Source organism: Carex rostrata, chromosome 5, assembly GCF_964058835.1.
Source record: "Carex rostrata chromosome 5, lpCarRost1.2, whole genome shotgun sequence".
Lineage (NCBI taxonomy): Eukaryota > Viridiplantae > Streptophyta > Magnoliopsida > Poales > Cyperaceae > Carex > Carex rostrata.
This window is the reverse complement of record NC_135922.1, coordinates 7,019,364-7,091,452: the sequence shown is the minus strand read 5'-3', so window position 1 is coordinate 7,091,452 and position 72,089 is coordinate 7,019,364. Positions and strand designations below refer to the sequence as shown.

Below are 72,089 nucleotides of genomic sequence, written 5' to 3'. Positions count from 1 at the left end.
TATAAGATAGTTGAATTTTTCTTTTTATAAGAGATAAAGAAAGAGGGAAAAACACAAACTTGGTATGAAATGGAGGCAGTGGAAGGGTATGCAGAGACAGGCTTGGCAAAAATGAAGTCTCCAGTGACAAGAGAAGGTCGTCTCTCCGCCAATCCTGGTACCACCAATGAGAGATAGTGCCCTCGCCTTTTCAACTCCACCCCCTCCATGTCATATGCTCTCATCTCCTCCTATAAACAGGTGAATAGCTGTTAATACTAAAAAGCATACCACATTTGCTGCTGCACTGTCAGTAACACATTTACGTCCAACCCTGAGATATAAAGTGCTCCTATTTCAGGTGACATACAACATAATTTCTTTCCCTAGTAAATCATATAGAACAAGTAAACTAGGATTTTTATTTAATCAATTAGTAAATTAATCAAAATAGGTAATTTGAACTTACTTCCAGATGTATTTCCTCCCATATAATCAATGTACTGAAAAACTGTGTATAGTTCTCAGCACACAGCTCCTGCATAAGAACTTCAGGCACCTGTCTGCTCTCTATTATTTCCCTGATCAGATGCGGAATCTCATACTTTGGCAACTGGTATTTAAACCCCCTTGAATGCTGACTAGGGACCCGGCTACCCGGCACAAACCCGGTGTGATCCACCGGTGGCTTCCTTTGGCCTCTCATCCTGGAGTACGGCTTGTCTGCGAACAGAGCTTGAGAAACATGATCCTCAGCCAAGAGAAAGGCGACTCGTTCTATTTTATCGTCGCCGATATCGAAATGCACAATTGATGTGTGCAATCCGATTTCTTGGGGCTTGCAAGAAAGCCAGATTGTCAAGGTCTGGCCCGGTTGAAGGGTCCGGTCATCCAGACGTGTGCACCCCACATAGGCCCGCTTGGCCACCTCGTCAGAGTCATCAGACGGCGGTCTCATCAATGAAAGCATGTAGCTCTCCTCTGGATTTGAGGAGTAGATGTTTATGCCCCAGACATCGAGGGGTTCATCCGTGGTGTTTCTTACCGTGATGTTGTCGGCCAATGTTTGACCGACAAGAACCGACTGGGGCTTTCCACCAGTGAATGGGAAGGGGATTGAAACGATGACAGGTAAGCCTTCCTCTAATGGGTCGAAATCGTGGAGCGATTTGTCATCCTCGAAGTCAAGAAACTCGATTTCAGGTTTGTCACTGATTACCGACCGTTCGTCATCGTCGATCCAACGTGACGAACTCATACCGCTCTATCTGCATTTTGACAATTTCAATTATTTTAGTGGTTTATAACAATTTGGTAACAACTGTTGTGTCATAGTTGCACCTCTCCCCTATCCCTGTGACCTCAGATCAATATTTTTTAAGAAAGCAAATTTAATGAATCGAAACCAATCTTTTCTACATAGGAGGCACAGTGTCAAATCATGCCAGTTACACTTAACAAAAGTTAAGAGAATTTTTTCAGTTAATTCCTGCAAAATAGACAATAGTCCGAACAATGCCAAAGTAAAAGAATTTAAGTTTTTCAACAATAGTCATAAACCTGTACGTCTAGAACCTTGCACAAAATTCTAGAAAAAGGCACCAATTTCACATAATTGCAGCAATTTATAACATTTTCAGGAATTCGCACCACTAACATTGTTTGTTTAAATAGACACCAAAATAAAAAATACATAATGTGTTGAGAGAGAGAGAGAGAGATAGATACCTGAATTTTGGAGAGAGAGAGAGAGAGGGTCAGAGGGGGCAGTACGAGGAGAAAGCTACAGGAGCGATTGATCGATTGCGGAGGAGAGAGGAAAAACCCTAGCAAGGGTTTGACGGGTTTGGAGCGTAGGTTGATGGCATTTTAGATGAACGCCGAGTGAGACAGACTCTACTGTTTTGAGCTACACACACAGAATCAATGAAAGAGCATGCCCAAGCCGTGAAGCCCACACCACACCAGAGCAGAGCGCCTCAAGCAATTCATCAATTGGTGCATTGCAAGTTTGCAACTGCAAAGTGCATTGCAATTGGTGCTTCTAAGCTTGGGTAGTAGTGCCTTTTCGCTTTTCTCTTTTCTCTTTAATAACTTTACGAATGGCATCGGACCATCTGAGGAGATCTAAGACGTCTATTTCAGATCCGACGGTGCAAATCAGATACAGACATAGAACTCTTCATTTCCTCATGTTCACAAGGAGATCTATTATTTAATATTTTACTATACATAGCATAGTGACAAGGTACCCGAATTATACCCGTTTAATTCTTTTTTGAGGTGATGCCGAACCGAACACCGAATTATTCGGTTGACCGAACTTTGACCGAATTAAACCCGAATAATTCCCGAATTTTACTAACTTTTCCCGAATTTTACGAATTATTCACGAATTTTTCCTGAATTTTTCCAAGAACAATTATTTTTTTGGTTTTTTATTTTTTTGCTCCCTTGCAGGACTAAGATTTCTAGTCCGGATAATTCCGAATCATTCCCGAATTATACCCGAATTATACCCGAATCACGAATTTTTGATCTCGCCGAACCGAACCCGAATAATTCATTTGTCACTATGATGCATAGAGGCTTACGAGTTACCAATATAGTAAAACATATTTACTATAAATTGTCAATTATTCGTTCCATTTTACGTTTCCAAATCGAATTCTGAATAAAACGCAAAAAATGTATAATCCGTTTTATTCGCAAATAAAACACAAGTCACAAATTATTCGCAATAAAAACACGAAAAAAACGTGATTTCCCATATATTACTTGAATTATACAAATCATTCCCGTACATTATCCAAATTATACCCGAATCACAAATATTTGACTCCGCCGAACAGAATCCAAACTGTTTGTTTGGCACTATGGTTACCTCAACTGAACCGAATTAATTGAATTTAGTTATTTCAACTCAGTTTTGGTCTAATTTGTCAGGGATAAACTCCTCCATTCTGGGTTGATTGTGTCTGGTTGGCTCAAAATCAGGAGCAAAATCAGAAACTTACTGTAAATATATTTTAGAACGACACCTTGATTAAACAAATATTTATGAGTGGCAAACTATAGAATTTTATATAAAAAAAACAAAACAAAAAATACACATAAAATTTACAATTTTTTAGCCGATCCTTTAAATCCGCCCCGCTAAAAATTGATTTGTATCGTTGATATCATTAAAAAGAAAACTGGATCAAGTACCACTATTTAGTTCCAATTGTATTGTTCAACCCTAATTGGATAAATCAAAAGCACAAACCAGATGCTGTACAACACAACGTAATTCATTGACAAAATGTCTAAGATAAACAGCTGTAATTCATTGACAAAAAAATTGGCAAAAAAATGCCAATACAAATAGAGCTTGAAACACCTCTCAAATTAGTTTCTTAATTGATATAGTCCATACTAAATCAGTGTCAGAAGACACTGTCACCTTCTCCTCTTTCACAATATTTGAAGTGCTTATCAAACCCCCAAAACCCATTGCTGTATCGCCTGAACAAAAAAAAAAAAAACTCAAATCGATCAGAACTAGAGAACTATCAATATGACCGATATACCCTTGATGAAGAACTGTACATTTCACAATTTCAAAATGGCCAGAGCATGACAAAAAGAGCAGCTTGTTTCATTTTTAAATTTATGAAGTACCCATTCTAGAGGGAAACGGGGAAACTTTATTTCAAAGATTTTGAGGGGTATACATGAATTTCCCCCTATAATTAAATAAAAAAAATTAAATGAACAAATAAATAAGAACATAAATTAAAAAGAGGAAAGTAAAAAGGGGTTTACTTAGATTCCACTTGAGTCCAGTGGTGGTGGTATGGGAGGACGGTGCACCAATAGGTATGAGGCCACAATGTGGGCCCTCAACCAACGGCTGAATGTGAATCTCGTGAGAATGTGATTTAGGAAGGAGGTGAATCAGACAGTCGTCAGATAAGAGTATAATCCTGAGTTGCGAGAAACGATGCAACACGTTTATATTTCCTATTTCATGATCGAATCTCCCTCCGAGTGCTCCCACAACAAGAATGCATAGCTGTTGAGTCAAAGTTAAAACAGCAAAATTACACGAGTTTGAGTCATATTTGGCACAAAAAAACCCTAAATTTAAAAGGAGATCAGTAATTTAAAAATTTCCAAAAAATATAAAATCTGGTCTCCAAGCACATTTTAATATGGAGATCATGGTGAGCAGGATCAACTGTTTGGACTTTGAAATCAGAGAGATAGATATGAGGCACGAATGAGGCATTGACTACTCAATTTAAAATGAGATCAGTAATTTAAGGAATAGGACGGTTATAAAAGTTAGCAACCAAAATTGGCTTTACATTTTTACTGGATCAATGAATAGAACATGTAATTATGTTGCATTTCTCTTCTTCAATGTATAAATTCCAATTAACAGAGAATTGAAACAAGTCATTTAGACCAATATGGCACAATTTCTTCATAACTCTTCACCCTTTATAAAATATTTAAACTACTTTGCACCAAATCACATAAAACCTTAACCTAGAAAAGGCTCTCGATCTTTGTAAAGTAAATTTTGCATTACCTTGGATTTGTCTTCTACTGGAGTTGAGTTGTTGACATAAGCAACACATTTGTGCAGATCTGTTGTGTCCTGATCATGTGATTCATCCACTACTTTTACACCCTGTATTCAATTTATACAACATGTCAATATTAAAAATTAATCATTAAAAGACAAGTCATATTTGTAAAGTAAATTTTGCTTGGATTTGAGCTTACTGGTAAAGATGCAGTACCAGATTAAGCACAATTCAGTTCCTCCAAGGTATTGTATCATGTAGTAAATATACTAAAAAGAAATGATGCACCTATACTTACCAGTATAATTTTAGTAGGTTAGGTAGTATTTCCTGTTTGCTTAGGCTTAGAGAAAGCAACATTGACACACTAATATTTAACTTGATATTTTTCCATGTAAGATGGGATAAAGTTTTATCGTAAGTTTTAATTTTATGTTGGATATGATTATGCTCAGTTGAGCTTGAAGCATACCAAATTCAGGTAGAAAGACTTCACGTCATCTCTGATAGAATCCAAGTCTCCACTTATTACATCTGGAGTATATCTGCAAATTCATAATTAAAAAATGGAATAGGCACTCGAATTCTTTCTTCTAACACCAAAAGATATACAACGGCACATTAAGACTATTTCCACTTTTTTTTTTTTAAAAAAAAATGAGACGTATGCCTCAATATAAACAATAAAACGGTAAGATTCAGATGCCAAATTGACAGGCCTTTCAAACAAAAGCTATTGGCCACTATGATTAGAGTTTCCTTTGAAAAAGAAAAAATTCTAAAACATTGGGAAATTTAGATTGGACTGTAGACGTGATTTGAGTTCATAATTTGAATTTTTAAAAGTGGGCGTTGGTGGGGTCGGTGGGGTGCGGGTTACTATGAACCAACCCTATTTACTTGCAAAGATTAAATATCAATTTATTGGTCAATATTACCAATTGAACCAAACAAGATCAAATTTGATTCTATAATATTACTATTAAGTTTCTTTATTGGCCTATTGCTTTAAATTAAGGATTTAACAAGGCTAATTGGAACTGCTATAGACATGGCAACTAAAAGATATTGCTAAACTCTACATAGTTGTGTATAAAAAACAAAAAAGAGAGGAGAAACCTGAGTCGAACTTCTGACGGATCCTGACCCGGGAACAGTTGGGGTATATCGTCATGGACCCGATTTGCACCTCCATCTGCACAAATCCTCAGCTGTGCTGCTCTACACATAATTTCAACAACAGATGCTTTGTCAAAACACTTATAACTCTTTTGCAGATGCATTCACAAATAATCCTCTTTTTTGCTAAAAATTATGTAATTATTCAAATTAAAGCTGTCAACAGAACAACTTCCCAAACTGATCTTTTTGCAAATAAAACCGATGAATTATTTCTGATTACATAAACATCATCTATCAATTATCATTGTTTCAATTCATTTTTCCTTGAACAATTCTTCCAAAAAAAAATTATGCAGAAATACCCTGCTAAATTTGATACTTGTACATATGCAACTAAAAATGTTCCCTCGTTTCACATCAACTTATATATGAGATTCCTCAAATGATATAATCTGTGTATATATTCTATATACTATCCTAAAACAAAATTACTTCACTTGGAGGGTCACATCGCAAAATCCATAACCCGAGGGGCTATCCGTAAAAAGACTTTGTTTCAAACTAAATAAAAACAGAGAGAAAAGGGGAAGAAGTAAGAAGAACAAGTAAAACAAGGAACCTAACCTCGATTCCAGAGGAGAGGAGCAAAGCGGGGAAGGGGCTGGTTGAGCAAGATCAGTGAGTACGTTAGCGCTGATACATCAGGCTGCTGCGGGAGGAGGAAGGTGGAAGCGTGCGACATCACCTCCATTTTCGCGCGTAATTATCTAGCACCGCGAGAGAAGTAAATGGAGAAGACGAGAGAGAGAGAGAGAGAGAGAAAGAGAGAGAGACGGAAGCGGGTTCTGTCGCGGCGGGAAGGAATGGAGAAAATAAAATGAGATGGTGATGATTTGACGATGGCGTTGGAGTGGAATTCATATTACCTAAGGTAACAGAAATTTCGAGTTTAGATCCTGACCGTTTGATGTGATCTAGCACGAGTATTTATCTTCTAGATTGGCCTGGATTATGATCGGACGGATTGAATATAAGCTCTAAATTTCTGTTACCTCAGAGAACGTGGTTCCGCTGGAGAATTCATATCTCCTAAAGTAACTCAAAACATTAGTTTGTATTCAAACCGTCAGATCTGCATCGAGCAGGAATATTGAAGGGAGCCGTGCATTCGACCTCGGGCCGGATTGACCCAGATTCTGATCAAACGCTCCAGATATAAACACAAAACATAAGTTACTTCAGAGGATCTGGATTCGCCGCGGGATGTATTAATTGCGTGGTGCCATGGTTTGAGAGATTGTCAGAATATAGTTTTTTATCATTATTGTTTTAGTGGGTCCCACGTGCCAGTGATGTAGACACGCGAGACGCGTGTTGGAGTTGTGCTTTGTTTGACATGTTCCTCAATAGGAGGTATACACGTTCTATTGTACCTAACCAGCCTATGGATCACAGCCGTAGTTCACATCAAGATCCGTGGAACCACGCATTTTAATGTGAACGAACGGATTTGATCTGTTTGATTGTTCGCCGGGTTTCGCAGAGGATCCGGGAAGTTTCACGTGTAAAGGTTTCTTGTAGCTTCTAGTGTGCCGACATTATTTTTATTTTTATCCGTTTTCTAAAATATTTTATTAAAAAAAAAAAACTTAAAACATGATTATTTTTAATAAAATATTTTAAAAATGGTTAGAAATAAAAATGTCTTCACGGATTATTTATTTTTAACAATAGATAAAATAAACTATACTATATTTAATCTGCAAAACCTAACTAAAACTGTTTTTAGTGACTGTAAAATGGAATTGAAATTCTTTCTTTAGCCACAAATTAATCTGATCAAATATTAATAAAAAATGTTTTAAATTTTCTTTTTTAAGTGTAATGTGGACGCTTTATTTCAAATTCTTTGTTAGCAATTAATGTTACAAATGCTCAAAATTGAACAATTATAATGAACAATTATATCATAACAGCACCCAGTCGTTCATATAAAATTTTGCTCTCAAAAATATTTTTATACAATTCTATTTATAAACTATGAGTGTTTAAAACATAATATATTTTCCTGCATTCAATTTATTTGAACAAAACACAAGTCCTAAGAATAAAAAAAATGTTATTTTTATGCTTTTGCAAAAAAGTATGATTTAAAATTCAAAACTTTTATAAAAATAAAAAATTCCCATTCTTATTTGTAGCTTTATTTCAAATTCTTTGTTAGCAATTAATGTTACAAATGCTCAAAATTGAACAATTATATCATAATAGCACCCAGTCGTTCATAGAAAATTTTGCTCTTAAAAATATTTTTATACAATTCTATTTATAAATTATGAGTGTTTAAAACATAATATATTTTCCTGCATTCAATTTATTTTCACAAAACACAAGTCCTAAGAATAAAAAAAAATGTTATTTTTATGTTTTTTGCAAAAAAGTATGATTTAAAATTCAAAACTTTTCTAAAAATAAAAAATTCCCATTCTTATTCGTAGCTTAGTTTCAAAGTCTCAAAGTTACGCAGCAAGTTGACATAACTTTTCACTTTGAGAATTAGAATTTTAAATTGAAAATAATTTATTCTAATTAAAAGTCAAATCTAAAACAGTGAAATAGACCTCTTTTAGATATCCTGAGATGGTCCAATGCTATTCGTCAAGTCAGAAAAAGGAGACTTAGAAGCACCAATTTGCAATGCACTTTACACCGCTTGAAATCTTGTAGATAATGCTGATAGCTACTACTTGACTTTAAAAAAAAGAGAGAGTATTTTTTGAGTTAATAGATATTGGCCGTCCGATTGTAACGGAGCTTATTCGACGCCTGCCTAAACATAGGGGCTATTAATATTAGTGCAAATTTAATTCACACAAATCTTAAAGCTAATCGGACGATCCAGATGTATTAACTCAAAAGATTCATTTTTGAGTTAATGCAGAGAATATGAATTATTGAAATCGGTAAAATAATATTTAAGTTTAAATCGGAACTGTTCGATCAAAATCTGAACCAATCAAATAGTTTGAATTTAAAATCAAAATTTATGTTACCTCGTATCAATATCTACATTTTAAAAGTCTAAATAATCAATCGGATATATTATATTCATATAAAAATGCCGATCTGATTTTATATATTTTCTAGAATTATATTACTATTTTTTTACATAGGTAGAAAAATACTTGATCTAAATATTCTAGACCATTCAAAAGCAATAATTTTCTAACCTATCTAGAAAAATAATAAAGTAATTCAAAAATATGTAAACTTTATTTATTCTGCAATTACTTTTTAATTTGAAAATCATGTTGAACAATTTAGATTGACTATTTGAATTTGAATACAAAAATATTGATCCATAGTACAGACAAATGCGTGTGCTGTGTATAGTACATAGCCTCACTCTTTTTTAATTGCAACTTTTTATTGAAAAACATTGGTCTTTTTGGAAATCTACATGTTTAGGTGTATATTACACCTTTTAATTTAATCAATAATCAAATAACCACTAAATTGACATAAAACAGATGATTCAAGTCAACAAATTAAGATTATTCAACCTATCAAAGTAAAAATTATCCATAATCCATGGTACATCTCAGTTTTTGCAATTCTTTTTCTTTGTTGAATCCAACCTATTAAAGCAAAAATTATCCATGGTACATCTCAATTCTTTTAAATTGTTCCTTCATGGCATGGGGAAGAAAAAAATAAAGAATACAATATTCACAATTAAACCAACAATTTCAATTAGATTGATCACACATGTTAAATATTAAAAATGTTACCCTAGAGTTTTTTAAGTGGGGATCAAACTCAATATAATATTTGTATTTTTCAAAAGAGTAGCTACAATTACAATATAACAACAAATAATTATAACTTTTTGAACATAATAACATCATCTTCTAACTCTTCATCTGAGCTGTCATGGCCATTGCCATCTTCTCCCATGTCATGATCCACTAGTTCTGAGAAAGACCCCACCTTCAAGATTTAGGAACTGAAGTTTTGGTGTTACTGGTAAATCCAGAGACTTGGCAAAGATGCATTTCAGGGTACTGAACTAGCACAAAAGCTAGACAGTGCGATACTTGTTCCAATTTGTCATTATTGAGCTGAAAAGGCAGATTTTTTTTTTTTGTATTTAAGTAATGAACAGCACATTGTACACAAGATCATATTTAATTATTTGCTAGTTAGTATATTAGAAAATTGTACCACACATTTTAATATTTGCATCCCTGTCTGAAGAAACAAAAACCCAATTGTTAAAGGACTAAGCCAATTGAAAAATTAACATGCCGGAACTATTTTTCCAATGAATTTAATTAACTTGGGCATAGACTTCCAGCGTAAAGGAAAATGTTCTATTAAATCTATATTTTTGAAAAAAATAAAAAAGAGTTAACATTCAAGACTATAGTTCGTCTGAGAACCTTTAATTTGGGTTCTTCTTCACAAGAATTTAAAATGTACAAAAGCTTTGAGAAGTATGGCTTCTAAGTTGAAGAGGCAAGGTTGTGTGAAAGCTTAAGTGGACATAACTGGTTAAATTGATTACAGTTTGCTTGTAAAAATTACTGCAAATTAGTAGAAATGTTGGGTGCATATGCAACAAAATGTTTGTAATAACTAGCAAGAAACCCCTTTTTTCTGCAAAACCAAAATTCCAATTTGAAGTTACCTTGATTAACCTGATGGGAATTTTCGGTTCAGCCCCTTGTAGCTTTTCCAGCATTTTAAATTCAGATACATGCTATGTATATACCTCTCAATATCTTCTGGGCAATCCACCTACAACAACTCAAAATTAATTTGGTCCCAATTATAAGTGACTTTTCACAAAATGTAATATGTACCTGTACAACCCGATCGACGGCAGGGAACTCAAGCCTTCTGGATGCCGCGTCGATCGGTACAGAAGAGAACTGAGGATGTCGCTTCAGCAAACATGGTGCAAGTTATAATATGATGAGTCTGATTCAGCAAACATGAGTGTCTGAATCAGTAGCATTTCCATGTAATTCATCTTCATCATAACTGTTGATCCTACAAAAAAGAGAAGGAATTTTGTAAAACTAAATACACACATAAGAAAACAAAATAGCTAAAATTAATTACCAGTACATAGTTAACATTATTATCCCACAATAGATCATCATAATCATACTACTATTTATCTGACATGACAGAAGCACCCAGCATCTCATCAATCTCAGCATCCTCTCTTCATCACCCTCGGCCCCTCGCCACTCTCTCCAGGAGCATCACTGTTGAGAAATAAGATCAAGATGTCATATTCATCATTGATAAAGGATCCAAAGGCTAGGATTTAATCAAGGGGCAAAAAGGGAATTTTATGTGTGTATGTTTACAAATAGAAAGAAAGCAACAGTACTTTGTTACCAAATAAGAGAACAATACCATTTGATATTCTATGTTCTAACGGCTAGTTAAGCCATGTAAAGTATAAATAGAGCATAGATCTGATGTATCAAAAAATCAAGAGAGAAAAATATACAATCAATAGTTCAATACACATAAATTCTCTCACTGTTTTATTCAAATAATTCTGCATAAGTTCAATAATCACCGTCCAGTAGAAGGTCGCTATCTGTCTCATCCTCGTGATCATCAACCATGCCCTTCTTAGATTTTCGGTTTCTGGAGCCACTTTTGTTCACAATATTTAATGGAGCGTATATAGATCTTGTCTATCTAAAGGACCGTTACGAGCATTAAATAAAAGTTGGCACACGTGCAGGCATGATTATCTTTTATGATGTTTTGCTTCTCCTCGATCCACCTGCAAATACAAGCCTAAGGTCTCCTTTATTTTGTTGCTTTAGCTAAGAGTATCTCCAACAGTGATTGCTTATGAATTGCTTATGCTGATGTTTCAATTGTTTTTGTAATTGCTGAGTTGTATGGCTATTGCTTATTTAGCAATTTTTGAAAAGAATTGCTTAATAAAAAATTCTTTTCTAAAGATGAGTTGGCCAAATGTTTAATTCTTATTGGCCAAGTGTTTAATTCTCAATTATTTAATTGATTGTATTAATGTAGGAGTGGATTGCTTAATTTCTAAAATTTTCATAATTGTTATTTAACAATTAATTTTAATTGTTGAATTGAAGATGCTCTAATAACTAAGAACAACTATTGCATTTCAAAAGAAAACCAAACTATATTATAATGTATGGATAGGAAGAACTATTGCATTTGAAAAGAAAACCAAACTATATTATAATGTATGGATAGGAAGAAAGATGAAAGATGTCTACAATGGCTTAAAAAATATGAAGGAAATTAAGGATCGAGGAGATATAACACATAGGCTGTAACTTTCACTTTTTTGATGCAGATCTAATTTATGATAAATTATATTACTAATGAAACTGAAAATGTATGCCTTAATGTTTTTTTGTGAACAATTCAAGAAATCTTTTTCCTCAAGGATCAGACTCTTATTTTTCCTCAAAAAAAAAAAATGTTTTTACTAAGTGTATGCCTTCTTATTTTTTTGTATGCCTTCTTACTTTTTTGTAAGAATTAAACACTTATTACAAAAAAATGTATGCCTTCTTATGTAACCTGTTATTACAAAAAAATGTATGCCTTCTTATTTTTTTGTGAACAATTCAAGAAATATTTTTCCTCAAGGATCAGACTCTTATTACTAATGAAACTGAAAATGTATGCCTTAAGGATCAGACTCTTATTTTTCCTCAAAAAAAAAAAAATGTTTTTTTGTAATAACAGGTTACATACCTGAGCCATCTTTGGAACAATTCAAGAAATCTTTTTTACTAAGTGTTCGTTGAGAGTTGAGACTTGAGACTTAATCAATCAAATCCAATTTGATGATTTTTTTTGTCTTTTAGTCCAAGTTGAAAACAGTTGTCACTTGCATTGGAGGCAAAAAGTGAAACAATAATTAAATAGAGATGGACAGGCTGTCTCAAAGCTGGTTTAAATGAAAGGAATGCGTATCCTCTGCATTAACTCAAAAATTCAAAAATGAATCTTTTGAATTAATGAATCTCAAATGTTTAATTTTAAACAAAGCTAATTTAATTCTGCTTATGATATAGAGACTCTTTAATATTAGTGTTAATTTAGTTTGCATGAATCTCAAAACAAATCAGATGATCAATATTTATTAACTCAAAAGATTTCCTTTTGAGTTAATGCAGAGGATACAAATTCACATGAAGTGAGTCTACTGTGGACGGTAAAAGTAAAAAAATGATACAGGAATGCGTATCCTCTGCATTAACTTAAAAGAGAATTTTTGAGTTAATAAATCTCAATCGTCTAATTTTAAATCTAGCGATTTTTTTAGTTGATGCAGAGGATATAAATTCAATGATACAACGGAACCAACTCTGTTACATAACGACACAACACTCGTATCGGTTACGATTCGTGTGTCTTGTGTTGTGATTATTTTTTGAAAATTTGATATAGCATGACACGTCACGTGAAAGATCTAGTTATATACGTGATTACACGAGTCATGTTTAATTAAAACCGTTAGATCTTGATTAAATGGTGAATCTTGAATAAACTAACTTACATTTTAAAAAAAAGTTAGTTAAATATGACCAATTATGTTAGACACATCACATTTAGGCACGATATATTTGATCACAATATGTTTAAGCACATCACATTTGATCACGACATGATATGACATATAAAAAGTTAACTTGATCACAATACAACACGATCCAAAACTAAAATCACAACATATTATTCAAGTATTTTTTTTTTTCCGACTAGTCTAGGGTACTTGATATAAAAGGACAGGAAAACTTTAAGCTTTTGGCCCAAAATTGAGAAATAAGGGATGACATCCAACCCAAGGCCCATGCTCCCTTCATTTATCTTTTTACTCAGGCCCATATAGACCCAAAATATGTCTTCATTTTTTAAGAATGACGAAATTATCCATTTTTCCCTTTGAATATTGTAATTAAAAATAGCACATTTTGGAATTAGATAAACTCTACAATGCATATCTTTGCAGTGGATACAGTCTTACAATGCATATCTTTGCAGTGGATACAGTCTTGCTGAGGTGTAGTGTATATGTAGATATGATATTTTGATACTTAATTTTGAGATATATAATATATAGTTTCAACTATAGTGAAAATATTTGTAAAAAAAGTTATTTTTTCTAGTATCAGTGAATTAAACGACGAGTTATTTAGTTGACTGAATTTTTACTGAATTATTCATAATTTTTTAGTTTTCTTTTTGTTCTTTTGTGAAACTGAAATCTCCAATCTCGCTACAATTTTTTGACCTATCAAACTGAATTTTAATAATTTATTTGTCATTGTGATCCCAATTCAACATATGATCCGAAATTTTCATCAAAAAACATATGATCAGAAACTTTATTTTAACTGTAAACTTTGCAGTTTAAACCCCCCAAATTAATATAAGTTGTTAATAAGTAATAACTGATCTTCCTCCCCTTCCCCATTGAATCCATCTACCTACATCTAATTTTATCAACAATCTTTCTCTCTCTCAATTAATTCTCTTTTAATCATTAATACTAACAATTAAAACCACACTGTAGTCTGTACCTCTACTTTCCTTTCCTTTATTTCATTCATTCATTCAATTCCCCTCATAAATCCATCATGGACGCGATCGCAACCAAATGCGATGAAATCCAAACCTCTTTCATCGCATCACCACCGTCTCAGTAGTCGCTCCCGCCGCCGCAACTCCGCCTCCTTCATGTCGTCTCTCTCCTCTCCTCCTCCTCCGCCGCCTCCGCCTCCGACCGTCGCCCCGATGCCTCCGTTGCAACCTCAACAGATGGATTGTAATTTGGCATCTCTGTGCGAGCACATTCAAGCGGAAGGGTTTGGGTCGGGTGCGTTCTCTGATGTGTCGGTGGAGGCTATGGGGTCCACTTACAGACTCCACCGCTTGATCCTTTCGCGTAGTGCCTACTTCAGGTTTGATAAGAATTAAAATATCTCTCACATTTTATTCCAAAATTGCAATCAGATTTGGTACTGAAATTCAAAGAATGTTGGGGTTAATTGCATAATTGTTTGAATCAAGGAGATGAAAAAAATGCACTCTCCAGAAATTGATGTAGATTGTTTAATGGGACTGTTCTAATCAAGATAGCGCAGCAGTTAATTTTCCAGAAAATTTCCAGAAATAGATGTAGATAGTGCAACAGTTAATTCAGTGACAGTGAAATGATAAATATATTTTTTAGAAATTTAATTTCTAACTCTTTGTAATTTAACACCGTCCTATAAAATAGATAAAAACCTTTATCACAAATTCAAATTTATAGAAGACATAAAAAAATGCTTATATTTTTAAATTGTTGGTAAAAAATTAGGCCTGGGATGTAAAACCTAGGTTCATATATATATGAACAAAACATGATAACAAAATTATTTTATGATTTTATCAAATAATTGTTGGACCTTGGTAATTAAAAATTATTCAATTCTGTGATAAATGACCTAACAATATTGTCAAGGCTCAGAACCAGTATTGAGCAGTAAAGGTTAAATATTTTGTAACATTTACTAATTTGAAATGTGATTTTTATCTAACACGGTTAATTTTTTGTGGGTATGAAAAAAAATATGGTAGAAACATGCTACAAGGTCCATGGAAGGAGGCGGGTGCACCAACTGTTGTGTTACAGTTAGACGACCCAAATGTGAATTCAGAGGCAATTTCAATATGTCTTGCTTATATTTACGGCCAATCCCCAAAATTAACTGATAACAACGCATATCGGGTTCTTGCTGCCGCTTCTTTTCTCGATCTTCAGGTGTCTTAGATTATTTCTCTCTGTTTTTTTTTTATCTCATCTATGACCAAATTGATTCAGAATAACAGTTTCGAATGGGTGTATATACTGATAAATGAAACTGTTTTCTATTATTTAAAGGTTAATTTACGTTTAAAGCTGTTTCTATTTTCACTCTTTATTGTTGAACCTATATCTTCTTTGACACAGAAGTATTATTTAGTTTAGAGGTCAATTTATGTTTGAAGGCTATTAAATTCTGTGTTTGCTTTTGCCTTTATTTCTGATAGCTTATGCTTTAAATATCATTTAAAATCTGTTTAGACTCTACAATTAATCTATAATTTTGATTGAATTTGACAATTATGTTATTGGGTTAACATTTTTAAGTCCTAATAATGTGTCAGCCCTCAATTAACCTGTGCAATGGAACCAAGGCAGTAAATTAAAGTAATGAACTTCTCAGTTGCTTTTTTTTTTTTTTAAAGTTTCATTGTTAGAAACTATTCATATGTGTAGCTTTTAATTAATTTTTTTTTTGTGCTACTTACTATTTTTTGCGTATCAATATTCTCTTTTTGAACTTTACCTTCTGTTTTCAGGATTTGTGTGCAATTTGCACAGATTTTATAATTTCCGAGCTCTGGACATCAAATTTTCTTCAGTATCAGGTCATTTCTTGTAGACACAGAGTTCTTGTACTTAAAAACACCAATTGGTACCATGTGTAACTGGTGATATACCAACCTTAAATTTGTGTCTAGGTATCTTAAATCTGAATTAACCCTTGACAAATGCAAAAAGCATATGCAACAAAGTACCCAAGAAAAAGAAAAAAGTTCGCAACCGAGATCTGTGTCACTTTGTAATATGCAGTTTATTAGGATATCCTTTCTTCTATGAGGAGGGTTTAAATGCCTCCATTTTTAGAACTACAGTAACTTAAAATTTAGAACTTAAATGTCAAAATAAAACCATTAGATATGATCTATATCATTTTCTCTGCGCACACGTAAAAGGTCATGACATTTCGATTTGGTCATGATTAGTATCAAGAGCTTGCAAAAATACATCGATGTGGATAAATTTTGAACGTTGATTTTTCAACTTATTGATTCATATAAAACCAAAACCAAAACCAAAATCGAAAAGTGATAATTTTTTATGTACATGTAGAGAAAATATGGTTTTATTTTGACATATAAATTTTAGAAAATCTTGTTATTAGAAAATAAAAAAATGGAGGCATGATGGAGGCACAAAAATTGGGGCATTTGAACTCTCATCTTCTTTCATAAGCGACCTTTTTCTTTCTGAGTGTGAATCTAGTTACTCTTTGGTGCAGGTTTTTGCAGAGAGTCAAGATTACGGCATGCATGGAGAACGCGTCAGAAGTGCATGTTGGGGTTATCTTTGTCAAAGTGCCACCATGGAATTAAGAGAGGTAATTTACTATTTGTACTTTATAACAAGGAATAGATCTATGTATTTGCTAAACTTTGTCCACTTTGTGAAGTGTGGTTATTTGACTAATTATATTTGTGGTTCTTCTGAACTGTATATATTTTAGGTTCTTCCAAAACTCTCTGCACAGACTCTGCATGCCCTCGTTACCTCTGATGAACTTTGGGTGCCTAATGAGGAGAAAAGGTACAAGCAGGCCCAATCACCTCCCGCCACCACTTGATTATTAATTTTTTGGTGACTTAGGTTCACTTTGTTTCTTTGATGTTCTTTATTCAAGGTTTGAGCTGGCACTGCACACTCTGCTTGCCAAAGGTGCTATTTCAGAGGAGGAAGAGAACTCAAGTTCTATAATAAAAGGAAAGACTGTTATTGGTAACAGTTCATCTGAGCAGTTGATGGAATCAGAACTGTTACGCTTGCAAATTCAAGATGACTTGGGAGGCTATAAACCGGCTCAAAGTAATCGAATTAATCTCTCTGATTGCATGGCCGAGTTCCAGTCAGGTGTACCTTTCTCCAACGTAGTACTGGTACGGTAAATAACAGTACTCATTTTGGCATATTTAGTTAATATGATGCTTCAAACAGGCACCAATGGGTTACTTGTCCAGTCTGCTAATCTAGCGTACCAAGTTAATAATACCAGTCTGGTACTGGTAGTGTACCAGTGCCTTACCCAGATCACCTATTGGTTTCCACCGGAACAATAACTTTTTGTGCTGATAATTTTTAGGATGGTGCGAATGCCAAGAGAAATGTGTCAGACCCCACCATCGACTGCCCGTCTCCATCTGGCAACTCCTCAATGTACAAATTTAATGAGAGCATCTGGCCAAGGGACTGCTCTTCTTCAAGCCCAACAAATGAACTGCTACCTAGCATGCCCTTATGGGCCAATGGAACTGTCGGGAGGAGGCAAGTAAAGAACAATGCTGCCACAAAAGGGTGTTCTTGCCTCCTCCCTTCCGACGAATACGAGGCATTCATGAATATTTTTGAAGGTGGATCGCTTCTCTATTGCAATATGTCGTTCGAGGCCTTGTTAACTGTGAGGAAACAGCTTGAGGAGTTTGGGTTCCCTTGCAAAGCCCTAAATGACGGCCTCTGGCTACAGGTTTGTAGAATAAGTTTTGGTGTTGAGTTGCCACTATTTTCTCCTGTTTTTAAAGTGTATGTTTTATAACATTTTCAATTAATAATTTGTAATGTGCTCATGCTCAGAAGAAACAACTTCTGGAGACCATTCTTTCAAGTTTGAACTTCACTAAGTCTGTATTAATAATATGTTAATCTTTACTCCCTTCTATTTTTTTGATTTGGGGAGAATTCATGTTTACCCTTTATTAAAAAATAAAATATCATTTTTTATCAATGAAATCGTTAGTAGGCATTTAAAGCCACTAACCTAAAAAAAAATATGTACTCTGTGTAAGAAAAATATTCTGTCCTCTAATTGACGGTGTTTGAGCACAGATGGTTCATTGATCGGTTTTTGAGCACAGATGTTTCATTTCTCTACTTGTGACACCTACACAATTGCATTTAGGCATATGACTATGTGTGCGTCACAAGTAAGAAATTGAACCATTTGCTCACCGACCAATTAGAACACTAAATATGTCTCTTAAACGTGTTACATATTTTTATTTTATAAAAGGCTAAAATGGGTACTTAATAAATTTGAAATGAGCTTTATTAGAAAAGTCAATAAATTGGGTAAATTTGTGAGTTTTTGAAATTTAGAAGTATGAATTTTAGAGGGGGAAATGCGTAATTTTGAGGTTTTTGAGGGGTATACATGAAATTCCCCCTTGTGTCATTTCATTTGCATATTTGTAATTTGTACAACTTAAAGGTTTGCAACTGTAATGTTAAATATGGCCATAACTTTGCGAGATAGAGTCACTTAACATTTTCTTATTATTACATGTACAGATGCTTTTATGCCACCGAGTTCAGGCTGTAGTAGCAGACACATGCCGAAAATGCTGTCTTACTACCAACTTATGTGCATGTAGTCAAACATACACTTTTACCCATGGAGGCAGCGGTGTAAATTATTACAGACAAGACAATGATAGAAGCACCAGTCCCGGTAGTAGCAATATTAATATCGGCAATATATTCCTCTCTGACGCACAAGGTGATGGTGGTAGCTTATTTGGGTCTTCACGCGTTCATGTAAGTTCAAGATCTCTCTCTTTATTTTTCTTTCTTTTCTTCTGTTTCATTTTCGGTGACTTCTATAGACTACATACAAACGGTCTATTGGGTTTTATCGAAATTTTGGTAGTCTTTTTGGTCTAGTTCTGAACAGCGGGACCACTTTTTCAAGAACTAAGGATAAAATACATTGTAAATATTTAATATTTGATATACAATATATGTTTGTATTTTCAATTTGTTTATCAATGTCATGTAGTACAGAACAGTGAATAAAAGAAGAGAGAAATTAACTAGTGAAAGAAAAAAATAAAAAGAAAAAAAATGGAGTCTGATTCTGGTCATGCGAAGATTTAGTCTCACATTGCTTATATAATCTTTTGGATTGCCCCTGGTGTGATTTAAGGCTATACAATAGCTGAACGCAGATTAACATTAATGAACTATAATGGATTAAATTGATTAATCCATTTATGTTAGGTGAAATATAGCTTCATCTGACAACTATAGAATAACACTTTCTTACACCTACGGGTTTCACCTAAAAAAAAAAGAATAACACTATCTTTTGATTGTTTTTTATACTCACTTAGTCTTAATGTCTGAAATGTATTTCAGCGAGGGGGTGCTGACGGCCTGGCTGGCATTGGGAGGGGATCCTCGAGTCCTGGGTCAAGTGCTGCATGGGGTCCAACCCGTTTTGTCTTCTCGCGGGTCCCAGTCGGACTAGGAACTAGGACTGAGTCAGAAACTGCCAGACTTGACCATAATGCCGAGATTTCAGGGGATGGTTTGACTGTTTTGGTTGGTCTCAGTGATGAGAGAGTGTATGATTCAAGCAGCATGAGTAGTCGGTTCGGTGGACCTGCCGGTGCAGTTTCTGGCATGAGTGGGACCCAGGTGCAGATGGTGGATTCGAGGGAGGAGAATGGACTCGGGCTTTCACCCGATTGGGAGATCTCTGAAGAAAGTCAAGAGACGTCTACTATTTCTCTGGATTTTAAAACACCTCTAAGCCACTTCCCTCCATTTCGCTTTGGGTAACATTTGCATTTTTTAATTTCCTCTTTTGTATTTTATGTTCTGATGTTTAGTTGTGTGCTTATATTGGGATTTCAAATAAAGCCCTGTTGTGAATTTTCTCAATTAACAGTCAATTGTTGCACAATACTTCAACCCGACCAAATTAGCTTTAATTGCATATAAAATTACCTTAAAAGCCAATTCTATTATGTATCAAGTACCCACCTAAGCATGGGCAAAGCATTCTCTGAGCAAAAAGCTGCTTAAATTTTAGGTCTTAAACAAATAAATAAATATAGCAACATTTATTTAACAAAAAATAAAATGTCAGTGTGGAATTCGAAGATGTGCACCGACTCACTGACGGCCAGGTTAAACATTCTCCTGAGGTGTTCTATGCTGGTTCCCTCTGGAAGGTTTGTTCTTGCTTTCAATATCTTAATTTGTTTCTTTTAATATGTGATTTTGTTCTTTTTTATTTTAATTTCAAGATTTTTTGTATTGTTTTTAATAGGTGAGTGTGCAAGCATTCAATGATGAAGATCCCCAGGGCCGTCGTACACTAGGTATTTTCTTCTGTCTTTTACAAATCTATTATAAAATTGTTTAGTTAATACTTTAACTTAGCTTAGAGTGAGGCTATGGTACTATGCATAGCACACATCGGTTGGTACTATGGATCTATATCTCTATTTTCATTCAAATAGTCTATCTGAACCGCTCAACTTGATCTCCATATGAAAATATTCTCAGAGGCCAAATTTTACATTTTTTAGATTTTTTTTACTATTTTTTTAGGAGGAGGGTTCCAATGCCTCATTTTTTTTATACCTCATCATAGCTCATATTTTATATCTTCATTTTCTTCATATTCAAAGTCTAAATTGTCGATCCGAACCGTTCAACATGATATCCATACTAAAATATGGTTAGGGATGAAATTTTATATTTTTTGGAATTTTTTTGCTATTTTTTAAGATGGGTAGAAAATCACTGTTTTTTGAACAGTTCAAAAACAGTAATTTTCTACCCATCTTAAAAAATAGCAAAAAAATTCCAAAAAATATAAAATTTCATCCCTAACCATATTTTAGTATGGATATCATGTTGAACAGTTCGGATCGACAATTTGGACTTTGAAAACGAAAATATAAAATACGAGGTATGATGAGGTATGAAAAAAATGAGGCATTTGAACCCTCCTCTTTTTTTAGATAGGTAGAAAATCACTATCTTTAAATCAAGTGATTTTCTATCTAAAAAAATAGTAAAAAAATAAAATAAAATGTAAAATTTGGTTTACTAGTACATTTTCATATGGAGATAACGTTGAGGGGTTCGCATCAATTGTTTGAAATTAAAAAATGGAGATATAGATCCATAGTACCGACCAATGTGCGCTATGCATAGTAACATAGCCTCACTCTCTAGCTTATACCAAAGAAAAACACATCCATGATAGGAAAAATGAGGTTATTTATAAAGTTATTAATGTATTTTGTAGGATTATTTCTACACAGGCGAAAGGCAGAGGTGACTGATCCCCTCAGGAAGGTTAGTACGGGGACATTAGCGTCATGTTTTAATTCATCATATCAAATGCAATGCATATAATGCCCTTTGGTTTTTTAAAGGACACCCAATGTTTGGTGACATTTGCAAATGGGACCTAACCACTCAAGTATATGGTATAATGAAAAGGTTGTGCTGTGTTTACTTCTCTTATTAAATAGACTTGCCTAACTAGACATTAGCCTAAAGTTAGGCTGGCCTAAACTAAACCACCTCCTCAAGTGCCTTAATTTTGTGTTGTGTGATGGACCCACTGTTCAGTGACTATTTGCAAATTTTACTCCTCTCTTCTGTTAACCTTAATCAAACATGAATAATTTAGGTCGACCTAAATCAGAATAACTAATTTAGGCCTTCTTTACTTTTCATATGAAATGTTGGTTTATTTAACATGAAAATATATACGGTAGGGTCAATCTAGTAATTCTTTGCATTAATTGATGTTGAGGTTAATTGTTGGTTATAATATTCAAATGGCCAAAATTAGATGTTACTAATTGGAATTACCGTGAATGCTATGTGTTGTTTGTGAAGTAGTGAAATTTTGATTAGATTTGCAATTTTTACATTATGTTCTTTTTCAGTTAAAAATGTTGCCTTTTTGTTCAGGCTCACATGTACATTGACTCGAGAGAGAAGGTCACAGCTCGGTATAAGGTAAGAACTTTTATGTCAATTAAGGTTTTTGATAAAAATTTAGGGATGACACAAATTTTGTGAAAAACTGTGCATAGTAATATAATATTGTATTGAGTGAGGATATGGTACTATGCATAGCGTGGATTTGTCTGTACTATGGACAAATATCTTCGGTTTCAAAATCAAAATAGTCGTTCAATATGATCTTCATATATGAAAATGTACTTGCAGACTAAATTTTACATTTTTTGTAATTCTTTTTACTATTTTTTTAGATAGGTAGAAAATAACTACTTCAATGGTAACTATCTAAAACAATGGTAAAAGAAATCTAAAAAATGTAAACTTTGATCTACAAGTACAGTTTCATATGGATATCATGTTGAACGGTTCAGGTCTATTGTTTGGACTTTAAAAATGGAGATATTGATCCATAGTACGGACCAATATGCGCTATGCATAGTACCATAACCTCAATTACTAGTAATCTTTTGATGATATAATTACTAGTCGAGATTGTCTTACTAGTAATTTATTTATAAAAATTTTCAGCTAATTTGTCCCTCAAAAAGAGAAGTGATGGTATTTGGGAGCCTTAAACAAGCCGGTACCCTTCTACCGAAAGCACCGAAAGGATGGGGTTGGCGAACTGCACTTCTCTTCGACGAATTAGCGGATCTCTTACAAGGCGGGTCCCTACGTATTGCTGCTGTTGTACAGGTAGTATGAATTGTTTGTACCGTGTACATATTTCGTGGGTCCCGGCCGCATGGTTGTGGTTGTTTGTAAGTTAGCCGGTTTTAAAAATAGGTATATCTGTTGCTAGCACTGTTTGTAGTATTAATAATTTTTTTTTTCTATAGTTTTTTTGTTTCCTTGTCAGTTTGTAAAGGGGAATGCTTTGCTCTAGTTCAGCATGAATGAACAATCATTCAATCAATATCCATTTATAAACAAACTTAGGAAACTTTTACTGGCTGTCATATTTCAAAATAAAGTATGTCCATTTCCAAATTAAATAAACGAAATTATGTTCTAGCAATTAAGAGTCCCATTCAGAATTACATTGTGTAGGTATACCCATTAATTTAAGTATGTCCATTTCCAAACCAAATAAACTCATTAATCAATCCACTAGTATCATGTCTGTGTATTGTAACGAAAATATATTGTAAGATAATAAAAAGAAAGCTTGTACAAAATGACATATTTTCATAAAAAATTAGATTAAATGACATCTACACTTACATATTAGGAAACTGTTTATAAATTCTATGTTGGCTAAATGATTGGCTCAAATTGTTTTTCCTTTTTAATTTGTTGCTGATGTGACTTAATATAAATTTTAAAATGAATTTCGGGGATATGATAGTTAGAAATTTTATATACATTAATTTTTAAAAAGTGATTAACAGTTATTTAGAAATTCATTTGAGTTGTCGGGATGTAGATGCTCTAATATTCTTTAAATGACATATATATATATATATATATATATATATATAGAGAGAGAGAGAGAGAGAGAGAGAGAGAGAGAGAGAGTGGCTAAGATCAAAGTGGTAGTTCCTGAGCTTTGGTGCTACCAATTCGTTTTTCAATTTTCAAAGTTCAAAACGTCGATCCGAACCGTTCAAGTTGTTCTCCATATTAAATTGTGTTTGGAGACCAAATTTTACATTTTTCTGAATTTTTTTACTATTTATTAAGCCACTTTGAAAATCGCTGATCCAACGGTGGCTTAACAAAACAGTAAAATCAGAAGCTACCGTTGGATCAGCTGTTTTCAAAGTGGCTTAATAAATAGTAAAAAAATTCAGAAAAATATAAAATTTGGTCTCCAAGCACAATTTAATATGGAGAACAACTTGAACGGTTCAGATCGACGTTTTGAACTTTAAAAATTAAAAAACGAATTGGTAGCACCAAAGCTCAGGAACTACCACTTTGATCTTAGCCAACCTCTATATATACATATATATATATATATATATATATATATATATATATATATATAGAGGAGGATTCAAATGCACCCAAATGCACCCTATCCTTTTTCTCTGTTTTCAAAGTCCGAATAGTCAATCCGAACCGTTAGATGCGATATATATATTAAGATGTGCTTGGAGACCAAATTTTACATTTTTTGAAATTTTTTTACTATTTATTAAGTTACTTTAAAAATCGCTGATTCAATGGTCCAGAAAATGCAAAATCAATAATTTTCAAAGTGGCTTAATAAATAGTAAAAAAATTTCAAAAAAATGTAAAATTTGGTCTCCAAGCACATCTTAATATATAGATCGTATCTAATGGTTCGGATTGACTATTCGGACTTTGAAAACGAAGAAAAATGATTTGAAAGATAGGGTGCATTTGAACCCTCCTCATATATATATATATATATATATATATATATATATATATATATATATATATATATATATATATATATATATATATATATATATATATATATATATATATATGAGTAGAACTAGGGTGCTCTTAAGCTCACCAAAACTTTGGTGAGCTTCACTCTAAAGCTCATAAAATCGATTTCAAATGACGAATCCGAACTGTTGAAATCCGCCCACCTTACATGTGATGCATCTACATGTGAAATTTTTAAACATTTGAATTAATTTAGTATAAAGTCAAGTGGTCAAAAAACGTTCAAAAATGAATGCACTAAAATTAATTTATTAACCTTCTAATTTTGACCTCTTGACTTTATACTAAATTAATTCGAATATTTAAAAATTTCACATCTAGATGCATCACACGTAAGGTAGGCGGGTTTCAACGGTTCGGATTCGTCATTTGAAATCGATTTAATAAGTTTTAGAGTTAAGCTCACCAAAACTTTGGTGAGCTTAAGAGCACCCTAGTTCTACTCTATATATATATATTTATCTTTTAAACATATTTTTATAAAAAATCTCAAACAAAATGTCATATTAAATGACAAATAACATTCTTTAAATGATATTAAAAAAAATAGAAAGAATGAAGACGACTAATCAATTATCAATCAATTCAAAAATTTAAAATTAAAAAAAATCATGACCAATTAAAAATATGATACAATTATGTGTGAAGAATACGTATCTAAATAAATTTAAATTTCTATACATAAAGAAACATAAAGAAAGAAATGTATAAAATCAAAATATTTGATCAGATAGTTAGTAATCAATCCGAACTTTCATCTTTTAATCAAAACCGTTAGCAGATCACAACATCTATGTTCTTAATATAAGAATTGAGATTTTGTAGTCCAATGTAACGAGATTGATTTTGTACTTTGTAGATCGTTTAAATTAACGTGTTTGGCAGGGTTGTATGTCAAAATTATGAGCCCTTAGACCTAGCTCTGTAATTGGACCGAGAACTCATAACAATTTAAAGTAAACAAAAAAAAAATATATATAAATAAATGCGTCACAGAAACAAAATGTTCCATATACAAATCCAGATTTGCAATATGTTTCTCATTGGCCAGAGAGGCAAATCCAACGTACTGCAATTTATCTGCAATATAACACTGTAATGCGGTTAAATTAGGGTTTAATGAATGGTTGCGGATTGAAGGTAACACAACACATTAGAGTTGAAAAAATCGCTCAAATTCGTAACTCTCTCACTAATTGTTCGTTTTAACTCGCTCATTTATAAACTAAGGCCGGAGTAACAACAAAAACCATAGAAGTAAACCTGTTATGAATCTGCCTATATGCGCAAAATTGTCAACAGTATGGCAGCAGCCTAACAAAAAGAGAAGATAAAATCATAAAATAACGGTAAAAATGTTATAAATTACAGAGAGATACCTCACAAGTCACAATTGATCATTTCCAAGACATCTCTACTTTATTTATAAGGGGGAATTTCATGTATACCCCTTGAAAAACTTTGCAATCTAGTATTTGCCCTCTAAAATTCATAATATCACATGCATTTTCCCTTTCTAAATTTTAAAAACTCACAAATTTATCCAATTTATTGTCTTCTCTATTAAAACACATTTGAAATTCATAAAGTACCCATTTAACCTTTATTTTTTTTTTGAGAAAGTGGGTATTTCTCACCGATTTCATTAGAAATCAAATTGTCTTACTGTGCCAATTCCAAAAAACTGGAACTAGAACAGATACAATAGCTGGGACAAGCCAGCAGTCAAACTAAAAACAGTACAGCAAAATAGCCTTATCATAGCCAAAGCAACCACATGTACCAAAAACACACCCATTTAACTTTATTAGATATATAAAAATTACGTCGCATGTTTGAGAAAGATGTCAACCTTTCTAATTGGTCAGTTTTCAAGAGCAAATGAGTAATTTCTCAACTTCTGATGCATCCACAGTGACATTCGGGTATTTAAAAGTAGAAAATTACTTGTGTAAGTGTAAAAAATGAATAAACATCACTTTCTACTTTCTTATGAATGCACTGCTTTAAAAAGTTTAGAAGTATCTTCTCACTGCTTGATATATCTAAAAAACTACACAAAAAGGGGAATTGATTGACATCATTTTCTAACTTAATTTTCTAAAAGGCCATCTATTCAATTTCTATAATTATGTCAAACACCATATAAGAAACCTAATTCAGCCTACTATTACAAACAATGTTTTCAATTTTGAAAACAAATGAGCACAAGTAATTAAGCCCATTAAATCTTGTCTGCTATGCTTATTGCCTTGTCAAAAATATGAAAAATTATAAAATTCATATTGATTCTCCTCCCTTCCAACTGTAAACTAAAGAGGTGATCAAATTATTAAATTTTTTTTTTCCAAGGATAAGAAATGGAAAGAAATACAGAGAAAAAGTTCTTTTAAGTATAGTTTCTTCTTATCGTTTTGAGGATTCTCTAAAATTATCTCACATAAAGCTCTTATTATATTAATTAAATTATGATATGATAAGTACCATATCAATAATATAATTGTAATTATTAGTTTTATTTTTTCTTTCTTCTTTCTTTCTATATTCAAATTTGGGAGTCCTTTCACAAGGCTAACATCCTTCAAACTACAATGCATCGTTAATTCAAGAACCACAAATATCTTTTTAGTTGACATACAGATTTTTTTTTTTTGCATACATTAATTCAATGATTAAATTATATTATTATAGACCGGATCAAATATGTCGAGCATGGGACTAGTTCGGGCCCAAGTCGGAGTGTGCGTCGTTGCTTCAAATATTTTTGGGCCAACATTTCATAAAAGGAAATTTAGGATTTTCCATTAGTTACAATCATAAGAGAATATTGCCGCCACCCGATTGTCGACTAGGGTTTGCTTTCTATATAAACCCTAGTTGACAGTCTTTGAGCTATCCCTTCTCTAATACAAAATCCCGCCGCCTTCTTTCTCTCTATTTTTTCTCTTCATATCTTAATTTTTTAGAGTGAATATATCATCTTGCATTAGGAAAGACGGTGCTTTCTTCCCAGGTTTTGTACAATACTTGGTTGATTCTAATTTAGCAGATATTTTGTGTGGATGTAGCATAATGCAACACTATATTAATCATCAGCATCAACTTGGGGTAGATTAAGAGCTTGAAAGTATAAACACTATATATAAGTATACTATTTATCTCATTTTTTTTCTCTTTAGTTTTTATTATTCTGGTAACAATTAATTATTAAATAATTTGAAATTAGATATGCTCACTAATTAGAAACAAGTGGCAAGAATGCAAAAGATCATCGCATAAAACAGTGACCGATACCAGCGGGAATTGATCGGTATGTATGCACCTTTTGATTCATTGGTACGATATCAATTTTGATCTCCTACCAATCAATCAAAGGCAGTTATTAGTATGTATCGCTCAGTACCTGATGGTACCGGCTGCTGTTTTATTCGGTGAAATTTTTGTCTTTTCTTACCTTGTTTGACTAATTACTTTTTTTTTTTTGAATTAATTATTGAAATTATAAAATTGTATCTATAATATTAATTATTTTAAAATCCATACTCAAAAGATCCTTGCAACAAAAGACCACTAATTCCCTTACAACTAATTAACATCCTTGCAAAGCCACAAAAGGAAAAGAAAAAGCAACCGTAACATTGACAACTCTTAAGTACTCTAGATCTTCAGTACACATCGACTTCCCCATATACGCCACCATTGCAATCTTACCTTGTATGTCAACCTTCCACAGTGAAACATGCTTCAACAAACCATTCGCCCGCTTCGATCTTCCACTGTCATTGGACTTGTCGACTCCAGACAACTGAGATGGATTGGCTTTTAGCTTGTTGGTCATTGCCTTCCTTTTCTTTGGTGTGCCATATCTGACGCCGGTTTGCATTTTCATTTCTTCAGGTTGGGCCTCACACTAAATCATTAATTAAAGAACATATATACAGAAATTAAGTAACTAATAAATCGGCATATATATAGAAATGGATTACTTTGGACCCAATGTTTGGATCAACTTAATATTTATACTTCTGCCTCTCTTAAATTTATGTGTGTGTGTGTATATATATATATATATATCTTTCATTCGTATGTTAATTTTTTTTAATTAATATTATCTCGAAATCAGGACATAAATTAGGAAAAATGATTTCAAGGAAAGAAGTTGAATACAAGACCATAAAAGATATCCCTGCTAGTATACTCTTCATATTTTAAAGACCCAGTTCCTGTTTCATCAGTTCAACAAAAGGATCCAAATTCAACAAGAAGTTGTTACATAGTGATTCCAAAAGTATATGGAAAACACAACGAACTAAAATTAATGTGAACAACAAGAATATTTAGTAGCATTGAGATGTTGTAAAAAAATTAAGAGTTTAATATCATTATTTGATACAAGCATATTTGTTGTTTTGACAATTAAACTCTCAACATGGAATTGAACTTACTAAAAAATAATGATAAATTTTGGGAGTTTGTTCTGAAACAAACTTTACAATTTTTTCTTTTCTATGTTATCTGAAATATTTGTTTATATATCAAAAGATGAGACAAGAGCCAATATCATTATGGGCAGTGCCCTTCTATCCCCTTTACTTTATTTTCCTTTAAAATAAAATTGAGAATTAATTTTTCATATTTCAAATATTCAAAAAATAATATTAATCGAATATCCAACATGTAATTATTTCTCTCGTTGACCTTTTTTTAGTTATTTCCTGCGAAATTCAATCAAGAGTTATTTTGAGTTATACCAATATTTTTTATATATATTTTTTGAAAGCTTGACAGCAGCTGTCAAGGATCCCAATATTCTATATTTAAAAAAGAAAAATAGTTAGCTTGCTGCCCTTCAAACAAAGACCATCTACCCCAAAGAAAAATTGCATATGCTATTGTTTTTAAATTTTTTTATTCATGCAAACTAACATCTTAAAAAACAAAATAGCATTCTTCTCAATCGCTTTATGTACCAACCCAAACAATAATATTGTGTTACAACCAGTTTATAATAATAGAGTAAAATAAAATCCCATTTACAATGTTTAGCAAGCTTCTAAATAGCTAGCTATAGCGGTTTTGGACCCAGAAAGCTAAGCTACGGGCTAAAACTGCACTAATCAAGCTACGACCGCTATAGCGCGTAGCGGCAATAGCGGTCCGCTATGCTACATGGGTTATGATTTTGCAATTTTTTTTTTTTTCTGAAAACATGATTTTGCAATTTTAATGGGCCTTAATATCTAGATTGTTTTTTTTTTTTACTTTATTAAGCTATATCAATACAATGGAACATGTGCGGGCTATACCGCTATATCAATTAAATTTTGTATCATGCATTAATATATGGTAGTGGTATATTTTGAATATAAAATATATTGATAGTTTTTGAATTAGGGATATTTTGAATGACAATTTGAACTTTGTATTGGTTTAATATGAATAATATTAGAACTTCTTAATTAATTTGATATTTTTTTTCTTGATGAGACATTTTTACTAGGCAAAGCCTTCTATGGACATAAGGACCTATTTGTAAATTGAACATATTTTTATTTTTAAAGTTCAAACAGTCGATCCGAACCGTTCATCTTGTTCTCCATATTAATATGTGCTTGGAGACCAAATTTTACATTTTTCTGATTTTTTTTACTATTTATTAAGATGGGTACAAAATTCAATGGTCTGAATTTGATATTTTTTATACCCATCTTAATAAATAGTAAATAAATTCAGAAAAATGTAAAATTTGGTCTCCAAAGATATATTAATATGGAGAACAAGATGAACGGTTCGGATCGGCTGTTTGAACTTTGAAAATAAAAATATATTCATTTTACAAATAAGCCCTTATGTCCATAGAAGCATTACTCTTTTTACTATTAGTAGAAATATAAAATATAATTTTTGAAATAAAAAAACGCTATTTATAATAGCTTTCGCTATAGCTCCGCTATTCGCTAAAGCTTTTTTTTTTTGTCTCCCCGCTACACCGCTATAAACGCTATTTAGAAGCTTGGAATTTAGTAATCAATTAAAATAAATACCATAAACTTATACTTGTGATATACGGCTATTTTATTTGCCAATGACTATAGTCCGTATTACTTACCTAATATTATAATTTTATTTAACTTTTTATTTGAAGAATAAAGTGTGTTACTCACTCTAGATGTCTTTTGGTGTGAAATGAATGCATAACTTGTGATGCAATGTCCAAACTCATATTTAACTATTAAAGACATTTTGCTCCATCTACTCGTGTATTTATGAGTTGCTTTCAAAACAGATTAATTGGTTTTCTTAAAAATAACCTATTAGATATTGGTGAATATCAAAATTACAACATATTTTTAAATATCAAAGTTGCTTGTGAAGAATGCTAATTAAGCATTTAAATAAAACAACTAAATTAACGTATATGTCTCAGATCGTTAAGTTTAGAATATTTCATAAATAACAATTAAACAAAAAATATATTAAAATCGACAATACCAACTATGAGCCAATTGATCAGGAGTACATAATTGATTATCTCTAATTTTGAGACTCCAAATTGTTTCATAAGAAAAAAAGTTTTTGGATGGTGTCTAATATTAAATAATAATTTCATGTCTTATGTAAAATTGTTTAAAAATATTTTGTAAACAACCTGAATTTTTTCTAGTATTTGAAGTGGTAAATATATTTTAGAGGATTGTTCTTAAATAATTTGTTTTTTTTTTATCATTTTCATTTTTTCTAATATCTGAAATAATAACATTGACAAAATCACGTTTGTTTGTTTAGGTGCTAACATTCTAACAAAATTGAATTTTCTCTAGTGTCAAATTAAAATAATTAACAACATTAAAATTGAAGCTAAAATAAAAAAAATTCACAAAAAAGTTATTTTTGTTCACAAGAGTTATTAGTTACATAACCATTCCAAAAGCGACGGAAAACAATAAGAGGTAAAAATAATGTGAACAAAAAGAATATTTAGTATTACCGAGCTATTATAGTTGCAAAGAAATAAGAGTTTAATATCATTATTTAGTACAGGTGTATTTGTTTCCTCCGCAATTAAACCCTTAACATGGACATATGGAATTGAACTCTGTATAGTCATATTTCTTGACACGGCTAATGGGCTCCACTTGTGTAACCAAATTGCAGTGCAAAAGCGTCGCACACGGACACGCTGTTTTCCATTCCCTCTCTTAATTTGTTCCTCGATCCTCTCAATAAATCATGTCATGCAGTTGAAGTACCGAACAAATTAAATATTGGTTCGAATGTTAATATATTTTTTTTGTACGTAAAAAAAATGAATATGCACACAAAATGCTTAAAATTAAACTGAGGACATGCAATTGTCTAATTAATATGGACAATCCAATCCAATGAGTATGACCAATCAAGCCGCCTATATAATAAAAAACACAGTATAATAAAAAAAAATTGATATACTAGTTTCTGATAAAACCAAATTATGCAAAATATTTCATTAATTGCTTTAATAAATACTAAATCTTCCACATATTCCAAAACCTTTATAAATAGTAAATCTTCCATATCCAGAATTCAGATACATTCAACAAAAATTGTCACACCCCGCGGCCACGGGTCGTAACAGTCCCCCGCCGTAAGCATACAATACCGTGTATGCTTACAAGGCAATTAACAATTTAATCCAACAATAAGCAATATAAAACAAGTTTCTAACTAAAATCAGAGTACACAGTCTGGTCAGAATATAATACAACAAAAGTATCTCATCGGGATACCAACCATGAGGCCTACCCTAAAACTATACAACAAAACATATCTAGGGTCATGTGATGGTAAATTACTAAGGCCTACTGCTCGCGTGCCTCTCCGGAATCAGTCGCACCCGTACCTGTAAAATAACCCGAAGGGTGGGGGTGAGAATAAATTCTCAGTGCGAAATTTGCCACAATTAGATTATTGGACTTGCAATCAGACTCCATATTAAAAAATGAAACCCAAACCATCACAATTCAAACAGATATATATATATATATATAGGGTCTGTCTAAATTGCTGCTGGCAGCATTTCGGCAGAGGTGCTGCCGGGGATATATTTAGCCGTGTGATGTCCAAACAACAAATCCAAACCGTTAGATGTTTAATCTATATTATAATCTACTTGGAGACCAAATTTTACATTTTTTGGATTTTTTTTACTATATATTAAGCTGGTTTGAAAACCGCTGATTTTAGTAAATTTCTGCAGCATTGAAATCAGCGGTTTTCAAACCAGCTTAATATATAGTAAAAAAATTCCAAAAATGTAAAATTTGGTCTCCAAGTAGATTATAATATAGATTAAACATCTAACGGTTTAGATTTGTCGTTTGAACATCAAAAAATAGAAAAAACAGTGGCAGCACCGCCGGCAGAAATGCTGCCGGCAGCAAATTAGCCACAGCCTATATATATAGATAGGCTAATGTGCTTCCATAAGCACTTGGCCCGAAGTGCTGCCACCCCATTTTCGATTTTTCAAAATCCAAACAGTCGATCCGAACCGTTCATCTTGTTCTCCATATTAATATCTGCTTGGAGACCAAATTTTACATTTTTTGGAATTTGTTTGCTATTTATTAAGCCACTTTGAAAATCGCTGATCCAACGGTGAACCCCTGATTTTACTGTTTGGCAAGCCACCGTTGGATCAGCGATTTTCAAAGTGGCTTAATAAATAGCAAAACAATTCCAAAAAATGTAAAATTTGGTCTCCAACCAGATATTAATATGGAGAACAAGATGAACGGTTCAGATCGACTTTTTGGATTTTGAAAAATCGAAAATGGGGTGGCAGCACTTCGGGCCAAGTGCTTATGGAAACACATTAGCCTATCTCATATATATATATATATATATATATATATATTCATAAATAACAGAATGCCAATGCTTGACAACAATTAATCAAACTGAATCACAGTTAACGGAATTTCCAAGATGAATTTCAAACACAACACATATTTGGCTTAACTCGATTCATTAGGGCTGGTAGCAATTGCAGATGTACATTCGAGCTGGACCCTTTATCTGACCCTCGTCTGTAGAGTTACTGACACCTACAGACGTTCCACCGAGTTGGACCCTTTATCTGACACCCATCTGCAATTGCTTGGCTTAACAGTTTATTAAGGTCTGGTTCAAGTCACATAAAGAAAATTCTCTTTAGAATCATTTCCAATATTCGTAATATTCAATTGACCGTCCAAACGCATTAACACGTAGAAGAATGCCACCGAGCCACAGACGTTACACATGTCACCCACGATTTCCAATTCACACATCATAACATAATCACCCTCCCTCGTCCCAACCGGTACTGGGAAACATTGAGGGCCGTTCACCTAATGCGCCAGAAGGATCCTGGGAATCAAAGCCAGCTATACAGCTCGACTTTGCAAATTCATTGGATCCAAGTGCTCAACTTCGTAAATCCATTCACATACATAGTTCGTGGTGATTTTCAATCAAAATCAGATCATAATAGATCGACACAACCGACAACCATACCAGCATGCAAATCACTCAAGTCACATCAATTCGAGTTTAATTTGATTGGGCTATGCAAATGATTTACACAATTCAATGATGCAATCAATTAGATATTCAACATGACAAACGAATAAACAGTTTAATTCCTAAAAATAAAGTATCAAACAAGTCCAAGAATCCCGCACCTGATTACGACGAGCGTATCACGTACTTATGGATCAGACGTCTCGAAATGTCCCGCAAGGTCTTGCTCAACCGAGCCTACGCCTATATTGCACATACAATTGGTTTAACATTGGTTCTCGTAACAATTCGATTTACCGATTAGTTAAACCCTAATTTGGTCAAAACTGCAAATTATCTGTTAAACGTTCTAGAAATTCCAGATCAAGAGGTAACCCTACCGATTACAAGTCTAATCGGTTGGATTAAACTAATCAATTCACGATTATGTCAATTTTGATTTTTGGCACAAAACCCTAGGAATCGATATCTGAAATCGAGATGAAATCGGGAAAGAATCGGCAAATAAACAATCAAAGAAGCTCAAGGAGCTAGTCTACAAGCAATTCGAACACAAATCTCGGGTTTAAAACGAAAACCCAAGCAATCGAGAAAATTCAAGGTTTCGAGAGAGAGAAGGAGAGAAAGGAATACCGAATAGGAGGGCTAGGAGAGATCTACGGCCGCTTTCTCGGTTCCACCTTCGATTTCCCGAGCTTTAGCGCGATTCGGAGTGACTTGGAGCTCTCTCTCTCTTTGGCTGAATACACAAGAAAAATAGAGAAATGGGCTGTGGGAAGAGAGATAAGGATTGATTTGAGTTTTAGGGTTAAAAACACCCCGAGTGCGGACGCACTCATCCGCAGTGCAGGTCACTTCACGCGCACTCAGAACTTAGTAAATTTTCGACAGAATTTCAGAAAAAGTCCGAGCCTAATGCGTCCGCATTTGAGACGCAGTGCGGGTCAACCCATCTGCATTCAGCACTTAGCCGATTTCAGGAAATTCATTTCAACACAGAAAATTATGAGTGCAGATGTACCCACCCGCAGTGCGGGTCAACCATCCGCACTCGCACCGAATTTCAGAAAATAATCAAAGGAAAATAGAGGCCAGTGCGGGTCAGCCACCCGCATTCACCACCAGTGCGGACGCACTGGACCTATAAAGGTTCGGAATTTCAAAATTTCGACGCGGTTTTGATTCACACTTAACTTACTTATTTAGAGGAACCTTAATTAAGGTTTAAACTTCCATTTTATTAGCACGATTTTCGATTCTTGCTTTTAAATCATTTGAAATTTTAATTGTTAAAATTCCGCAACGTAACAAAAATAAAATTGAAAACAAAAAACTGAAAGGGAAATTAGGTAACTATATATGAGTAAAGCTAGCGTGTGACATGCTCACCAAGAAAGTTTGGTGAGCATAACTCCAAAAGTATATCGGATCGACGTCAAATGTCAAATCCAAACCGTTGAAATCCATGTACTTCATGAGTGATGAATATACATGCAAAATTTTGAAAGTTTCGAATTTATTTGCTACACGGTCAAGTGGTCAAAGAAATAATAAAAATTGAATATATAAAATAACTTATAATAAAATGTTCATTTCTTTGACCACTTGACCATGTAGCAAATAAACTCGAAACTTTCAAAATTTTGCATGTATATGCATCACTCATGAAGTACATGGATTTCAATGGTTTGGATTTGGCATTTGATGTCGATCCGATATACTTTTGAAGTTATGCTCACCAAACTTTCTTGGTGAGCATGTCACACGCTAGCTTTACTCAACTATATATATATCACATATATCCTAGTTTAATTTAACCTTGTTTCTCAAGTAGTTTCTTTCAAAATTAACGGATCATTCTTAACTAAATATATTGAAATTGTTCAGTTCCTGCAAGTTTTCAATTGAAAGATAAATCTAATCATCGTAGATAATTAGTTTACAATTATTTGTAGTCTTGAATCTAAAGAATTACAAAAAGAAGAAGAAGTTATACTTGTGATGGTACGGCTATATGTTCTTTACTAATAACTATATAATCTAATAGTTAATGTTATTTTAATTTATTTTAATTATTATAGTTGAAGAATGAAGTGTGTTACTCCAAGGATTCATTTGGTGTGAATAAAATGCATACCTTGTGATGCCATATACAACTAATATTTAAGACATTTTGCTCAATCTACTAATATATTTATAAATTTGTTAGAAAATAGGTAAATTGTTTTTGTTACAAATAACATATTAGATGTTGGGGGAAATCAAAATATTATAATTATATATAGAAGAAAAGGACATGCATGTCACTTTGGAGGATAGTCGATAAGTGTCACTTTGTAAAACGAGCATAGTTGAATGGAAGAGGTTGAATGGATGAGTATATAAAAATTTATAAATTTATCGTATCCAAAAAGAAATTTTAAACCTGAAATTAAATTAGTCAAAAGTGGTGCTATAATTTAGGAGTCTACATCATAAATAACATTTGTAATTTTTTTTATGTTATGTGGTAGTAAAAAAGTGATTGTTTAAGTTGAATTAATTATATAAAATAAGAATCTCAACATCAATTAATATAATTGGTAATACAAAAGTGATGGTTTAAGTGTTTAAAATATGAGTATCGCGAAACTAAAATAAAATTTTGCAAAAAATAATTTATTTTTGTTCTAAAAAAATATTGGTTCAATTCAAAAACATAAGAAAACAAAAAGAAGTAAATATTAATGTTGACAAAAATAATATTTAGTAGCAACCCAGCAATTGCAAAGAATTAGGACATTAGTATCATTATTTGATACAAACATTTTTTTTGTTGTTTTCATAATTAAGTGTTCAACATTGAATTCAACTTGTTTAATTTGATAATAAATTTCGGAAGTTTGAATTCTAAAATCATATTCATATTCGATGACAATCTTGACGGTAATGATATATAAAAATTAAATTGAATTCTAACATTGTTTATATTTGACCTAATTAACATTTCTTATTATTATATTTTTTACATTTAAAAGAAAATACAACTAATATTTATAGTTTTTTCAAATTAATTCTCGTATACTCATTATTCATTTTATTTGCGATGAATTGCAAAAATTCAACCCGCGGTCTCTGTTAAAAGATGAATTTAATCATCGTAGGTACATACTTTGAAATTATTTGTAGTCCTACTTCTTACTTAATTAAAATAAAATAAAATGTTATACTTGTGATTATACGTACGGCTATGTTCTTTACCAATAACTATAGTCCGTACTTCTTACTTAATTCTTATCTAATACTTTTATTTTATTCTAATCAAAGAAAAAAGTGTGTTAAAATGCATACCTTGTGATGCCATATATGTACAACTAATATTTAAGAAATTTAATTTGCGCCGTCTACTAATGTATTTATGAATTGGTAAGAAAATAGATAAATTGTTTTTCTCAATAATAACATATTAGATATTTGGGGAAATCAAAATATTATAATTATAAGAAGATAACATGTCACTATGGAGAATTATTAATATTTAATTAGGAATTAAATTAGTAGAATGGAAGAGATAAATTTTTAAATCTAATAAATATATTGTGTTTTGCAAATTTTAAAATTTGTTATGATTTTGTCATTTTTTTTTTCAACACAAATCTTGTTAGTAAGAGTTATCAATTTTCCAGTAAAAATGTATCTGTTTTGAATAGTTATCTAATATACGTGTAATCTTTTATCATAATTCGTGTAAATTGCATTTAATACAAGAGTTAAAAGATAAGTTTTAGCAGCAGTACTATTGCTCTAATTTTCATTTTTTATTAAGAGTTTAATATCATTATTAGGAACAAGCATTTTTGTTATTTTCATAATTAAACTCTAAACATGGATGGAATTGAACCTGCTAAAAATGATGATAAATTTCGAAGTTTATTCTAAAACAAACATTATCATTTTTTATTAAATGTTATTAGAAATAACGCCCCAATATTATTACGGCCCCACTACAGAACCCAATAGTAGATGACATAAGTTCTCTCCTAGAGTGCATATTTTATGTCCGATGTCATCGAAAATAAATTTGAATTCGAGAGACATCGAGGCCATCTGATGCGTTTCAATTTTGTTGGATGACTCTGATGTCCATCGGACTCAAATTTACATCTGATGGCCATCGAGCCTACACTTTTCTCGCCCTCCTATTCCCTTAACTTACCGCTCTTTATTTTTTCTTTTAGATGAAAATGACAGTTAAATTTTTCATATTTCAAATATTAGAAAAAAGATTAATCGAATTTTGAACATATATATAATTTCTTTTGACTTGTGGATATTTTTTGTTTATTTATTTCCTGCTAATTTCAATCAAGAGTTAATCTGAGTTATTTCTATCTTTTTATAAAAATGAAAAGGAGTAGCTACTGCCGCTGAAAGAAATTAAAGACATGCATCAAACAAAAAACTGTATATGCTATTTTTCTTTTTGGCTAATTCAGACCAAGATATTAAAAGAAAACAACATTTCAATTTCTTTTTTTACTAACCCAAACAGTGAAATTGTGGTACAACCGCTTTATGGTAGGTTACTCTAGGACTCTTTCAACATTTTTAATGTACAATGAACAATCGACATAATATGACCAATCATTCATGCAAAACCAATTAATGTAGTCGGTTCTGATAAAACAATTAATGTAGTCGGTTCTGATAAAACAATTCATGCAAAATAATTCAATTACTTTAATAAATACTAAATCTTCCAAATATATATTCCAAAACTTTTATAAATAGTAAATCTCCCATATTCCAGAATTCAGATACATTTAACAAAAATAAAATTGAAAACAAAAAATTCAAAGGGAAATTAGGTAATTAACTATCACATCCTAGTTTAATTTAACCTTGTTTCTCAAGTAGTTTCTTTCAAAATTAAACGGATCATTGTTAACTAAATATTGAAATTGCTCAGTTCATGCAAGTTTTTGAAGATTTTCAGGAAGGGCTAAAAATTTCAAGCATGTTTCTATAAGATGATTGCAATAGTGCCTCTCAGCAAAAGACAACAAGTTAGCCACATTGTTCGTATCAATACTACCACATAACACCTTCTCGCATATTATCTTTAATCTCTCCAACCCATATCTATCCGCCGCAACCAATAGATGCTGAGCCATTAATTTAGGGTCATGTTTCTCATCACTTCCTTTTCTCTCTTCAAATCCAGGAAATGAATCATTATAAATGAAATGAAGCAGACCGTTGAACACTGCAGATTCCATTTCTTCAATTTTAATTATCGAATCTGATTTCTCTTTCATTGGACCAAAGAATTGTGCCAAAAAGACTGGAGATCTCACCGCGAGAATGCACTTGTGAGCACGGAAATTTTCCCCATCCACTTCAAATGTAACATCTGCTCCATATCCATTATCCAAAAGATGGCCGAGTTGCTGCACGATTTTACTAGACGGAACAACAATGTGTGCATTTGGCTCAACCGAAAAAGGTTTAAAAACACTAACGACACATTTAATTACCAAACAATCATCTTTGATATATGATTCCAGCTCTTCCCTTTGAGAAAATGAAGCATAGCCCCAAGAGGTGGCAGTACTGTTGAAATTTCGTATTATGGATGTCCGCATTGTCAGTGTTTCACATTCACTTTGGTCAAGAATAGCAAAACTAAGTTGTGCCCTTACAAATTCTGATGTGCTTTTAAGGCAAAGATATATTGATATGTCGTCATCTTTTGTAAAATTGGAACCATTTGGATAGTACACGATACTCCAGTCATGTCCACCAACATTGAAATTGCTCGACTCTAGAAATTTACCTTTGCCGATATGCTTCTCTAAACTGTACCCCACAATCCTAAACATATGTGTTCTCGTTACTTCTTCCATTCGTCTTACACAACCTGTGGTTTCTAGGGTTGTCACGGGACTTTGTGCGGAGATTGACATGGATGGAGATCTATAGAGGAGAGAGCGTTTTATTGCGATAAAAAAAAAATGAAAGCAGAATAAATGAACCTAGTAATAAATATTCTTACTTTGGAAAAGATGAAGAATACAAGTTTACATATCTCCTCTATACATTGTATATATGTCACCTTGTTGGGGTGTTTATATATATCAAAGAGGTAATTCCTTCTATTTAATTTATTGAATACTGAGAAGGCACAAACCCGTTTGAATTTTGTATAAGTTTAGATTAGATATTCTATATCGGAATCAATTTTGATTTTGATCAAAGCTAATTTGAGAATGATTAATTCATCAAAAAATTTCTTATAATATAATTTTTCTAAATATATTTTATAACTATCTTTAACCTCTTTGTATTTACCATACGTATACCATGTAAACACTGTTTTAAAGAAATAAAATAACAAAAAGAAAAAGAAAACATTACAAGCATTAGAACAAAAATAGCTAATTTCTTTGTTACATGAGTCTTAACATAAGCAACAAAATAAAAAGATACATAGCCAATTTGGCTAAATGCTTCTATAGCCAATCATATCACGAGTCGTGACATCTTACGGTCCATAATCTGAGCGCAAGAAGAGTTAATAAGTATAAGTTGGCAATATTCATCTCTTGTTGATATCACTTTAAAACTAGCTAGGATTTCACCAAGCCCTCAATTTTACAAACCATTCTCCTCTTTCAATCCCTTATGTTAAAGCATTACACGATCGTTCCTGATCCACCATCATTTAATCCATTTAATTATGGCAAGCTCGAAAGATCCACAATTAATTCAATAAGCGCAAGAATTACACAACGTGAAAAATAAGAAGCAATCTTGATCCTTGCCTATTCTGCCAGACGATGCATGCATTAACTGAAATCATAGCCCGATTGCAACCAAAACCTTTCCTTAGGTTTAAGTGTGTCGCGAAATCCTGGTTCACACTCTTATCCAAGCCTTTAGCAAAAATAGATTCCTACAAAAACCCAATTTTTATGGACTATATATTAATCAACAACTTGGTCCAGAGAACAAATAATGATAGTAGTTGTAGAAATTTGTCAGGCAATAAGAAGGAAGTGTATATACCCCTTTGCAAAGATAGATCCTATGCAACTATTACCAACACTTTTCATTGACCTATGACCCTGAAATTATCCCCGGATTTCATATAATTTGGTTTAAACTAGTGAGAATGCTTGGAATCGTACACTGTTGGAACACTGACTTTTTAAGCTGGTTCTATCTGTTATGAAGGGTCTGGTACGTACCTTCAGAATTTTAAGTAGGTATATTTAATCAACATTAATATTATATCTACAAAATATTCAGTTCAATACTTTATTAAATATTATCGAAAATTAGATATTCTATATTGGAATCAATTTTGATTTTGTTCAAAACTAATTTGAGAATGATTAACATCAACAAGACAACAACACTGACATTTTAATCAAATTTTTCCTAATCATATAATTTTTCTACATATATTTTATAACTATCTTTTACGGAAATAAATCTGCTGTTGTTCCTTTGGGATAATAGGACCATGTTATTCCTCTTCCAGCTGTTTAACTTCGTTGAGATTCATGTATGATAAAGTATCTTTGTTGAGATCCACACATGAAAAGATTTGAATGGCTGGATGAAGAATAACAGAGTACTGTTATCCCAAAGAAATAACAGCAGATTTATTTCCATCTTTTATCCCTTTGTATTTACCATACGTACCATCTAAACACTGTTTTAAAGAAAAGAAATAACAATGCTTTCCCACAAATTAAATATGATATCGTGCTAGATTTTTCCTTTCTTTTTTTTTAACCCAACTAAATTTTTGGTATATATTTTCTTTAAATAACTCCCATAAACTTCTAGTACCATTTCATTTTAGGTGTCTCTTGCGAAAAATTCAAACCACATTCTCTGTTAAAATATAAAATTTATCATCATTAATTGGTAGTATAAAGAAATGTAAAAAAGAAAGGTTATACTTGTGAATACAGCTATTTTCTTTGCCAATAACGATAGGTCGTATTACTAACCTAATATTTTTAGTTTATTTTAATTTTGTTTCTATTTGAAGAATAAAGTGTGTTACTATACATGTTTTTTGGTGTGAACGAATGCATAACTTGTGATGCGTACAAACTCATATTTAACTATTTAAGGCATTTTGCTCCATATACTTATGTATTTATGAATTACTTTATTGATAAATTGGTTTTCTTAAAATAACCTATTAGATATTGGTGAATATCAAAATTACAACATATTTAGCATATCAAAGTTGCTTACGAAAAATTCTAATTGCCTATTCAAATAAAGCTTAACATATATATCATATTATTAAGTTTAAAATATTTTACAAATCAATATCTTACAAATATAGATTCTTACAAAAATAGATTAAAGCATGTATATCTAATTAAAGTATGCCAGTTATACACTTGAGTTAATTATGTTTTAATTAGCAAAAATAGATTTTTACAAAAACCCAATTTTTATGGACTATATATTAATCAACAACTTGGTTCAAAGAACAAATAATGATAGTAGTTGTATAAATTTGTCAGGCAATAAAAAGGAAGTGTATACCACTTTGCAAAGACAAGGAAGTGTATACCCCTTTGCAAAGACAGATCCTTTGCAACTATTACCGGTGCTTTTCATTGACTTATATATGACTTTGAAATTAGCCCAGGATTTCATGTAATTTGGTTTAGTGAGAATGATTGAGATAATAGACTGTTGGAACACTGACTTTTTAAGCTGATTTTATCTATTTCGAAGGGTCTGGTACCTTCAAAATTTTAAGTAAGTAAATTGAATAAATATTAATATTATATCTACAAAATATTCAGTTCACTACTTGTTAAATATTATCGAAAATTAGATTGAAACAAATGAATTTTATGGAAATGATAGAAAAGATTCGGTGCGGTGCTTATTTATTAAATACCTACATGTTATATTTTGCAATATGGAAAGTTATAGTGTATTTTTGTTGAATTTATTGTTTATATATACATTGAATCCAAATCAGTGCCAGGAAAAATAAAGATTTGGGTTAATTTAATTTTACATGTGATAGGAACAAATTAAATGAATGTACATAATTTTGACCGTAACATTGTATTATTTCAATTCAAGTGGGTGCAATGGATTAACCATTTATAAAATATGAAAGGATATTAATGATTCTATTTTATATATTTTTTAGATTAAATGTTCATCGGATTCATATTCATTTTTTTAGATATTTTGTACATATACAAAATTATTAATCTGCTTGAAACTTACGCAAATTACAACTTTTGAAAACTTCTCACAATTTTTGCAAACTTGTTATAGTATTTAAATATTACAACTTGAGTAAGAGAAATCATTTTTAAAATTGAAAAATAAAATAATTAATAATTAACCTCGAATACACAACTGTTTCCATATTTTAACTTTGGTTAAAACAAGCAATCACTAGTGGAAAAACATGAATCAGGATCGGCCTATCTGGATCGGTTATATGAAACAACCGATACTAATACCTATCTGGATCGGTTTTCTGAACAAAACCGATCCTAAAAACTAGTTAGATCGGGTTTTTTAGTCAACCGATCCTAATTTGTGAACTATCAGGATCGGTTTTCTATAAAACCGATCTTGATACTATCAGGATCGGTTGTTCTAAAAAACCGATCCTAATAGTTTAACTATTAGGATCGGTTGTTTAGAAAAACCGATCCTGATAGTATCAGGATCCGTTGTTCTAAACAACCGATCCTAATAGTTTAACTATTAGGATCGGTTTTTTAGAACAACGGATCCTGATACAATTTTTTTTTTTCAAAATTGGTTCAGCAAAAAAAAAAAAAAAAATCAGGGTCGGTTTTTTATAAAAAACCGATCCTGATACTATGAGGATCGGTTTTTTTATAAAAAACCGACCTTGATTTTTTTTTTTTTTTTTTTTTTTTTTTTTTTACAGAACAAATTTTGAAAAAAAAAAATTGTATCAGGATCGGTTTTATTGCTAAAAACCGATCCAGATAGTTTTTTTCTTTTATTTGGAAAATCTTTTCATATGGTTATGTTTAAATAAATATAAAAAATTACATATTAGAAATATAAGTTAATTATTTAATAGAAATTTTATTTAATTTTCAAATTCTACTTAAATAATATTAAGATCCAACGTAAACTATTTACGGCCGTGCGATGTTGCTATATTGTTTTGCTTTGATGAACTAGTAAATGAATCCCGAATTGTATCAAATTTTATAATGGTGAAATTAATATGACATTCTTTCATTTTAACGGTTCCGATCGACCAAATGCTAATGTTCGTATTCGTTCCTTCACAACCCCACACAACAAGGGTTCAAGTCCTATGTATATTATTATATGGCACAAGTCATTGATGCATCATGCATGATTGTATAAAAAAATTCAATAGTCAAAATGACTTCAAAATGAAATATCAATGTCAAATAATTAATTATATTAACACATAAATTTTAATAATATAAATTACATTAATTTTCATCAAAATTACATTAATGAAATGTCAATGTCAAATAGTACCTATCTCGTGTTTAATATTATTTAAGTAGAATTTGAAAATTAAATAAAATTTCTATTAAATAATTAACTTATATTTCTAATATGTAATTTTTTATATTTATTTAAACATAACCATATGAAAATAGTTTCCAAATAAAAGAAAAAAACTATCTGGATCGGTTTTATTGCTAAAAACCGATCCAGATACTATCAGGATCTTTTTAGCAATAAAACCGATCCTGATACAATTTTTTTTTTCAAAATTGATTCTGTAAAAAAAAAAAAAAAAAAAAAAAAAAAAAAAAAAAAAATCAGGGTCGGTTTTTTATAAAAAACCGATCCTGATACTATGAGGATCGGTTTTTTATAAAAAACCGACCCTGATTTTTTTTTTTTTTTTTTTTTTTTACAGAACCAATTTTGAAAAAAAAAATTGTATCAGGATCGGTTTTATTGCTAAAAACCGATCCTGATAGTATCTGGATCGATTTTTAGCAATAAAACCGATCCTGATAGTATCTGGATCGGTTTTTAGCAATAAAACCGATCCAGATAGTTTTTTTTCCTTTTATTTGGAAAATCTTTTCATATGGTTATGTTTAAATAAATATAAAAAATTACATATTAGAAATATAAGTTAATTATTTAATAGAAATTTTATTTAATTTTCAAATTCTACTTAAATAATATTAAGATCCAACGTAAACTATTTACGGCCGTGCGATGTTGCTATATTGTTTTGCTTTGATGAACTAGTAAATGAATCCCGAATTGTATCAAATTTTATAATGGTGAAATTAATATGACATTCTTTCATTTTAACGGTTCCGATCGACCAAATGCTAATGTTCGTATTCGTTCCTTCACAACCCCACACAACAAGGGTTCAAGTCCTATGTATATTATTATATGGCACAAGTCATTGATGCATCATGCATGATTGTATAAAAAAATTCAATAGTCAAAATGACTTCAAAATGAAATATCAATGTCAAATAATTAATTATATTAACACATAAATTTTAATAATATAAATTACATTAATTTTCATCAAAATTACATTAATGAAATGTCAATGTCAAATAGTACCTATCTCGTGTTTAATATTATTTAAGTAGAATTTGAAAATTAAATAAAATTTCTATTAAATAATTAACTTATATTTCTAATATGTAATTTTTTATATTTATTTAAATATAACCATATGAAAATAGTTTCCAAATAAAAGAAAAAAACTATCTGGATCGGTTTTATTGCTAAAAACCGATCCAGATACTATCAGGATCTTTTTAGCAATAAAACCGATCCTGATACAATTTTTTTTTTCAAAATTGATTCTGTAAAAAAAAAAAAAAAAAAAAAAAAAAAAAAAAAAAAAAAAAATCAGGGTCGGTTTTTTATAAAAAACCGATCCTGATACTATGAGGATCGGTTTTTTATAAAAAACCGACCCTGATTTTTTTTTTTTTTTTTTTTTTTACAGAACCAATTTTGAAAAAAAAAATTGTATCAGGATCGGTTTTATTGCTAAAAACCGATCCTGATAGTATCTGGATCGATTTTTAGCAATAAAACCGATCCTGATAGTATCTGGATCGGTTTTTAGCAATAAAACCGATCCAGATAGTTTTTTTTCCTTTTATTTGGAAAATCTTTTCATATGGTTATGTTTAAATAAATATAAAAAATTACATATTAGAAATATAAGTTAATTATTTAATAGAAATTTTATTTAATTTTCAAATTCTACTTAAATAATATTAAGATCCAACGTAAACTATTTACGGCCGTGCGATGTTGCTATATTGTTTTGCTTTGATGAACTAGTAAATGAATCCCGAATTGTATCAAATTTTATAATGGTGAAATTAATATGACATTCTTTCATTTTAACGGTTCCGATCGACCAAATGCTAATGTTCGTATTCGTTCCTTCACAACCCCACACAACAAGGGTTCAAGTCCTATGTATATTATTATATGGCACAAGTCATTGATGCATCATGCATGATTGTATAAAAAAATTCAATAGTCAAAATGACTTCAAAATGAAATATCAATGTCAAATAATTAATTATATTATCACATAAATTTTAATAATATAAATTACATTAATTTTCATCAAAATTACATTAATGAAATGTCAATGTCAAATAGTACCTATCTCCTGTTTAATATTATTTAAGTAGAATTTGAAAATTAAATAAAATTTCTATTAAATAATTAACTTATATTTCTAATATGTAATTTTTTATATTTATTTAAACATAACCATATGAAAAGAGTTTCCAAATAAAAGAAAAAAACTATATGGATCGGTTTTATTGCTAAAAACCGATCCAGATACTATCAGGATCGGGTTTTAGCAATAAAACCGATCCTGATACAATTTTTTTTTTTCAAAATTGATTCTGTAAAAAAAAAAAAAAAAATCAGGGTCGGTTTTTTATAAAAAACCGATCCTGATACTATTAGGATCGGTTTTTTATAAAAAACCGACCCTGATTTTTTTTTATTTTTTTATTTTTTATTTTTTTATTTTACAGAACCAGTTTTGAAAAAAAAAATTGTATCAAGATCGGTTTTTTATAATAAAAAACCGATCCTGATACTATTTTTATACAAAAAAATTAGTATCAGGATCGGTTTTTTTATTATAAAACCGATCCTGATACTATTAGGATCGGTTCTGTATAAACAACCGATCCTAATGATAACTTCCTATATAACCAGCTTAGCTAGGGTTCTTCTTATTTTCATTTCGCGCCTCTCATTTTCAATTTAGCGTCTCTGTCTCTGTCTCCGTATCTCCCTCTCAAATCCTCAGTACTCTGTCTCTCTCTCTCTGTCTCCGTCTCTCCCTCTCCTCCGTGTCTCTCTCTCTCTTTCTCTCCGTCTCTTCCTCTCAAATCCGAGCCTCTCGCACCTCCGACTCAATTGTGCCAGTTTTTAATTTGTTTTATTGTTTCAAAAATTAATTAATGGTGTTTGTATATTGTTTTACAGTTTTGAGGACATCTCTCTCAAGTTACTTAATCATCCGGCCGATCAACTATCATGGTATTAGCTTTATCTAATTTTCTCATTATTATACTTTTAAAACACATTTTTTTTGTATTTTTTATTGGAAAATGTTTTTCCATCTAATTGTTACCTTTGTTTTTGTTTTTAGGGTCTTTTTTAATCTCAAGTGATATGATTGCAAAAGAGGTAATTATTGATTTTTTTATTGTTGTGCTTTACATTAATTGCATAAATGTGTGTTAATTGAAGAAATAGCCCAATTAGTCACTTGTATGTTTGTTAATTAATTTTTTTTTGGATTTAAATTTCTTGTTATAATATGTAATGCTTCACAAAACTTTGTATGAAGTACATGAATTTTTTGTAATAGTTTAAGATGTGTATGATAATTAATTTAGAATGTGTATATGATATTTAATTGATTATTCCTTCTTACTGTGCAAAAAAAATAATAATTTAGGATGCTGGCCAGCAAAATATATATGGAAGCTGGTCAAATAAATAAAAATATTTTTTTTTAGCTTCAATAAAACATCTGGATCGGTTTTTATTCAAAAACCGATCTAGATATGTAATTTAAAAAAAAAAATCGAAAATACTATCAAGATCGGTTATTATATAAAAACCGATCCAGATACGTACTATCAAGATCGGTTTTTATATAAAAACCGATCTTGATATGTAATTTTTAATTAAAAAAAAATTCGAAAAAAAATATCAAGATCGGTTTTTATATAAAAACTGATCCAGATACGTACTATCAAGATCGGTTTTTATATAAAAACCGATCTTGATATGTAATTTTTAATTAAAAAAAAATTCGAAAAAACTATCAAGATCGGTTTTTATATAAAAACCGATCCAGATACGTACTATAAAGATCGGTTTTTATATAAAAACCGATCTTGATATGTAATTTTTAATTAAAATAAAATTCGAAAAAAAATATCAAGATTGGTTTTTATATAAAAACCGATCTTGATAGTACGTATCTGGATCGGTTCTTAGTCAAAAACCGATCTAGATAATAACTATTAAGATCGGTTTTGTTAAAAAACCGATCCTAATAGTTTCTATTTGGATCGGTTCTTTAAAAAATATAAAACCGATCCTGATAGTATCAGTATCGCCTTCAACAGGATCGGTTGGATTCCGATACTGATATGTGTATATAACCGATCCTGATTCCATATTTTCCACTAGTGAATATAAAAGAAATTATCAGGTTTCAATATACCAATATGGATTATTTAAAATATATTAGTTTGTAGTTGATTGAACAGTCTATGCAATTAATCTTAAAACTTCGAAAGACAATATATTAACAAAATAGGTATTGAGCGAAATCTTTCAGTAATATTATAATAAATACTTTCACAAAATAATTAAAGACTCAGTCTCATTAAATTTACTCATTCATAAGATAAATGAATTGAACTTGAAAAAAGTGGTGATAATTATTAGGAATCGGTTAAGAAATAATATATATTATTTTGATTTTCTCCGGTATTTAACCAAAAAAAATTTGAAATAATTATATTATGTATCTCAAAATCAATATAATTAGTAGTTTAAAAGTAATATTTTCAGTTCTTATAAAATGAGTACTATCTTGAATCTAAAATAAAAGAATTGTCACAAAGAACTTATGTTTGTTCACATGAGTTATTAGTTATATAATGTGAACAAGAATAACATTGAAATAGTTAAAAAAAATAAAATGATAATAATGTGAAATGAGAAAATATTTAGTAGCATGAGTAGAACTAGGGTGTTCTTAAGTTCACCAAGCTCCTTGGTGAACTCAAGTTTAAAACTCATTGAATTAGCTTTAAACGACGAATTTGAACTGTTAAAACCCGTATAATTTACGAGTGATGCATCTACATTAATTTGACTGCTTGACTTTATACTAAATTAATTTGAATATTTAAAATTTTCACATGTAAACACATCATTTGTAAGGTAGACGGAATTCAAATGTTTAAATTCATCATTTGAAGCCGATTTGATGGATTTTAGACTTGAATTCACCAAGAGACTTGGTCAACTTAAGAACAACCTAGTTCTACTCTTAGTAGCACAATTAAAAAAAAAAAACAACGGCCCAATATTTTGTTTTCATTATGGGCCTTACGAGAGTTTTCATTATGGGCCTCACGAGAGAGAACAATAATATGTAGTTTAGAATGATATCAACTTTACAATAAACTATTACTTAAATTAAGCTTTTAATTAATTAAAAAATCTATAGAAAACAAACATTTATATGTCGAAAAATAGAAAGGACGAAAGCTGTCTTATAAAAAGTTGACTCCCAGTCTTCCCCCAATAATTAGTTTTCTACCTTCTCTCATTGGATCGTTTCATATCAAACACAACAGAAGAGAAGAGAAGAGAAGAGGAGAAGAGAAGAGAAGAGGAGAAGAGAAGAGAAGAGAAGAGAAGAGACTAATTTGCAATTTTAGATAGATGGGTCTAGGCGGAGTGATTTCCAACCTTCTCTCCTTGGGTGCCAAATTGCTGCCTTCTGTCATCGCATCTGCACAAGCTGCGTCTTCTTCCTCGTCTCCTGCAGTAGATCAAAACCACCAAATTGAGGCTGAATTGCAGAAATTGATGAGGATACTGGAGCGGATCAAGGCCACGCTGTATGATGCGGAGCAGAGGGAGATCACAGACTTGGCAGTCAAGCTCTGGTTGAAGGAGCTCAAGGGAGTTGTGCATGATGCAGAGGATGTGCTGGGTGAGTACCACTATGAAGTCTTACATGCGCAAGTTGAGGCAAGAAATGCTTTGCCACCAGATTCTTGTAAAAGGAACCTAATTCAGGTAACTAATTTAATTTAATTTCCTTGTGCAAAGGGTTTTAGTTTCATGAGTCAGTATCTGTCAACCTGGTCAAGCTTATTTGTTAGTAGTATTTAATTCCATTAACTGCCAAGAAGTTGTAAGCCCTTACAACTATAACACAGAATATGAAATGTACTTTTACCCATATATAGTCTATCATCAGGTACAGGTAGAACCATATATACAAGGTACCAGCTGGACATATGACGTGAAGAAATTTTTATTCATAGATATTATAAAAATGTTAATAGAGACAAACAAAAAGAGTACTTAAATTGTTAGACATGTATAAAGATCGGAGGCATTGATTATGAACAACGGTACTGATCCAAAATACAATTAACTTTCTTCTCCAGTTTTTTTTTTCTCCTCCCTGTGGGCCCCACATCTTCTTTCAAAGCTTTTCTGAAAAGTAGTGGATTTCCACCGATTTCATATTGAAACCAAAAATACTTCTTATCATGATACCCAAACTGGATACCAAAACCAGAAGTATAAATGTCATACAGCTGTCAGAACATAGTTCATCTTCTTTCAAAGCTTGTTGATTAAAAAAATTATTGGAAGATGTTAACATTTGGTGCGGGACCCACATGCTACTCAGAGTAAAAAAATGACAATTTTGTTAGCTCAGAGGACTAGGGCCCACATACATGGAGAATCATATAAAAAAAATTATCATTTTGGTGGGGTCCACCATAAACAGTTTATAAATAAGAGAGAAGAAGAAAACTGGAGAAGGAAAAAATATCCGTGATGGTTCAGTGTCATTGTTCCCGATCAAAATTTTGGATCGAAGACAATGTATCCGATCTTTCTACATGTCTAACAATTAATATACTCTTTCTGTTCTGTATGTTATATTTTAATAATTTCTATGAATAAAATATTCCCTATGACGTGTCATAGGATATATGAAATTTCCATATAAACCACATTGCAAAACACAAAAATGTAGCAAAGATCCGTAATATATAACTAGTATTATCTGGATGGAAAAGAGAGAGCCTGTGCTTCAAATAGTATTATATATGTACATGAACATTATATTGGGTCATACACTCTCAAGGTAATTATAACTTTTCAGGTTCCATGCGGCATGCTGGATCAAATTCAGAAAATAAGGGGACAATTTGATGAGATTGCACACGATCGGATAGCACTTCAACTGACAGAGGGAGATGGGCCAAAGCGTTGCAACAGCGACTTGCAAATAGCTCCAACTAGCCACATGGTAGTTCAGTCCAATATCTTTGGTAGAGAGAGGGAAAAGGAGAAACTGATTGATTTGCTATTATCTAATTGTGATGTTGTTTCGGTAGTGACTATTGTTGGCACGGGGGGCATTGGAAAAACAATCCTTGCACAACATGTCTATAATGATAAAAGATTTCAACAAATTTTTAATAAAACTGGGTGGATATGTGCATCTGAGGATTTCAATGTTGTAAGGCTCACCAGAGAATCCATACAGTCTATTACAGGAAATGAGTGTGGTCTTACAAATTTGAGTGCTTTGCAAGAGAAATTTCAGGAGGCCATAAGTGGAAAAAGGGTACTTTTTGTCCTTGATGATGTGTGGAATGAGAATAAGAGTCTTTGGGATTCATTTCAGGCTCCTTTTATGTCAGCAGCATTTGTTAAAATCCTAGTTACTACAAGGAACGATCATGTCGCGCGAATAATGCAAACAGAGCCAACATTTAACCTTGGCTATTTGTCACATGAACAATGTTGGCAATTGTTCGAGCATTATGCATTTGGTGGAAAAGAACATAATAAGGGTCAAAAGTTGGTAGAAATTGGGAAGCAAATCATGAGAAAGTGTGGAATGTTGCCTCTGGCTGTGAAGTCAATTGCAAGCCTTTTGAGGTATGAGGGGGAAGAAGAGAGTTGGAGTGATATTTTAGAAAGTGAGCTATGGGAGTCTCAGGCTAGAAATAACATATTTCCACCTCTTCAAATAAGCTATGTACGCCTTCCCACACACCTAAAATCTTGTTTTCTATATTGTTCCATGTTTCCCAAAGATTACCGCTATGATGTAGAATATTTGGTGAAATTGTGGATGTATCAGGGTTTTATTGAGTCCAAAGGAAACAAGACTAAAGAAAAGATTGGTTTTCAATATGCAAAACAGTTGTGCCAGAGGTCCTTGTTTGAAAGAGAAAGCAGATATGAGGGGAATGATTTCTTTGGGTCAAACTTTAAGTTGCATGATATTGTTCATGATTTAGCACGATATAATTCAGAAAATGGTTGCTATTCAATTGAGGTTAGTAAGCTACCGATTTCTCCGAATGTAGTAAACCATTTGTATATAGCTGATAATGTGAACCTAATAGATCCTATTCCCTTTGACAAGTTCACTGCTCTGCGGACACTCATTACATGCTCTGTCAAGAACCTTTTCAGTACCTTTGACCATTCAATGCCACCAAAATTAAGAGCTCTAGAAATACGAGGATCTGGTGATTGTAAATTAGAATTTCTTTCCTCAATTGGTATTTTGAAACATCTTCGCTATCTTTACATTAGTAATATGTTCTTTGATACACTGCCTGAATGCATATGCTCCCTTTACAACTTGCAAAATCTAACTCTTAAGCATAGTGCCTTTAAAGAGTTACCAACAAAAATACAAAATCTAATTAGCCTGGAAGAGATAATAATTGACCATTCTGTAAACCTTGCGGAGTTGCCTGAGTCCCTTTGTCAAATCAAGGCCTTGAGGAAACTCAGTCTTATTGATTGTCGTCAACTTGAAGAGCTTCCTAGTGACATAGGGAGCCTTACAAAACTTCAAACTCTGGAAATCAGTAATAATGGTGTCAGTTATTTACCCCCTAGCTTGAGCAAGTTAGTCGGAATCCAAGCACTAAAGGTGGTGCTCAAATGTGAGAACATAGAATGGTTAAAAAACTTTCCTGATCTGAGAGGAACTCTTTATCTCTGTGAATTGAATAATGTTCCCAATTCAATGGATCTCAAATGTGCTAACCTTGAGAGTATGGTTAACTTGGAGTACTTGATACTAGCATGGGATTTTAGTTATATTCAGCACATAGATGGCAGTGTATTTCATTTGAGCATCAAAAGTGGTGAGAACATAATTGTTGATAATCAAAGTTGTTTTTCGGTGATGGATAGTCTCCGGCCTCACCCTAACCTTATCAAGCTACGAATAGAGGATTACAGTGGCATTACATTTCCAGAATGGATTGGCAGATTATGCAAACTAAAGTATTTATATATTACCTTATGTGAGAGTTTGCAATTCTTAAAAGCAGAGTCGCTGCCATTACAACTTGAAGAGTTGAAAATTAATGCATGCCGTCAGCTAATATCTGTGCCTGGAATACAAAAGCTGAAATCCTTGGCCAAACTTTCCATTAATTATTGTGAGAACCTGTGCTCGTTTATGGATCAATCTCTTGATGGGGGCTCATCGCTGGGGTTGACACACCTTGCTTCCCTCAGAATTTTGAAGATTTCAAACTGTTTCAAATTGCAAGTATTGGGTGATGAGTTGCTTCCTGTGGATTGCAAAATTGAGGTTTATAATTGCCCCGGGTTAAAGGAGTGGTGCTTGCAACATAGAATAAGCTACAAGGTACTTCCTAGTTCCTATTATTTTATAATATTGTAGTTAGATAATTGATGAGAGGGCCATCATCTACTTTCTAAGCTTTATTTCTTTTACTCGAATACACAATTAAAATCAGAGATTTCTTTGTTTTTTTTTTCGTTCCATGTGTACCATTGAACTCAGTAATTACATTTTTTGGTAGTCGTGCCATATGAATCATGATACTGTTATATATAAGCTGTATTTGATACAATATTTTTATCCTCTAGATTATACTGGGTTGTAAAAAAAACAGTGCATACACCTAGGATGAAATTTGTATGATATGGTGCCAACCATAGTGACCTTTGTTTTCTTAATCAAAATTTAAACATTCAAATCTTAATGTAACAGGAAGATGATGAATTGAAAACAGGAGATGCATGAAGAGGAAGCATTTTGACAACACTGGCCCAAGGTTAAAAGGGAATGGTGCTCTTGCAATACATCATTTTTTGTTTTTGTTTTTTGTGTTTTTAAAGGGTTCCGATACACTCCCAACATCTTTTAGATGCTATTCTCTAGAATTGAACTCGCATCCTCTAAAAAAAGAGATGAGGACTCGTGCCACTGCAGTAAGCCTGCGGTTCCTCTTGCAATACATCATTACCTACATGATTCTTTCTAAATTCTAATAATATATAATTTGTGATCTTTCCATTAGATATTAAAGAAAAGTATCATCATCAACCTTATAAGCTGCATTACTTATATCTGTACATAAAATAATCAAGACGAGATTAGAAGTGTCTGCCAAGTAAAACAATCAATTCAGAATTTCTACCCTGTGGTAGATTTGCCAAATGATATTACTGCTACTTACCAGTTGTCATCAATTAATACCACCACCCAAAGAGAAGGTAGGATGCAGCTATCTTAGACAGCGAGCATACGTAGATAACCACTTTTATCTTTATTATCTATGTAATTTACGCATGATTGGCAATCATTCCATCTTTTGTCTTTATATAGTACAGTACTAAAGGGAGATATTATAAATGCATTGGTCCATTATTGCATCTACTTTTTCTAGCTTAATTTTATGCTTGATTGGCAATAATTCCATCGACAGCTAGGTTTCTTCAAAAGTTGGTTACCACTTTGCTGCTGAATTTTAGTATATTGCTCACCTGCTGATACTCTCTAAACCTCTAGGTGTACTTGGTTCTTTTTTGTTTTCTCACTTTTTGGATCTTTTATATTATGTACAATGTAATAATTAAGGGTTAGCTTACATAGGTGAGGAGGACATGAGAGTGTCATGTGTTTTAAAATCATTGCTTATATCAATACAAAAAGCATAATATTCGGAAGAAAAAAAAATCTGAATTAGTGAAAATCTGAATAATAAAAGATCAGTTAAATCAATGTCAAAACAATGTACTCCCATTTGTACATAATTTGAACAACTCAATTAGAGCTTAACCAAGCCTCCTATCAATCGATCTCCAATTATAGGACCAAATTCAATGGGAGAGGAGGTTTGGACATATATGGTTAGGTTCCATTTGTATACTGGGTGGATTTTGTCATATCTTAACCAAATCCTTCGCATGTGCTCGCCGTGCATTTGTATGGTCTAGAGAGGCTTATTTGTCTTATAGTTTAGGTGCTTTATTTGTCTTTGGTTTCATTGATTGTTGTTTTGTCTGATTCAATAATACCGCTTATCCTAGTGAGTTTTATACTTTTATGGACCCACTGGGCCAGAAGCTTTTCAAGCTCAAGCATTTACTTTTCTAGTTAGAGACCAATGTCTTGGAGCTAATGTGGGGTCCGCACAAGGACCCACAGGTTTAGGTAAATATCTAATGTGTTCCCCAACTGGAGAGGTTATTTTTGGAGGAGAAACGATGTATTTTTGGGATCTTTGTGCTCCTTGGTTAGAACCTTGGATTGGGTGAATTATCCGAGGAGGATCGTTTAACTCTAGCAAGAGCACGAAAAATTGAGCATTTCTTATCACAACCCTTCTTCGTGGCAGAAGTCTTTACCGGCTCTCCAGGAAAATATGTTGATCGCTGAAGAAAGGGAGTGGGGATCATCACTGGAGGCATCCAGTCCCTGATCAGAGATCTGATCTGCACAGTTCTTAAAGTGAATCCGACGAACAAAAAATGTAGAGTTAAATTCCTTTTTACTTTATAGCTTACCATAGCTCAACTCTCCCTCTCTCTCTCTTTCTCTCTCTCTCTCTATATATATAGAGAGATAGTTGGGCTGTGGTGCATTGCAATGTATCTTGTTAAATTTAGTAGGGAGCTAATAGTTTTGGTCTTTAGTTAGCAGAAATTTTGATCTGTGGAAAGATATTCCATATGCTGTAGCAATATTTCATAATAAAACTAATAATCCAGTGGCTATTTGAATTATAGGAGTGTGCAGTTTGCTGCAGTTATTATTTCCATTCAAGATCTATTTGAAACATGATCCTCAACTAAATTATAGTTATGTCTAAATATATTTCTTTGCCAATTCTCTCTATATCTTGGTCGCGCATGCACACCCACACACGCACTCGGTCTGGTATCCCAAACATAAAGTTGTAAATAATTTAATTAAGCTGGTAACTGATCAGACCCAAATAGAGTTGTACTATAGCTTCTAATGAAAACAAAAATAAATAGAACTTTTAGCAAAGGTTCACCGTGTGACAAAAGATTAGTTGTACAAAAAAATTGGCCTACCATTGTTGAGAGAACAAATAAAGCAAAATAATTTATATGTAGGTAGGTTCCAGCATTTGGAATCGCACCAGTATTCTATAGCCGTGGTAGACATTGAATTTTTCAGAAAAGAGATTTTTTTTTTTTTGTGTGGAAAAATGCTAGAAGTAAAAACTTCGGTAGATAGAGAGAGGGGGGGGGGGGGGGTTTGGCTACACTACAACAGAACCTACTTTCAGTGACCGGAATTCCGGTCGCTGAAAGTTACCACGCCGGTCTCTGAAAATAATTCCGGTCTCAGAAAGTCTTAACCGGTCGCTGAAAGCCTCGTCGCAGATACTCTTCCGATGACGTCACCGGTCGCTGAATGACGTCATCCGGTCGCTGAAACTTTTTCTGCGACCAAAGTTTTTTGCTCGCTGTTATTTTTTTGCTGACGTCATGTAAAGTTATCAGAGACCGGAAATAACGGTCGCTGATAGTCTATTTGGTCGCTGATGAGCGAATTATCAGAGACCAATGTAGTTCGTATCTGAAGCTCTATCCCGGTCGCTGATACTTATTTATCAGGTTTTTAGGTTTTTTGTTATTATTTACATTTGTACCATTTAATAATTGGTATCACACGTACCAACATACAACATATAAGCAAAAATAAATATTGATACACACTCAACATACAACACAAGCATACAAACAAATATAAACATAAAAATCAAAAAGTAGTATATCATCTCATCAAACATAAACATCCGAGTACATAACAGTAAGTCTAAATGCCAAACAGTACCATTAGCACCATAAACATAAATATCGAGTACATAACTGTGCCAATAACATAAACACTATCATATGACAAGGTAGAAATATATAAAAAGACCTAAGCTGTACCATCACCGCCAACATCCGACCAATGCTCCTCGTCATCAGTGTCGTCATCATCCTCGTCATCCTGAGGAGCGGGCGGCGAGGCCTGGTGCGAGCCCGAACCTCCGGCCTATGAGGTTGTAAGAAAGTAGTTTACATAATTAGGATTAGTTTACGGTTCACAATTAAAACATACTTATCGAATTTTATACCTGAGTAGCTCCCAACCGAGCCTCCAACCGAGCATCCACCTGAGCCTCGATCTGAGCCTCCATCTGACGAAGTACCCGAGAAGATATCCTGTCGATATCTTCTTCTGTGAGACGCTGACCTGGCGGCATAGAGGAATATGACTGTGAAGAATGCGACTGAGAATTGCTAGACCCTCTGGAGCGAAACATGCCTCTCGTCTTGCCTGGAACATTAAAAGTAAGACAATTAGTACGAAATGACAAAACTAAAATAAATTTCAAATTTCAAAGAATGTTTATTTTACCTAGAGCACCGAGACCATAGTTGTCGCCGTGGACATTCTGATCATCAATGCCCGTAGAGTACTAGAGGTCAGCGTCGTATGCAGGCCATGCGCCTCTATCCTCTCCATACTTCTCCGTCATAGCTTTCTCATATTTTAGTTGCAAATTTTTTAAAATATAACAATAATGTTATGTACAACTGGAATCAATTGGTGTAATCTAAACGATTCAAAAGTATTATTACCTGTGCGTTTTTAGCCTTAACATTAATGTATTCCCCCGTTTCCTTTCTCGTATGAGTAGGCTGGAATAACTCATCCGACCATCTGGGTTCGCGCCCTTGTGTTTGCTCCTGTTAAGAATTTGAAAAATCATCTCATTTAAAAAAAGATTATCAAGGTTAGATCGATTAGATTCAATTCGAATGAAAATAAATTAATTTAATAAAAAAACAACTTACGAAGCGCTGTTTGTGAACAAGCATGTTCACAGAGCCCGTCGTGGCACCTGAACCTTCGGCGTTGGCCCTATTTTCTGCATTCCGCTTGCTCCTACTGGTAAAATCGTCACTGCACCAATGATCAACGAGTCCGGGCCAGTATGCCGGCGTGATCCATTCGCAGTAGGGGCAAGGAGCAGCCCCACGCTCCTTCCATTAATATGGTTGTTTGAGAGGAGGTGATGAAACTTTTTGAGCTTGGTTATGTTTTAAAACAAGCAACTTTTATGAAAACAATGATTCTCAATTCAAGCCATGGTTCTGGTGTAAGTCAAATTCAAGCTATTACCCAATAGTTATATGCTGATGTTTCCTAATTTGAGAAGTCTCAAACTCGTAATGTGCTTCTACGAAAATGTATTAAAAGACCTAATTTGTTTGCTTCATCATTCCCATGTCACTGATTCTCTACACCTAATTCATGTGGTAATATTTACATATGCATTTTCAATTAGCAACACTAATATACAAACCAGATTTTTCAATTATACATGAATATACAAACCAGATTTTTCAATTAGCAACACTAATATACAAACCAGATTTTTCATTTATACATGAATATACATCAGATTTTACACGAATATACAATTAAACCAGATTTTTCAATTATTAAACCTAATATTTACAAACCAGATTTTACATGAATATACATCAGATTTTACATGCAACCAGAATTATAACAACACAACAATTCATACACTAATTAACAGTGAGATTTTGCAAAAAATAAAAAATTCACCCAAAAATCAAAAAATTCAAAAAATTCTGACTTTCCAAATTCTGATAAAATTAGCACCTGAGATTTTGCAAGAGGTGTTGCTGACAGCACCAGTCGAAAGATCGAAAACTCCGTTGAGGTTGACAGCACCAGTCGACAGATCGAGAGAGGCAGAAGCACAGTGGAGAGTGGGGGAATCAACGAGATGGGCTTTGAGAGAGGGAGAAGAGGGAGAAGAGTGGAAGGAGAAGCGAGATTTGAGAGAGAGCAACGGGAACGGTGATGGCACGCGCAACGCATAGACGAGCGACAGTGAGGGAGAAGCAAATTTTAATGGCGGGTTAGGGTTTGGCGCGAGCTCTGGCGCCAGGGTTTTTTTCGCGTAATAACACTTTCTGCGACCGGTCATGGCACCGGTCGCAGAAACTGTTGCTGATAATGCGTGGTCGCATTTGGTTTTTGTGTTTATTTTTTTTGGGGAAAAATTTATCAACTGCGACCGGCGTTATCCCCAGTCGCTGATACCGGTCACTGATACTTTGTTCTGTTGTAGTGCTAATATCAAAATTTTTGTTCCTAAGCCATGGAACAAATACTTCGGTTTTTACATTTTCAAAGTTTAAATAGTCAATCCAAATTTTTCAACATTTAATCTATAATAAAATGTGTTTGGAAACCAAATTTTTTACAAGTATTTTTGCTTTTCCCGTACCACATCAAACAAGTACACTTCTTATCCAGAGCTGATAAAAGTCTGGTTTTGCCTGACGCTCCAGAATTTTGAAACGTTCCATTTTGTGGTTTTCCATCAGGCTGTATTTTTTTGTTCTAATGGAACCAATAACCAACCTGTAACTCTAGATAATTAACTGTATTGTCAAATTTTTTGGTTTTCCAGAATTTGATCGCTTGACTATGTGCTAAATTAATTCAAAACTTTAAAATTTTTGCATGTAAATGCATCACTCATGAAGTACATGAATTTCAACGATTTGGATTCATAGTTCGAAGCTAATTTGATAGCCTTTTGGAGGTGTACTCACCAACCTCTCTTGGTGAGCACATCACACCCTAGTTTTGCACACACACACTCTCTCTCTCTATATATATAGTGAGTGGCTAATATCAAAATGTTTGTTCTTAAGCTGTGGAACAAACACTTTGAATTTTATATTTTCAAATTCCAAACAGTCGATCCAATCCATTCAACATTTAATCTATATTAAAATGTGCATGCATACCAAATTTTATATTTTTTTTGGAATTTTGTTGTTATTTATTAAGACAGTTTTAAAATCGTTGTTTTCAATGATCTATAATTTTTTCACTATTTATTAAAATCATCGATTTTAAAACTAACTTAATAAATAGTGAAAAAATCTAAAAAAAATTTAAAATTTGATCTCTGATGGACCAAAATAGTACTACTAACTTTCAGCAGACATTAGTATGCTTCTTATACCCTAACTCTACTTTCATTCAGATCACAAGCATAAAATCCTACAGTGTAGTAAGATTGGGTGTCGATTCACAAGGGTAGTATATTAGATATTTAACAAATTATATTAGTCTATGTTCTCAGGTTTATAAAAGTTTGAGGTGATGGCACTAATTGTAATTAAGATACATGTATAAACAGATAATAGAGAGTCTCTAGGGTTCATGCCATCTCCTTCTAAATTACGCAAAATATAATTTTGATGTCTCTTTACTCCGCATATGACACTGTTACTGCTGTGTGTGGCATAGATTGTCCCACAGAGCGACCTCGCATACAGTACTGTCACTACCCACAGGCGTTCGAGGTATTTGCTTATGCGATTTGAAAGGTTTTCCAACCTCACGATCGGCTTTTAGGCTAGCAATTTAGAATGTTATAAGTATGCAATTGTCTTTCTCACACTAAGACAATTGATCGTATCCTATCCTATCCCAAATTAATATCCCAAAGACCCTACTTATTTCTAAGCAATTCTTATTATAAATTAAAGAAAGAATTTACGTTATCCTGCCAAGGGAGCCCACCTAGTCTTTGAACTGCTGCCACGTCTTGTTAGGTGAAGTGTTCGAAATTCTTACATGCAGAACCCTATTCACACTAGGGCATAAAGACTAGACACCTATTTGTATGTGGAGGACATTGGCATATAGTAGTAGAACTATGTATGTAAGGACACAATAAATAGTAATTCAAAATATAAAAAAATCTCAAATCAACATAAACACAATATAAATTATATTAAAGCATAATGAAGAATTCAATTACACCTTTACCCTAGAGATGAGAAGATTAGCTTCTCATAGCCATGGCAAAATAAAATGAATAAAATAAGAAAGACATAACCACAACCTTTACAACTCTTGAAGATTGAAGAACTCTTGCCTTCTTAGACTTCGATGGCTGCTCTTCTCTCTCTAGATTTTACTCTCAAATCTAGTCTAATTTATAGACTTAATAAGAGGAATATTTATAGTATTCCTAAATGGGTGTAGGAGTAGTGGAGGTAGTGGGATCATGGGGGGCATGGTGCCTACCCATGATGTGTAGATGCAGTCAAAAATAGCTTGACAACCTTGGAGGTCAAGTAGATGTGTCCTTCTAGAAGGATTATGCTCAGAATTTGTGTCAACGACTGAGATCAGTGGATCAGTGGGTCCGTATGGCCACTGGGGCAGTCCGTATACAGCCTCGGGTTAGGCCGCATGGCTCCTGACTTAGCGGATTTTATGTGTATCATCATTTTACAAGTTGTGCACTTTGTGTGAGGTGTTGCATGCTCCATGTATGCCCTATTTTGATTTCATCTTCATAAATCGTCTAAATATGACATTTTTGCTCTATTTTGGCCTAAATACGCAACTTTCTACAAAATTTTACCAAAATAGCCTAAAAATACATTTTCGGTAAATAATTTGGGAAAATAGCTACTTTGCATTCGCTTTTTGGCCATTTTCCGTACTAAAAAGTAGTGATTTTCTTTATATAATTTGGTTCATTTGTCTCCAAGCACTATATATATATATAGTGGCTAAAATCAAGACGTTAGTTCTAGAGCCCCTATGCTACCAATTGGTTTTCTGTTTTTTAAAGTCCAAACAGTCCATCCAAATCATTAGATGATATCTATATTAAAATATGCTTGGAGACTATTTTTTATATTTTTTTGGAAATTGTTTACTATTTATTAAGCCAGTTTTAAAATTATTGATTTCATTAAATAGTGAAAAACTTCTAAATGATTGAAAACAACGATTTTAAAACTGACATTATAAATACTAAACATATTTAAAAAAAAATATAAAATTTGGACTCCAAGCACCTTTTAATATAGATTGAATGTTGAATGGTTTGAATCAACTCTTGGACCTTGAAAATGTAAAACCCGAGGTGTTTGTTCCAAAATCCAATTACAAACGTTTTGATATTAGTTTCTCTCTCTCTATCTCCATTCCATTAATAAGCATGTTGGGTGTCCGATCCGCCAACAGCTACGATTGAAAGTTCAAATTTCGAATTTCATCTCAGCCCTCCAATCACATAATCTATCTTCTTTTGATTAAATGCATATGGATAATGTGTAGAAATTTAAATTTAATTAAAAACATACTCGCCACGCGTACCGCCACACAAAAAATTATATTGCCAAATTTAATTGTAATTGTAATGCTCTATTTCCTTATTTATTTCTTTCCCTATTTCTCTCTTTCTAACTTTACAAATCCATCTATATAATTTATGTTTCTTTGTTTCCATTTCTTTATTTCCCTATTTCTCTTTCCAATCAAAATCAAGATTTTGTTTAGGGTTTAGGGTTTAGGGTTTAGGGTTTTCATTGCCAAACCCATCTTTACGGAGAACCTAGAGCCTATAATTGCCATAATTATACTTACCCCTCTACATAAAATACTAAATAATTTTTTGACAACATGCTTTGTTTTTAGCAATATTTTAAAATTTCTTTATTTAAATTTTCATGCAGAAATTGTGAAGATATTGCAATGTATTTTCTTGTTGCAAATGTCACCCTCCATATGAGTTCAAGCTGATTTTCAATTTCTTGTTTTCTTCTTTCTATTTCTTTTTTCTTGCTTTGATTTTTTACTCTCTTTTTTATAATAGTATGTTTCATATATTGTAAGCTAAAATCATTTATCCTTGTACATTTTGCATCCAGGTTGTCTACCAAACATATATACAAGTTATTTTTTTTGTTTATTTTTGTTTTTTGTTGTCTAGCAACATACAACTTCAAATTTAGTATATATATATTTTTCATTTGTGTTGTAAATAATTATGAAAAAAAAATTGTGTATGCATTGACATGCAAAGAAGAATATTATTGAATTAAATTAGTCATTTGTTGATGTTTCTTTAAAATATTAAATTTTATAATATGTCTCCGTTGCAACGTACATGCATGATACTAGTCTATCTATATGTATGTATATATGTATGTATGTATTTTTCATTCCAAACAAATAAGAAATTTCCGTTTTTTTTTATTTATATCCAAAAATTAAATTGAATTTTAAAAATTAACCGAACCGGCTGTGAAATTTTAAATCTACCCAAACCGGTTAACCGTTAACCGGACCAAATTTCCGGTTAATGGTTAACCGGACCCTTTGAAATAGTCCGGTTAACCGTTAACCGAAAATTTGGTTTCGGTCCGGTTAACGGTTAAGCGGATTCCTTGGTTCGGTTAACAGTTTAGCGGACCAACAGTGGGTTCGGTTAACAGTTTAGCGGACCAACAGTGGATTCGGTTAGCCGTGAACCGGAAATATTTTAACATCTGCTCTATATATCAATCCGACAGAGAGATGAAAGGAATAAAAAAAAGTGTTGTTTGAGAGACGAACGGAAGAAAAAAAAAACCGCTGTTTGAGATACGAACGAAAGAAAAGAAGAAAAAAGAAGGTAATTTTTTTTATAATTAATTTGTAAATTATATAAGTTAAATTTTTAACTATCGATTTTTGAAATTTTTTTGTTGGAGAAGAAGAAGTTAAAATATGATCTCCAACCAAAATACAACATATTATAACCGTAATATTTGCATATATTACTGTTATTCAATATGTACCACAATTTTTTGTGTGACCAACTTGTTATAAATAAAATAAATTGACAAATTGTTCATTATTGTTATAAAAAATATAAATCAGAAATTTTATTTAATTCAGAAAATATTCAAAACAGATAAAGAATACTGATTTTTTTATAAATACTCAAAATTAATAACAAATTACGGATTCTATTTTTTTGAAAACTTGGTAGTAGCTACTAAGGTTCCAAAATAGTTTAGAATATGACAAAAAAATTCTAAAATGATTTAGAATTGTTTTAGGAACCCTTACGGAGCTCTGACTGTCTGATCTATCGGCTCTTCGATTCAGGTATTTTTTATTTTTTATTTATTTTAATTGATAATATAATTAATTAGTTCATTTTAAACGGTTCAGAATATTGTCAAAAATTAATACTTGTTTAAATTCAACTAATCAATCAATTATAAATACTTTTTTAAATTCACAAATTAATACATGGTCTACACTACATGTAGAGGAGGTAGCAAGACAGGCACAAGCAGCGGCAGAGCAACCGGCAAGAAGAAGTACAACTGTTTGGCGCACCCTCGGACAACATTTCACGATGCGTCGTAGAAATTAACTTGTGTGTTATTTTATTTGTATGTGTTGAGAACTATTTTATTTTGTATGTGTTGGGAACTATTTTATTCTGTAATATTTTAATATTGCTGATTATTAAAACTGCAGATGATAAAGATGGACAGTAACAATCAAGAAAAGACCGAGGAAAAGAAAAACAACTGTCAATTCACTGCAAGAGATAAAAAGGACTGTCCGAGATGTGTGCAGATAAAAGAATATTTTCGAGTTGAAATATCTGATGATGATTTTGTAGATAAAAAGGTTTGGCTAGCATGTCGTCTGGGACAGATAAAAAAGACTGGCTAGCATTGTTATTAAGTAGGTTGTCGAATTAAGTTTAGTTTATTTTTGGAAGTTATGTTGTGCAACTTGAATTATTTTGTGAAGCATTTGTATGTGATGAGAACTATTTTATTTGTATGTGCTAAGAACTATTTTATTTGTATGTGCTGAGAACTATTTTAGTTTAGTTTTTATTTGAGAATTATGTTGTTAAATTTCTGCATTTTTAATTCTAATACATTTATTATTGTTATTCTATTTATTTTTCGAGTGTTATTTTTTAAGCATGTAGACGGTTTCGATGGAATTGTTGAAAGACAGAAGGAAATAAAAATAATTAAAATAGACATAGATAAAATAGACATAGATACAACTAAAATAGATGAATTATACAGACATAGATAAAAGATAAGAAAATAGATCAAAGGCCGGGCATGTGGCCGGGATAATCTGCATACGTGAAGCGCCGTGTCGCACGGCGGCGCCTATGACCCCTTCCTAGTTCTTCTTCTGGGCTTCTCTCGCCTGCGCTACCATCAGATGGACATGAATGGGATGCGGATGCCCCTGCGTCACCAGTATCGATAGATGGACGTGATTGGGATGTGGATGCCCCTGCGTCACCAGTATCGAAAGGTGGCCCTTCAAATAACCAACTAGTCCTCGGATGCTCACGCCGCAAATTCTCCATAGATACTCGTTGTGCAATCTCAATTTCCTCCTGCTCCTGCAAATCCAGCAAATCTTCCACGGTGCCTGTGCCTATTCCCTGTCTCTGATAATCCTCCCAAGACGGATTGCGTCCACTCTGATCCTGATTCACCTGCAATTCATACACAGCTTTAATTCCTAAAAAAATAATTGTAATTCATAAAAAAAATACTTGTTTAAACGAAAAACATACCTGTCCGAGATCAGCATCCTGATGTAGGCTGTAACTCGGCCCATGCGTCTGCAAAAGGCAGTCCGGATTCCAAGCTTGCGTCCCCGGATCCTGAGATACCTATAATTAGAATTTAGTTTGATAAGTTGTGGTTTACAAACAATTTTTTTAAGTAAAATTACAAATTACCTGTCCGGGGTCTGCGACTGGATGTGGTGGATTTACCGGTGCAAATGCTCCTGATGGGATGTACTTTCTCCATTCGGTGCCGTCGTATAGCCAACCCTTAATAGGATCTGGGCCTTCGAATCTAGGCAGATCTAGATATGGATATGCCCCAATAGGAGTAGGCTCGTCCGATGGGACCGCTTCCCAGTTTTCCGGAACCCCTGCCTCATCCATCATTTGCCGCGCACGTGGGCCGTAACCTGTATCACAGTAGAGACGCCAGCCTGTCCTTATTAGTTTTTTACCAATCTTTCACCACCCCTTGGTGAAGAACATCTTGACGCCGTGCGCCAACTCTCCAATCCCAGTCAATGCCTGTACACAAACAGTTTCAATTTTAGCAATTATGAGTCTTAAATAACTGAATCAACGAGGATAGCAAATAAAAATATTTACAGTTCGTGTGACAAGTGGTCCTCTAGGAATGTATCCACTCGGCCCATGCTCTGCTCTGGGAAGCCAATTCACACGATCCATTCCTTCCACGTGCTGACTAAACAGATAGACAAATGCCATACATCTCTTCTGGTACCACTTGCGATAATGCGGAAGGTCGTTTTGGTCAAACGAGCGACCTTCTCTGATTACTTGCGCCTCGTATGCAGTAGCCAACTGAACATATTCCACATGTCTTGTGGCCCAGGACTCGTTCTTCTTTGAGCCCAACATCAACCTGTTGATAATTTTATAAGAACTTAACAAAGGTAAGTAACATAAATAAGGAAAATGACGGTGAGTAAACCTTACTGGTGCAACTCAACATGCGTGTGCCTATTCAGTGGTTCTGGCACCGGAATCTCTTGAAACAATCCGAATTGGCGCATGCAGCGATCCGGATAGGTATGCTCAACGATCCAATAAAATATCAGTGGACCGCGGTACAAGTAGTAGGGCTGATAAATTTATCAAGAATGTGAGTTATAATTTATAAATACGGTAACATATAACTAAATAAATAAATAGATTGAAACATACCCTTCCCTGCTGGGTCACTGTCGGAAGCTTGCTGCAGACCCTCCCGTACGGCTCCCAATTCACATGATCCTCCGTCAAACTCTGAAACTGGCCCCGCAGGATACGTGCACCCTGGGTCTTGAAGTGGGAGGATGACACGTATTTGTGCGGACAACATCATTTGTACACAAAAGATGCGCATGTATCAAGCGATGGAGCGCCCCAGGTAGGTTCCCAGTTTTTAGTTTGAGGCTCAGGCCAGAGAACTGGAAAGCGGGTCCATGACCAGTGCTGCAGAAGCATCATTGGACTATACATAGATCCTATCCCGGGCTCGGTAGCGACACATAGATGTCGATACAGATATGCAAGAACTGCTCCACCCCAATTGTACTGTACCGGCGTGTCCAAATCCACAATTAGATCGAGATACCACAACGGTATCCCGTCCCCGCCAATGTCTGGGTACAAACTGGACGACATCAGGTCCAAGATATATGCACGGACATACCTAGCAAAATTCAAGACAATGTGAGTACATTATTGATAGGCTAAAGAACGAATAAATTGATATATATATATATATATACTTACCACTTCAGCGTCTGCTCGTCGCGTTCTACCGGTAGCTTCTCAAATCGTTCACGAAACTTAGATTTCAGGAAAGTCAACTCCATGCTTCTTTCATTTCTCTCAGACCCCCGTTTTTTCAAAAGATCACTCTGCTCATGCTCTTTGATTCCTAACAATTCGAAGAGCCTGCCTTTTGCATTCCTCCCGTCTGTACTCCCCGTCACTGGGACTCCCGTAATGGGCAAACCCCATAAACAACTCACGTCCTCCAAAGTAACTGTAATTTATCAAATAAAAAAATATAAATTTCTTCATTTGAATTGTCAGTAAATTATCACAAAGAACAAATTTATTTGAAATAGTTTCGAAGTTAATACCTGTCATCTCTCCGAAGGCAAGATGAAAGGTGTGTGTCTTAGGACGCCACTGTTGTTCGTACAATAATCTTTTACGTCTATTTGACTAATTTGCAAAAACATACAATTATTGAATTTTACGATTTCTTCTATTTTTGAGAATATGTAGGTCCAAGAAGAGTAAGAACTGCTATATAATATGCTTGGACTGAAGAAATCACGAAGATTTTTATCAAGAATACTAATTGTAAAATCAAAAGCTTGGTAAAGTATATATGAGGTTGATTAAATTGAGATAAAACGTTATGAACGTTTTCAAAACGTTGGTAACGTTTTATAATGATCAGAAGCTTCAAAAGAATCAAGTTATAACGTTATAACGATTATACAACCGTTGTAATGTTTTACAAACGTTATAACGGTTCACAAACGTTGTAACGTTTAACAGATACAGAACAACTGAAGAACTGCTGTTCAGTTCAAGTTATAACGTTATAACGATTATACAACCGTTGTAACGTTTTACAAACGTTATAACGGTTCACAAACGTTGTAACGTTTAACAGATACAGAACAACTGAAGAACTGCTGTTCAGTACAAACTATAAACGTTGTAACGTTTATAAATCGTTATAACGTTTTGGAAACGTTGTAACGGTTATAAAACGTTATGTAACGTTTTACTAAGCTGTCAGAGAATTAAAACCCTAAAACGCATTTGAATAAAACGTTAGTAACGTTTTACAAAACGTTGGTAACGTTTTATATCAAACAGCTCATTTTTGAGCTGCCACTATAAATAGACTGAGGGGATCACTTTTCAATACATCTCAGCCGACCCTAATTAATTCAAAAGTGATTTTCTGAGAGCTTAGCCTACTTCATTGTTGTGAGAGCTTAAAACTTCAAAATCTCTCAAGCAACCTCAAACCTACTTCACTAATCTTGTTATAGATTAGGTTAGAGTGATCTATTGAGTGTTTCTCTTGTGTTCCTAGACAATCGAGACCTTGTTCTCATCTCTTTGAGTTGGCCGTTTGACCTCCCGCTTGGTGTGTAAGGGCTCAACGGTTCACAAGTTGTAATCCTTTCGTATTGGGTAATAGGAAGGCGCACCTCACAAGGTTGCGAAGCCCCGGAGACGTAGGCCTTTGTTTTGCCGAACTCCGTTATCACCCGCGTGTCAAATTTCTCTAAACTCATCTCTTTACTTTCAATTGCAATTTAATTTCAGTTTTTGAGCAATTAGAGGTGCCCCTAAGGGCAACAAAGTGGTATCAGAGCAAGTTACTCGAATTAAGACACACTTAATTGGAGATTAGATCAACTTGACAAATGGCACCTTATAGATCCGTGAAAGAACCCCTAATTTTTGGTACTACTACCAAAAATTTCATGCATTGGAAGAAAACCATGATTAATTACTTGAATATCCTTGAGGTATGGTATGTGGTTGAAAAAGGGTATACACCAACATACTCAAGTGTAGCTACCGATAGTTCAACCGATGCCAAAATTGAGACCGTTGATTCCAAACAAACCAAGAAAGACAATGACCTAGCAACCAATGCCATATTCAATTTGGTTAGTGAATCGGTAGCCTCACTCTTTGGTAGTGCATCAAGTGCGAAAGAAATGTGGGATGCTCTTGTAAACCGGTATGAAGGCAATACCCAAATCAAACGAACCAAAATAACCGGTTTAGAAGCAAAATTTGAAACCTTTAAGGTTGAAGATGGTGAAAGCATTGAGGATATGTATAATAGACTTATGCATATCCAAAATGAGTTTACCGAATTGGGAGAACCACTTTCTAACAATAAACTTGTAGGAAAGCTATTGAGGGTGATGCTCATGAGGGATAAATGGTCCGGGTTGGTGAGTGCTCTAGAGGCAATCCAAGGCACGCACGACACATTCACACCGGATGACCTCTATGCTCATTTTAGGAGTTTTGAAGAAAAACTTCGACAATCCGGTGATTTGAAGCAAAGCTCAAAGTCCAAAACCGTAGCTTTTCCGGCACAAAACCGAAACTTTTCAAGCTCCTCAAACACCCGTCTTTCAAATGATCAATTTATCAACAAAATTGATCATGAAACATCCAAGGATGCCCTTCTCTTATCCAAAATGTTTCAAGGAATGCTTGACTTTGTAAGAAAATACAACAAAGAACGAGAAGAGAAGAACAAAAGGCTAATGTGTTTCGCTTGCCATAGAGAGGGGCATTCCATTTAAACATGCTTCAAGCTATTTCCACAATTGAAGAACACGGATGGGGAAGCACAACAAGATCGAAAACCAAGACAAAAGTATGATGGGTACAAGAAGAAGAAAGCCAAAGCTATGCAAGCTTTGTTCTCGGATAGTGAGACGGAACAATCCGATACGGAATCGGAGAATGAAGAGGAGATCAACCTTGCATTGATGGCAAGTGTAGATGAAGGTCCCTCGAAAATTGACATAGACTCAATTATAGCTAGCAAAAACATCACCGATGAAACAACCATCAACTTTCTCATGGAGCTTGTTAAATCAAGGAATGCCAAGGAGGGAGATGATGGAGTCAACACCTCAACAAACTTCGCTAGTGAGGTACACTCAACACTTAGTCTTGATGGTTATGAGACCGAACTTGAATGTATAAATGAAGGTGGTGAAGAATATAGTGGTGAAATTGATATTGAAAATTGCATAATCACAAATGAGACCAACAATGATTTGTGTACCAATAGATTAGACACCAATGATGCAAGCACTTTCAAAAATGAAATTCTAACGCATGATGATCATGAATCTAGGTTGAAATCACTCCTTGATGAGTCCAATAGAACCTTGGTTGAGAAGGAAGGTATCATTCAAAAATTAATTGCTAAAAATGACATGTTAGAACTTGAAAATAAAAAGTTAAAAGCATCACACTTAGGTGAAATAGGCATTTTAAAAGTTAAAGTTCAAACCTTAGAAACCGAAATTCGGGCATTGAGATCTCCTAGTGAATTATCAAAAGTCACTAGTCTAGATCCCTATTATGTGAGCAAGTTGATACACGATCAATCCTATTATAAAAATGATAGAGTTGGTCTTGGATTTGAGAAGGGTAAATCCTCACTTAAATCTAATCACATGCAAGGCCCTAAAGGAAAAGGGGAACATTCTCAAACTTCAAGTATTCCAAATGCCAAACTAAAGTTTAATTGTGAACAATATTCAACTTATCAATTTTTTACTAAAAAGGGTTTAACTCCTTTGAACAAGGAGTCATCTAAATTGAAGTCTTCTCATGTTTCAAATGCTAAACAAGATCAAAAGTCACCAAATTATGCATTTAGGTATAAGTACAATAAAAGAATATCTAAGAACAAAAATGCTTCTAAAGATAGTGATAGGAACACTCTTAATCCAAAAGGGTCAAACAAAACATATTTTAAAGGACCCGATGGATGGTTTTATGAATTCAAAAATAAAATTGCTTTACAAAACCAAACTCAAAAAAATGGTTTAGCTAGAGATGTTCCCCAACATCACAATAGAT

General features: G+C 33.0%; 4 protein-coding genes and 1 pseudogene across 6 annotated transcripts in view; 2 read left to right on the top strand and 3 right to left on the bottom strand.

Moving 5' to 3' along the window:
• The window catches only part of SDE3 (P-loop containing nucleoside triphosphate hydrolases superfamily protein), a 4,624-nt gene extending 3,086 nt beyond the window's left edge, over window positions 1–1,538 (bottom strand). Inside the window, exons 1-2 of one of the 2 annotated variants that reach the window (XM_078302444.1) lie at window positions 449–1,538; window positions 60–230 (exon numbers count right to left, since the gene is read on the bottom strand). In XM_078302444.1, coding sequence (XP_078158570.1) covers window positions 60–230; window positions 449–1,237 — 960 coding nt within the window. In that variant the 5' untranslated portion in view covers window positions 1,238–1,538. The remainder of the gene's footprint in view (window positions 1–59; window positions 231–448) is intronic. The other variant, XM_078302445.1, reaches the window with a different exon arrangement.
• Window positions 1,539–3,249: 1,711 nt separating this feature from the next.
• On the bottom strand, window positions 3,250–6,579 carry LOC144554173 (thiamine pyrophosphokinase 3-like). Its single transcript, XM_078302446.1, has 6 exons — window positions 6,303–6,579; window positions 5,676–5,772; window positions 5,029–5,101; window positions 4,559–4,660; window positions 3,787–4,036; window positions 3,250–3,486 (listed from the first exon to the last, which is right to left on the bottom strand). The coding sequence occupies exons 1-6, from the start codon at window positions 6,427–6,429 to the stop codon at window positions 3,365–3,367; spliced, it is 771 nt and encodes a 256-aa protein (XP_078158572.1). The 5' UTR covers window positions 6,430–6,579; the 3' UTR covers window positions 3,250–3,364.
• Window positions 6,580–14,286: 7,707 nt separating this feature from the next.
• LOC144554244 (BTB/POZ domain-containing protein) lies at window positions 14,287–23,329 on the top strand. Its single transcript, XM_078302562.1, has 14 exons — window positions 14,287–14,668; window positions 15,330–15,513; window positions 16,095–16,163; window positions 16,838–16,936; window positions 17,063–17,142; window positions 17,237–17,489; window positions 17,693–18,073; window positions 18,895–19,140; window positions 19,741–20,162; window positions 20,477–20,561; window positions 20,660–20,711; window positions 21,650–21,699; window positions 22,327–22,374; window positions 22,909–23,329. Exons 1-14 carry the CDS (start codon window positions 14,370–14,372, stop codon window positions 23,083–23,085), a joined length of 2,445 nt encoding a protein of 814 aa, XP_078158688.1. The 5' UTR covers window positions 14,287–14,369; the 3' UTR covers window positions 23,086–23,329.
• A 5,067-nt stretch (window positions 23,330–28,396) lies between these two features.
• LOC144553776 (BTB/POZ and MATH domain-containing protein 1 pseudogene) lies at window positions 28,397–40,235 on the bottom strand (annotated as a pseudogene).
• A 10,085-nt stretch (window positions 40,236–50,320) lies between these two features.
• On the top strand, window positions 50,321–55,180 carry LOC144554530 (putative disease resistance protein RGA3). 2 transcript variants are annotated; one of them, XM_078302850.1, is made up of 3 exons: window positions 50,321–50,724; window positions 51,833–54,358; window positions 54,753–55,180. In XM_078302850.1, exons 1-3 carry the CDS (start codon window positions 50,365–50,367, stop codon window positions 54,774–54,776), a joined length of 2,910 nt encoding a protein of 969 aa, XP_078158976.1. In that variant the 5' UTR covers window positions 50,321–50,364; the 3' UTR covers window positions 54,777–55,180. The 2 variants fall into 2 exon arrangements, with proteins under 2 accessions (XP_078158976.1, XP_078158975.1); XM_078302849.1 differs by having other exon boundaries at window positions 54,728–55,180.
• Window positions 55,181–72,089: the final 16,909 nt, after the last annotated feature.

Coding starts and splice junctions, on each gene's coding strand:
- LOC144554244 (XM_078302562.1), top strand. CDS start 14,370: ATGAAATCCAAACCTCTTTCATCGCATCACCACCGTCTCAGTAGTCGC. Junction 15,514..16,094: donor CTTCTTTTCTCGATCTTCAG/GTGTCTTAGATT, acceptor TTCTGTTTTCAG/GATTTGTGTGCAATTTGCAC. Junction 20,562..20,659: donor ATGCTGGTTCCCTCTGGAAG/GTTTGTTCTTGC, acceptor TGTTTTTAATAG/GTGAGTGTGCAAGCATTCAA.
- LOC144554530 (XM_078302849.1), top strand. CDS start 50,365: ATGGGTCTAGGCGGAGTGATTTCCAACCTTCTCTCCTTGGGTGCCAAA. Junction 50,725..51,832: donor GTAAAAGGAACCTAATTCAG/GTAACTAATTTA, acceptor ATAACTTTTCAG/GTTCCATGCGGCATGCTGGA. Junction 54,359..54,727: donor AACATAGAATAAGCTACAAG/GTACTTCCTAGT, acceptor TTAATGTAACAG/GAAGATGATGAATTGAAAAC.
- LOC144554173 (XM_078302446.1), bottom strand. CDS start 6,429: ATGGAGGTGATGTCGCACGCTTCCACCTTCCTCCTCCCGCAGCAGCCT. Junction 5,773..6,302: donor TCCTCTCCTCTGGAATCGAG/GTTAGGTTCCTT, acceptor TGTGTAGAGCAG/CACAGCTGAGGATTTGTGCA. Junction 3,487..3,786: donor TGGACTCAAGTGGAATCTAA/GTAAACCCCTTT, acceptor TTTTTTGTTCAG/GCGATACAGCAATGGGTTTT.